The following is a 72,089-nucleotide window of genomic DNA, read 5'->3' on the forward strand; positions in this document are numbered from 1 at the left end:
TATCACCAAGAAATTGATGCTTCCTCTTAATTATGTCAATGATTTCATCATGAAATCCCCACTTGGCGATGCTAAGAACATATTCCAAGGTGAATTCCACCTAACTGTTTAAGATATGTTCTTCAAGAACCTTCTTAAGATCTGTGGCTATCTCAATATTAGACTCCAACTTATATCATGGCTACTTGCCCTTCTTTTTTCCCTCTTGTTTGCTATCTCATTTTTGCTCATGAGAGTAACCTCTTCCATAACATGTTCAGGAGGTGGCTGATTTGTAGCTTTAGGCCAATCCACACTTCTTCTTATCAATCTTTTAGATGTCCTTGCATTATCTTTATCTCTCTTTCGTTTCTCTTCGATAAGCACGTTCATTTTTGGCACCTTTGCTAAATATGCATACTTTGAATTTGCATCTACCAGTGGTTCCCAACCAGTTATGTCATGAACGTCTTGTCCTGTTGCATGAGACATTTCACTATCAGTAACTTTTCTCTTTTTGGCTGCATGCAAAGCATGTGTCCATATTGTAGCCTTTGGACCAACTGCCATGTATTCTATCCAACTGTAGACCAAAAGTAGAAGCATGTATAGTCGCATAAGCATTTCGGATAGCCAAGTCTTCCAACAACAACTTTTGCATACCTCCCTTTCCAAAATTCCAAGGAAGAGGTAATCCCGTTTCTTCTGCATGGATCTTGCCATATTTCCAAAAGATGAGCTATCATGCCAAAGCCTCTTGATAAGCAGCACAATCCTTTCTCTTATGCTGCAAACTATCACACCACAAACATCTTATTCCTGGTTTAGGGGCTATTGTCCGTTCCCTTTCCTCTTGTCCTTTTTCATCCAATTTTGTGATCTTCAATTGAAGATCCCACATGCCTTTAACCAATTCATCTAATACATCTTCCCTAACAGTGGGAACAATAGTTACAACCATAGATTTAGCCACAGAAGTTGTTGGCTTACTAGATACATCAACTATTTTGCCCGTAACAGTGGGCAAGCTACTAGAGACATGCAATCTTTCTGTTCTATGCTTTTTCACAAGTGCACTAACAGATTCCTTGTTATGCCTTCACTCTCTTTTATGACTTGTCTATGTAGTTTGATTCTCGAGCAAATCATCAAGCTTCTCTTGAAGCTTAGGATCTGTTACTTGTAGAAACAATTCAATTTTTTGACTTGCAAGAGCTTGTTGTTCCGCAAGATCTAGCTACTTAAGTCAACTTTCAAATTCTTATAATAATTCTACAGCACAAGATCCTTATTGGGTTGTAAAATCCATTCGTGAAAAGTGTTGTGCTTAATCAAACTTGTGTCTTCAATGCAAAATTCTTCCCTAAGTGTCTTCTTGAAAGCTACCCAGTCAACATCCTGCATGTACAATTTAGGAATTTGCACTTTTAATTCATGTACAATAACCCCTAAAAAATACCGGCTCCATGCAAGTTGAGTCACCCCAAATAATTCCATCTTTTGAGTATAGATATGTACATATGCAGATACATTCCTGCCATTGAATAACTTCATCTCATGCTCAACTGCTTTTGCAAAGTATTTATCACAACACTTTCTGTTTGAGTAGAAGCATGCATCACCTATTGTTGTTGTTGTACCTACATAAGCATGTTCATATTCTTCACTAATTACTGTAAAAAATGAGTGGAAATTGTGCTCGAAGGTTCTCCCATCTTGTCTTTCCTTCTGATGACCTTTCACGTCAGGTTCACCAACATTGGAGGGATTTTAGTTGAAAGGTCATATCCACCGGGGATTAGAGATAGAATGAAGTAGAGAATAGGAGATGTAAGAGAAGAAAAAAAATAGACAAGAGGTAAACATAATAAAGATAAAGAAAAATGAATCAAGCCACTGTGTATTGATAGAACCTAAAATTCCTTGTCTGGCACCACTCAGAAGCAATCTCAATGCATTAGATCTCTTGGAGCTCCCTCGCAGACCAAAAACATGCATCTAAACAACTTTCTCTCTCCTGCTCTGAACCCAAATCTGATGGTTCTGTTGGCTCCAAAAGGGGGATCAAACTCCAAGACACGTGATCAAAATTCTCCCAGGTTACTCCTACTTCTCTGAGTTGTTCAAAGTAGTTCATTGCCTATTCGCTGCGATAACGGCCGTGCGCGATTTCACCAATCTTCCTTTTTCATGAAAAATCCAAAATCGATTAAAAAATTAACTTGCTTTTTGCATGCCACCCTAATCTAGAATTTTTTTCTAGCTTTTTAGGATATTTACAATAACTAATATCAAAATTCGGCTAAACTTTTTCAAAAATTTGGTATTTTTGAACCATCCATGCCACGAACTCTAACACTAATGACTCAGAGAACATTGACTCTCTAGATCAATAAGAAAGTTGGGTGATGATGCACTCTAGAGTTTTTCACACTATGTTCGCATAGTGGCACGACGTCGTGGGCCACCATCCTAGTCCACTCTGACATTTGTCAATCGTAGAATAGCTCGACAACATCCATGCCATCCACATCCAAGGCCGAAAGTATCATCTCTTCACCTAATGCATGCAAGAGATATTTTAGGACATGGCTTGGCCTAGAGATCATTGAGAAACTCTAGTACAATTACAAGTGGGAGTGGATCTACCACTGGGAGAAGCTAAAACGTAAGATCCAAGCTGCCATCAAGGACTGCTACTCCAAACTCCCACCCCTACTCGACAAGCCAGATGATTGAGGCTAAGGCCATTCCTTCCACCCAACCACCAATTGATGTGGCCCCAACCCCCTCGCAACAAGGTGAGAGTGCTTGTGGGGACCAAAAATGGGCCCGACATTGGCTTTAAGGCTCTGGTTGGACCATTTAAACTTACCTAAACAACCCAACCACCTCACGACTAGGAGCGTATAGACATTGTGAACTGATTTATCCAAAGAATGGATTTGTAAAATTTAATCTCTCGATTGTAGCCCAATGTGATGTGCTTCTTCCTCAATCCAAGAAAAAGGAGTATCCAAATATATTGGTGCCTAGCACCTCATAACAAAAATCAAGGAAGCACCCCCTAGCTTATCACTATGACTCCAGTAGGGATCTCCTACACCCCCTAGGGATTAGCCCACGATGCCTTGTTTCAATATGTGCATATATAAAGCACATATGCACATATGCACATAGCCACTTAACAAAAATTTCCCCCTTCCTATTCAAAAAAAAATTGGGCTTTTGGTCCCAATTGCTACAACCATTTCCATTAAGGTCCCTTTACATTTATTTGTAAAACCCCTTTTGTCGTAGCTTTGGCTATCGCGTGCATTCAACGACCAAATTACGAACTGATAATTTTTCCATGTTCTTGTGTCAGAGTTGACACTACCTAGAGCTTGTTTCACCTCAGTCTAGCACCTAAAGAAATTATTAAAAATCCAAGACCATAGCGAGATCCATCTTCAAAATTGAGTTTAAATCTTGCCTTTTAGGGTTGCTTAAAATTGTCAAATCCTCATCCACCGCTTTCATTGAGCTTTAATGTCCACTTCAACTTGATAGAATTTTTCACATTTTTGGCTTTCTTTAGGTCATCAAATCTTGCTCTTAGTGCTTCCATCAGCTCCACCCAACCCACTTTGTCTTTGGCTTGGGTGGCCAAATTCAAACTCATCGCCCTTGGAGTGGCCACCCTCTCAATCGTTATCAATTAGTCGGATAGGAAATTTACACATGAAGCTCGATGTGCCTAGTGTCTACCAGAAAAGGACTGTACGTTGTCACAAAGAAACCCAACATCGTGAGTGATGAGGATGATTCACCCAAGGTCCCAGTCTCTTGCACTTTTTTGACTTCTTGAGTGGCACAAGCTCTGTGGATCTAAAGTGATAGATGCAAACATTGCCAAGCATTGGAGCAACAAAACGTTGAGGCAAAGGAGGGGATGCAAGTCATGCAGTAGCCTATCTTGGACTTGAAATGGAATTCGAAGGCGGAATCCACACATCCCAGAGAAACAATGGATGAGAGTAGCCTAGTATATGAAGAAGATCAGTATCCCTAAGCTTGAGCTAAATCTTGTCCTCCACTAAAGTAACATTAGAGTGCTTGGTTCCATCCTAAGCACTGTCATAGTGCTTGCCTCCATCCCAAGCTCTACATGAAGTAGGAGTTGTGTTGCGATGAGGGGGACAGATCCCAAAAACCTGATGATCCAACAAGCTGGTGGAGATCCTAACCTTGATGATCCACTCTATGAAATACCTTGTGCTCCCACCCATGACATAATGAAGTTTGCGACTAATGCTCAACTTCTCCCTCAAGTGATGAAATCCAAAGCCTTCTCCCTCAAGTAATGACATCACATTTATGCCTTCCTTAGTGTCGAGACCATGCACAAGTAGGAGATGGACAAAGTGTAGGCCCACCTTGCTCGAGTGTACTTCAAGCAAGATCACCTTCAATAGTAGATCTAACTTGATGCCATGTACATGGAGAAGCTCACAACCAAGCTCGTCTTCCACAATACTGGCAATCACCCTTGTGGATCCACATGGACTTTTGGCTCCAAGCAGCACCAGCTTCAGTACAACCCTCTCCCTCCCTTGAGTTGCATTAGAAAGAATACCAAAATTTAAATTGTAAATTTTCTCCACCTAGGAGTTAGTAATTTACTCTAATATATTTAGCATAAATATCAACATTACGAATGTTTTTCCTAATATGTTGGAAATTGCCATATGTATATCATCCATCCATTGTAGTGAAGATTATAGAAGCCCATAGAAGCACACCAACACATATGAGATAGAAAAGTATAAACAAAGAATCTAAGGCATTTAGTCACTAGAAATAACTTCTCATCAAAACCTCTTAGAGCATGTTAAACGCTATCAAAGCCCATACAAGACTAGTTAGAACACTTTTAAAAGCAATTCCAACCCACTATAAGGGAAAGATGAGCTCAAGGAGAAAAATATAAATATTATAAAGCATTCAGAACTCTAATATATCCCCATAACCAAGTACATATATAATGACTTTATATGTATCATTCAACATATATTTCAATCTCCAAAAACACATTGAACACCAAAAATCAACAAATAGTACATACATTTAATAATCATATCAATGAAATCAACAATTATTTTGGCTTTTTGGATCTTTTTTTGTGAGATTCATGGTTATAAATCCTCAAAAGGATATTTTCGCACCCACTTTTATTTAGTAGCTTATTAATGGAGGATTGCTAATAGTCTTTTTGAGTTTTTATGGATTTAGCCATTTACATTGTTAAGGTCTTTCCACATTGTTAATGAATTTAGTAGATCTATTGTGCATGCATATGAATATACACACACATTTACCTACATTTATATATGATACCCACCACACACGCACACACTCCCTCACATATGTACATACATATAGACACACAAACACACATGCATATGCATAGGTGTGTATCTATGCATGTACATATCTATGTATGCATGTATTTTATGGGAGTGAGAGAGAGATTGTGTGTGTGTGTGTCCACATGGCTAGGGGGGAGGGAGGGGGGACATATGTGTGTATATGTGGACATGCATCTGAATGTATTTGAGGGTGTGTGACATTATTTTGAGAGCGTATGCTTGAGATCTATATGATTAAAGGAAAAAATAGTAGCTTATGTTTACATGGAGATGGAAAATTAGGAAAACATTTGGATACATTTATCTAAGACATACACTTTAAAGGACATAATTCTTCTAGATCCAATACAATGTTGTGTAAGAAGGAAATTTTTTTATAGACACATGCATATAAGTCGTCAAGATTAAAGAAAATAATGACAATCTAAGTATTAAAAAAAAAGAAAATAGCATGTTCTATAAAAGGTAAGATTGAAAAGGACTTCTAACTTATCTCAAAGGTTTCAAGGCAATTGTGTAACTAAGATATACACTTTAAAGGACATAATTCTTCTAGATCTAGTACAATGATGTGTAAGAAGGAATAGTTTTCATATACACATGCATATAAGTCCTCAAGAATAAAGAAAATATTGAGAATCCAAGTATAAACAAAAGAAAATAGTCTTTTCCATGTTGTTTGATGAATGCATGTGATCACTTTTTCATAGCACAAGTCAAAATTTTGAGAAAGACCTTGTCATGCAAGCTTTCTAATAGTCACAATAGTTTTACTACTAACATCTTACTCAACGTATGAAGATTCCACAATTTGTAGCCTCGGGTGTTAACTATATGTAGATATTTGAAAATGGTATGGGTTGTATTTTCTCTTGTTTGGGTGCAATAAACCGTTTGTACATACAAAAAGTCACTATTTATAGGGGTTATTTACATTTGAATAGAAAAGTGTGAAATTTATTGAAGAAAAATCACAAATAAGGTCTTCTTAAATAGGCCTTCAATGTAGGTGATCTAGAATGCTTACATAATGTAAAAACCCCCATTAGAAATTAAATAATCTAGTTTAAAGATATTACATAATGAGTGATAATGGTTTACGAGATTCCAAACTCCAAATCATTGAGTAGTAACGGAATAGCTTGTTATGAAAATTACCTTTCATTATGTGAGAATACTTGGTTTAAAAGTAGTAAATCCCCAAACGTGATCAACTCTTCATACAACCTTTTGGTCAACCACTATCTTAGTAAGTACAAATATTTAACTAGCTCCACAAAGATTCTTTATTTCATGGGAAAATTTTGATCTTTAAGTATTTTTAGATCACTCCTAGACTATTTTGTTGCATACTCCCACTTGGATCTAATGCTAGATATGAACTCAAAAAGTCATCCTTAGGGTCCCTCGTATTGAGACCAAATTTGCCAATATTGATATAATGACAAATGGTCCTTGACAGCTCTAACAATATGCAGCAGCTTTATAGACACAACACTTTGATGTACCTACAACTTTGTGTTTTGAAGTTCTTTTCGTGGTTTTCGTATTTCCATCCAAGTGGCAAGAATAAAATCCGATCAATCACAAAATGGTAATGTCAAGTTTAGACTTCACAAATCCTATGCTAGTGATGGGGTAATCCCTTGCAGGCATTTCAATTCTACAAAGTGGGGTTCATAAAAGGACTTGTAGTCTTATTGTTGTGATGAGATCCCACAACCATATGATGTGTGATTTTAACACGTCTTGACACCCTAGATAGTTATAGAAGCCATGATTGAATCATATGTTTTGTATTTCCTAATGGTGATGTGTTACAGCTAAGATGGCAGCCCACACTATCATGTGAAAGTTCTCACTTAGGTAAGCCAAGGGAAACTTGATTTCACGTAGTCTTATTTCTTAGATGTCGGTACTTTGAATAGACCTCTTGGAGTTGTTTCTGCCTTCGGAAGTAGATCAAGGCATATCATTCCCCTTTCACTTATCAAATACCGTAATTGTTAAGTTTACTTATAAATTACAACACTTGGATACTGTGTTCTATGTCGATAGAATGCTTACAGCTGTTGAAAACGAAAGGTTTGGCTGCAGAAACGTGCCGGGCCCGGTAATTAAGTGGTCGATAACGAAGTTGATTAGTGAGCTAATGATGGGAGACAGCTATAAAGAGGGAGCCTGCGACGATATACTCAGAGTCAGTGCTCTCTCTCTCTCTCTCTCTCTCTGCGCACCGGCGAAGATGGCAGCCAATACTACTTTTGGCCGTAGTACTAGTGTACTGCCCTCTCTGAGGCAGTTGCTTGTAGTAGTAGCAGTTGCTGCGAGTATATGCAGTTGGATGGCGTGTCCTGTGGAAGCGAACTGCCGGGTGGAGAACAAGTCGGGGCAGCCGGTGGTGCTGTTGCCGGTGGTGGTGGGGGTGGCGGTGAGCATCGACGTGGAGATTGGGGCTACGGTGGACGTGCCGTCCAGCCAGCAGAGATGCTACCTCAAGAACCCCTCCACCGGCCACCAGGTCGGCCCCGTCAAACTCCCCAGCGGCATCGTCGTCATCGTTGACGGCGCCGTCCAGGGCACCGTCGACATCCACGTCGCTTCCCTCCTCGGCGCCGTCCTCCAGCTCGGTGTCAGCATTGTCATCGCCCTCTAAATTCAATAATAAGCAAGAATTACCTCCGTATATCGATGTATTACTATAATAAGCAAGCAAGAAGCTGATCCGTGCAAAGCTTCCTTCTCGTATCATTTGCCTTCTTTGTAACGATATTATGAGAATCTTTTCCCAACTTGGTACTTACCTGCTAGAATGTGTGCTCTATGTAGTGAGATTCAACCACAAGTCCCACTTCTAAACAACAAGTTGAGGAAACATGAATTTGGCTTCCTTTGAATAAGCAAGAGATCACATGGACAAAAGCTATAGCAATGACATGTTATCTTTCTATTGAAAAATTCTAAACTCCTAAACTTTTGAAAATAATATATTTTTTATTTAGTGGGGGTTACAATTAAAATAGATCTAAATTGAAATCCTTTTTGTTTTGGAATGCAAACCACTTATATTAAGTAGTAAAATTTACAAGCTTACAAATAAGAAGATACTCAAGTTATGATCAAGTTTTGTAGCTTAACGATAACCAACCAATTTCCAACCACGCTCTTTGATAGTACTTATATAAAGTAGTACATTTACAAACTTACAAGAATATACTAAATCTCTAATCAGGCTTTGTGGCTTTAAAGATAACCAATTTCCCTCAAAGCTCATTGGCTTTCACCTTAAGCATAGAAATAACCCAATGACAAAACTTTTCAAATTGGTAAGGAAGATCAAAGTATAGACAAGGTCTCTCCTAAACAACAAACATACAAGAGAAATGACCACAAATGTGATTTACAACAAAAATGACCATAGATGTGATTGCTCAATGTAGATTTGTAGGCCATTGAAAATTACAAGGATATTTTTGTAAAACGACACAACATATGGCTACTATTAAATGTTTACAAAAAATCAAACTTATGCAAAATGAAATGGCATTTTTTACATTCACATAGACATGCTTTTATCTATGACAATGTTTAAGAACCTATGGCTGTACTTTTCTTGCATTTTCATTCTATTAGAATGAGAGAAAACTTAGGATAAACAAACAAAGGAAAGCAAACATATAGAAACACACACATACATACACATAGACATATATTGAGAGAGAGAGAGAGAGTGAGTGAGAGTGAGAGAGTGAGAGAGATGATCAAAGGCTTTGAAGTTGTTAACTTGTGGTGTAGTTAAAGAACAAGAAGCAACCATTTCCTCCCAACTAAAACCTATGGTGCACCACATACTCCTTCTCTAGCTTTATCGTCGATCAACTAGTGTATCAATACTAGATAAACAATAGATATTTAATAAATATTTGATGAAATGGACAACCCGTGGAGTCTGCCTATAAAAAATCATCTATATAACATGCATTCAAAGAATATTAAGAAATACCATTTCTTTACATGCTATCAGACCTTAAAATGACCCCTTTTACTTTATTGAACTTACTGATTTCTTTCAAATTGTAATTTAAAAATCCCTTTTGTAAATATAATCTTGTAAATTTTACAAAATATGATACCCTTTCTTTTGAACTCATGTGGTATCTTACATGTTTTATAAGGTGGACCCTCTCGGACTATGAGTAGTGCCATCAACCCACAAAGTGTAGGAAAGTGGCCTTGACCATTCTTGTATCTTCTTCCTACATGCTTTTGCTAGGTCCTTGACAATCAATGGGTGTCCTCTTTCACTCTTCCCATTTCCTTCAAGATTGTATGTGATATGCGAGCAATCTTAATTTTGCAGAAAGTGAGAGTTTTTGGTAAAGCTCACAAGACAAGGAGTACTAGTAAGATGTGTAGAGCCCAAACCAAACTTTTGAATAATATCTTCAATGAACTTTCTTTGAGGCAATAATAAAACACCATTTTCTTGATAGCATTGAATCTAAATACCAAGTCATGAGTGTATATCTCCAAGATTGACCATGTTAAACACATAATATAAAACCTTCTCTACCCGTTGAAGGAAGTTGAGATTGTTAGAAACAAGTATGGTATCATCCACATATAGAGTAAGAATAACAAAACTATCATTGTAGCACTTGACGTATAAGTTAGGATATGAACAACAAGAGATAAAACCTTGTTTTGTAAGGAAGAGATCAATCTTTTGATACCAAGCTTGTCAAGATTGTTGGAGACCATAGAGTGCTACAAGCAAGATTTTCCTTATGTTTGACTATAAATCCCTATGGTTGCTCCATGTATATCTCTTCCTTTAAATCACCATTAAGAAAAGCAGTTCTCACATCCATTTGGTGAACCTCCAAATCAAACTCAACAGCAAAAACTAACAAGACTTGAATACTGGTAATATGAACAATAGGCGAGAAAGCTTCCTGTTAATCAACTTCTACAATTTGTGAGAAATGTTTGGCAACTAGCCTTGCTTTGAATTTGTCAAATGTTCCATATGCTTTTGTTTTACTCTTACAGATCCACTTTGTTTTAATAGTAGTGCGTCCACGTGGTAGCTCAGTTAGAACCCATGTACATTTAGAGAGAAGAAATTCATACTCAACTTCCATGGCATGAAAATAACTTTCAAACCGAAAGGATCAAGTTTTTTGCGAGTCTCTTTGGGTACATGAATATAAGCAATATATCCAAAAGTTTGAAAGTATGAAATAGAAGGAGTTTCACCTGTCCAAGTAGTAATCGGTATTTTAACAGAAGGAGTAGTTGTAGGAAGATGATTTTGCACAAATATTATTGTTAAGATTGCTTCAGCCCAGAAACATCGAGATAAGCCTGAATGAATGAGCATACATCGCATGACATTAAGAATAGTCCTATTTTTATGTTCATTAATACCATTCTGTTAAGGAGAGTAGGGAACCATATATTCATGATAAATACTCTAATTATTACAATAATCATCAAAATTATTTGAAATGTATTCTCCACTATTATCATTGTGAATTTTCTTGATGCAATAACATGTATGAAGTTCTGTAGTTTTTTTATATTGCCTAAATGATAATAAAGCTCTTGATTAGTGTCACAAGAGAAAAATAGTGGTGTATCTTGAGAAGTCATCAATAAAAGTCATGAAATACCGATATTGAGATTTTGATGGAGAAAAAGGTCCACAAATATCAATGTGAATAAGATCAAGCAAATCTCTAGAATGAGTTGTGGTGGAAATGGAAAAGGGTTTGCAAAAATGCTTTCCAAGTGCATAATATTCACAAATACCCATATGAAGATGAGCTTTCAATTCCATACCTTGAATAAGGTCATGCCGATAAAGATCGACAAGCTTTGAAAAATTAGAGTGAACAAAGTGATGATGCCATATTTTGTTGTTAAGATCGCCATGAGATGTAAAAACATTTGCAACATCTTAATTTAAAGATAACTCAAAAAGGTTACCATTTCGAGGAGCAACAACTATGGTTGGCCATCTTTCTCAATATAACACTTGGTATGGTCAAAACCAACAAAGAGACCAAGATCAACAAGTCTTGCAATTGAAAGAAGGTTCCTTTGTAGATCCGGGACATGTAAAACTCCATGCAGAATTCTTATTGAAGAAAGAGTATCGAGATATAAATCACCTATACCTTTGACTTGGCAGGTTGTGTCATTAGCAAGATAAACGAATTTCTTGATAGGAATAGAATGATCAATAAATTATGTAAGCATTAGGATTGATATGTCATGTTTCCCATAGTACGAGAATCAATAATAAAAAGAGATTCGTCACGAACATGAAGTATCCTTTCCAGAGAGAGAATAACTCACATAATTTGCTTCGTCAGTAGTGTTGTCATGTGTAGCAGCATATGCTCTATTATGATCTGAATCAAATTAACACACCTTGAAACATAGATGGGTTGGATACTCACTCTTTTTGCAATAGTCACAAGGAGAATAATCTCTAGATATAAACACGATTGTTTATTTGTAATACCATGTTCTTCATCATATTGTTTTTCCCAACAAGCATAAGAAGTTTTCTAGGGTTTCCCATGGTGTCATCAACGAAGCAAAAACTATGCTAGCTCTTAGCATAAATGAATTTTATGTTGTTGAGAAAATATTATCACAGCTCGATTGGTTAGCTGTGGTGAGAATTTTGACAATCTTTTAGTAAATTTGTCTCTTTCAGTTGTGGAGTAGTAGCACACTTCCCAAAAAGCAGTGTAATGTAAATGTAGATTTGGATTGTTTGCATGAATTATTTTATATTTAAAATTTTGGGAGAGAGAGAGACAAAGCTACTCACCATGAGCAAAGAGAGAAGTACTTGTTGCAACACATATCATAATCTAACGTAAGGCAAGTTCTATCAATCCATTGCAATAAAAATTCTATCAATCTAGAGTGTTTACATTATGTAAATGGTATACAAACACACATACATATATACATACATAAACATATACACATAGATGAAGAGAGAGAACTCTTTACAAGTAAAGGGAGATATATTTGTTACAACACGTTGTCAAGCGTTTTTGCAAAAATTGAAAACCCCTAGTCAAATTGAAGTTTGGTTTTTTTTTGTTACCTAAGTTGTTTGTGTGTTTCTTTGTTTTGTCATTTTGTAATTGAAGTTCTTGTGTTTGTCTAGCTTAGGATTTGTTTTTGTCATTTTGTTTGATTTGTTGAGTGTGAAACTTGATAGCCTTGGTTGAGTTTGGTATTCTTTTGGACAGGGTGAAGCTGGAGTTTGCTAAGTAGCTGCCAAACATTGTGGAACAAGGTTTGATTTCATGTTGAGACTCTTGTACATTACGGGGATGATGGGTTCACGATCACTTCACGATGCACTTTGTCTAATGGACTGCACTCGAGGATCATCTCTTGTTCTTACCAAATACTTCCATGCCAGGGGTTGGGATTATGCATATTTCCCACCATCCTTGAGCACTTACACGGCATGAGGCCCATTGCAGCTATATGTAGTAAATCTTAGTTACACATGCACTTCAAAGAGCACATGTCATTGGACACGCATATTTCTTGCACGCTCAATATCTGGGATATTCATCACCAAGTTAGGAACCTCTGGAAAAGTGTGTAGGGTGGACGAATGGAGCGGAGTATGACATATTTTCTTGCTGAGAGTTGAGAGGTGAGGTTAAGGATTTAAATAATCAAGGAACTCTATTTGCACTTTGCGTGAGGCACGAGAACATGTAGATAGGGTAGGCACAATATCTTCAAGTGCGTCCATATTTCTTCCTATAAGCATCACTTGAGTGTTTGCATAGCATAAATTTCAATTTGCATATCTTCTTAAATCACGGTATATGGGTACGAAGTTCTATTCCAAAGCATATACTTCTTAGGGCACATTGCACAAACAAAAGCCAAGAACATATAAAACAAATTATCGGCTATTGAAGACTTGAGGAGCATGTCAATGTGGCTTTTTATGGTGATGTGTGTTCTTTGCAAGCAATCACCACAGAAGGGCCCTTTTCTTGATGTCTTCTATGGTAAATACATGGATCATGGACTATTTGGCTTCTGGCATTTCTTATACAATAATTAAGGCAGCTTGCAGTAGCAGCAATGATGGGTAAGGGTGTTCAAACTCGTGTCCTACTATGGGATGCAAAGAAAGCTGTCAGCTTATTTGGCAAAGAAAACTTTGACAAAATGCAGTTTCATTGGAGATACAAGGAATATAGAGAAAGTGGACCCTTGTCTTTTTTGAAGATATAAATGCAAGGTTAAGCCCAAGTGAAGATGAAGAACATCGAGATCAAGAAGACTAGAGAGAGGAAGTGGGCAAAGAAGACCACCATGAAGTCCACCAAGGAAGAAGGCATGATGATCAAAATATGAAGCCAAAGCTAGTGCCAAAAGAAAAAGACAAAGCTAGGATCAACAAACCAAGACAAGGAAATTCAATACACATGCCGTAGGTCATGTTGCTTACCAATCTGACATAGTTAGAAGCTCGAGCTAGACGTTTGCTACAGGTCTAAGAGTCAGGCAAATTAGAAGGTCTATTCGTGCGGAAGCTTGTGGGACTCCTTGAAGCCTTGAGAGGAGGCAGGGTGCAGGGCTTTTTGGGCAGTGAATTTACCTAGAATCCTTCAAGTGGGATATGAAGATGAGGAGGATCCTCCTTCTATAGTACGAAAAAAAGGTATTGAACATCAACTTGAAATTCCTGCTGGATCTCCTGGCATCAAGGATCCTGTTTGGTATGACATACAGGAGGACAAGGTGCAGCATATGGTGGGGTGTATGGGCCCAAGTTAGCGTACAGATTGTATGGAGATAGATATGGCATAAGTCAGATGCCTGGAGAAGCCCCTAAGAAGGCCAGTTTGGGCTAGTTGAGGGGAGAGGAACAAAAGAGCATATGGCTCATGGAGGCTATGTCAATCGCAAGGTGGCGGGGAGGCCCCGCTCTCTTCCTCCTCTTCTGCAAAAGGAGCTATTGCTGGCAACAAAGGCCCCGGGATGTGCCACAGAGACAGCGAGAAGAAGGCCAAGATCGTGTCCATCTCAAAAAGGCTTTATTAGTGGAGGTAAAGAATGCTCAACAAAAGAGATTAGAAGACTTGAAGAAGCAAGCTGAACTCCATGGCTGTGTTGAACTTGAAGGAAGATGGCACTTCGATATCGAAAAGTTAAGTTCTTTGATAGGAGGAAGATTGAACGAGCTATCTAAAGGTGGATGGATGGCGGAACGTGAAGCAGCTGTGGCCAAGATGGAAGCTGAACCGCAGAATATTGAGCCCTTGAAGGGTGAACTACATAGAGCACAGGGTGATGCTCGAAATCTTCATGTATCTCGTCAAGAGTTAAATGCACAGGTGTAGCAACTAACACAAAAGCTAGTGAGGGTTTGCACCGATGCTTAGCAGGCTCCAACCATGAAAGCTGAAATGGAAAGCCTTAGGCAGGAGGTTCAACGTGCAAGAACTGCATTTGAGTTTGAGAAGAGTGCCAACACAGAATTGCTAGAGCAGGGAGGTGCAATGGAGAAAAACCTTGTGTTTAATGCAAGAGAAGTGGAGAAACAACGTGCAGAATTAACGGAACATGATGGCATATGCAGATCAGAGGCAGTTTCGGCTATTGACGCACGCAAAAGATGGCGGCTAATATGAAGAAAGCAACAATTATTTTTTTCTTCAACAATTATTTGAGAAGCAAGCAATAATGGAAAATGGCCAAAGAAGAAGGCAAGATGGGCAGGCCGTTGATTTAGGATGCCTGTAATAAATTGAAAGCAAAATGGCGGCATATCAAGCATGTTAACTTTTAAAAGCTATCCATAAAATCATAAGCTTTTAAGTTTAGTCTTAACCTTTGAAGCAAAACGTATAAAAAAGCCTAACGTGTGTGCGAGTAGAAAAAAACTATATAAACACAGGTGATGGAAGAGCAAGGGGCCTTTTCCCTATGTTTTGATCTTGTATCTTGTGAGACATGTGAGAGGATGGTCGTATACGAGAGAGCAAACTCTTGTTGTGCTAACTTGTGAAGTTGGAAAATTTGGATTTAAAGGTGCCAAGTCTCGGCTCATGGATTTCAAGTTATGAGAATACAATTCACTTGGTTTTGTATTTGAATTGGTGGCGTTTTTGAAATTTGAGTTTAAATGATGCTCTACCCACATTCAGGTTTTAAGTTGCTTTGAGCTACGAGAGGCATTGTTTGTTTTGTGTGTGGTTCTGTGTATGGTTCGTGTAATGTTTATTGAAACATTAAAACTTATTGTGTTGAGTTGTGCATTCGACAAAGTCAATATCCCCAACCGGCACTCCTTTGCGTCTCGTTATCGGGTTGTGAGTGAGACTTTGATGGGACCTCAAATGGGCTGGCACTTGCTATGGCACTAGCCGGACCTCATGCTCATAACAGACAAACACACCCACACGGCCTCGCGGGCCAGGAGCATTTATCTGCTGCTAAAGGACTACCTGTCCTAAAGCCTAACCTATGTGTTTATAGTTTTGTAGTCCAATGTTTCCCTTTCTATCAACTCCATAGAGGGAGAACCCATACATATTGGCCATAAATGCCACGATAGTCACATACATGGGAGGCAACCTCTCGGTTGAATCACCGCGGCCCCACTGTAGCTCTCCTACATCACAGGGATTAGCCCCTTGATGCGCTGCTCAATATTGGAGGCAACCTCTCAGTTGAATCATCGCGGCCCCACTACAACTCTACTACGTTGCAGGGATTAGCCCCTTGATGCGCTGCTCAACATATAGAACAAATGAACAAACTCCACTCTTTCATTTCGAAAGTATTCCAAGAGATACCATGTGTCCTTTCCAAATAATTCCCCAAGAAACGAACGTCTATCCTATGGCTTAGAATGTCTTTCCACACTCAAGCATGGGTCATTGTCATTGAAAACAGGTGCTATGCATCCAGTCCTTTTTATTCTGATACCATGGTTGACATGCACATGCAAAAGTGAATGATCCTAAAGTGCTCAAACATAATTTTAAATCAGAAACATGTGGTGCACAACCAGGCTTTCCAATGCTCATTCACTAACTCATTGCGTCGATGTAAAGATAGTACCGAGACAATACCCGTGCTACTATCCTCTTAATTAAAATACCACAAACTCTATGTCATTATATGCATCAAAAAATCAGCAACAATCAGCATGCAAATCACACCATTCAAATATCCCAACCCCCTACGTTTAGCTATTGCTTCCGTTGCATAGGTGTAGAGATTCATTTTGTCATGTTTTGATGTATGAAAAGCGATAAATCACAAACTTTAACAAAGAGATAGGGCAAACTAAGGCTAAACCTCATGCTTTACCACTACCATACATCCACAAACAATCATCATTTTTTTTCTTATTTTTGTGAGACGTATTTTTATTTTTTCTCTTGTTTTTCCATTTTCTTGCACCTAAAACGAAAAAACTATCATTTTACTGCTAAAAAACCACATTTCCGGTTTTTGGAAATTCAATAGCACATATAAATCATTGCAAAATCAATATTTTCTGATAAACAACAATTAGTCATGATGCAACCAGCACACAAACAAATTTTCATCCAATATGAACATCATTATCATCATAAACTATCAAAAATTTTCATTTTTCTTCATAAAAATGATCATACCGTGTTTTTACGAAACCGGAGATGCCTTAAATGACTGTATAACCAGTAGATAGAGCCTCCATTGCTCTCAATCCAATGTTATACATCAATCTTTAGCATCTCCATCAATCTCCATCACCATTTCCTTCAATCTGCCTCCCGATTCCTCCTTCAAGATGGTGCACATGAACAGCCCATAGAGGAAGAGAGAGGGAGGAGAGAGAAAGACTAGATTTTGATCTCTTCATCCAGATAGCCATATCTCACGCGAGCACAGGTGATAGAATCAGGAAAGAGGAAGAAGTTAATGGCCATTGTCGGTTGCATGGGATACTTTCAGCCTCCAATCATGATTGGGGGGGAGGGGGGGGTGGGGAGGGGGGATGGCGCATTTTTCGGCCACCTGCTGCTCACGCCATATCCACATTTTCTTCACGTTTTTTTCTTCAAAATGAGAGAGGGGGGTTAAAAGTCCCAAAGGGCACCCCCCCTTTGGTCTTCAATTTGTTCACCCTTTCAAATCTTGGCCCATTTTTGGCCTCTTCCGCATCCGGGCTCCGTTTCAGCCTCTAAAAAATCTTGCGCGTCCGTCTCGACATCCCGCACTGATTGGAAGCTCCCAGCATCCCGCACTGCAGTCGAAAATATTATCAAAAATCCACAAGCGTCGCTCAAGCGCCTTTTAAAAGCCATCTTTCACTTGGTGCTTAAAATCGTCCTAGCTGCAACCGCCGCCTTCAATGTTAAATATTTTTTTCCTAAATTTCAGATTTTTTTGGCAAATTTTAGGCACATCCCGGGCTCAAAACTCACATGTTTAGAGGGTGAATTGACGACTCCATCCCACCTACTTCATTAAACTCAACAGGGATACTTGTCAACATTCGTAAGCAGTGATGGCAGAAGACTTTGATCTCCCACACAAAGGTTCCATCTTCTTGCTCAATCACTTTGTATCCTTTGCTCCACCAGATAAGTTTCCCCTGATGGTATCTCTGCTCCAGATATGGGTGCTCCAGATAAGGAATTAACCGCCCCATCAACCAGCTTTAAGCTCTTTTGCAGGTCTCTAATGAGCCCCAACATGGACGTGTAATGCATTTTGCCGTATTAGCATACTTAGAAATAATAAGGTTTAATCTTATTAAGATTAACCTTATTTTTAAATTCTACTCCGTATAGATCACCTAGTAGAGCCAGAGACCTATTTTTCCCTATCTCGACAATCTTGTAGGGGCCATCCCATCTAGGTTTCAGCTTCGCTGGAAATAGCTCTGTGCGCGCATCATAGTACAGCACTAATTGCCCTTTTTTAAAGGTATACTTCTTTGCTTTAAGGTCGTGCAACTGCTTCATCCGATGTTTAGCCACCTCTTGGTGTAATAAGCTCTGCAATTTCAGTTCATCCAAGTGGGCTATGGTCGTGAAACGTTCAAAGAGTGCATCCTCATCTCCCAAGGAGTGGTTAATTGCAAACCGTATGGTTGGCAACTTAATTTCGAGGGGTAATACACACTTTCCCCATAAACTAATTTAAATGGAGTATGGCTAGTAGCTCTCTTGAACGTTGTGTTGTATACCCATACTGGCACATACAACTTCCTGCCCCAGTCTCGTTTCTTCTCAGAGACTATTTTAGACAAGATACCCACAAGCTGCTTATTAGTACTTTCGACTTGTCCGTTTGCTTACGGATTATAGGGTGTTGTTTTGTTATGCTTGATTTGCAAAGCTTCAGTTAGGCTTTTGAGCACTTTATTCAAAAAGTGGATTCCACGGTCCGACACTAGTTCCTTCCGTGGACCGAAACGGCAGATAATCTGCTCTTTAAAAAAAATTGTAGTCTCTTTTGCATTGTCTTGCCTCATCGCCCGTGCTTCTGACCATTTTGTAAAATAATCAATTGCTACTATAATGTATCTCTTCTGAGTAGTAGACGACGTGGTGATAGGACCCACAAAGTCAATGCCCCACTTCTCAAATGGAAGGATAGCCATGATAGGCGTAAGTGGCATTTCCTATTCTCTCTGTTGTCATGTCTTTGATAGGTATCACATCTCTTGATGTACTCAAAGGAATCTTGGAAGATGGACAGCCACCAATACTCAGCTCTTAAAGCTTTCTGTGCCGTCAATCGTCCAGCGAAGTGCCCTCCACATGCAGAGTCATGGCACTCTTCCAAGATGAAAGGAACCTCGTCAAGCATCACACATCAGTGATAGATATCATCAACACCCTGTCGATATAGTGTTCCTGCGATCAAGGAAAACTTCAAAGCATGTTGTCTGATTTTCCTCTTTTCAGAATTTGATAAACGAGCTCTAGTCTCTCCCGTTGATAGATAATGCGTGATAGCAACATACCAAGATGGAATAGAAGCTGTATCAATTTCAAACATTTCTTCGATATCACTTCCTTCAGCTAAAGTCTCTTTCGGCTCTCCGAAATCCACAAGGCATTCCACAATCCCCTGTAACCTTGGTGGCTTACTCTTAATCTTATAATCGAACTCCTGCAAAGTGATTAACCACTTTGCCAAACGATCAAATGGCTGTAGCTTGTTCAAAAGCAATCTAAGCCCTTCCCTCTTTGTGTAGAAAACTGATAGTACAAAAGATGAAGATGAAACTGAGGATGAAGGTTCAAAAAGTGATTCAGATCTAGAAGTTTCATCAATCATAATTGAAAAAAAAGAAGAAGAAAACATCCTTAGGAAATAGAGTGAAGTTAATAACTCATATCGGACCATCAATAGTTTCAAGGGTATCAAGAAACATTGAAAATCTTAATTTAAATATTTCTTCTAAAGAAAAATGACTTTTGTTCTTGTTAAAGGATGAAGAATCATCTTCGGAAGAAGAACTTTCACAAGAAATTTCAAATAAAGTCCAGATTATAAATGTTAAAGGAAATAAAAAATATGGATTTCTTGAAAATGATGAAGAAGTAAAACTAGAGGAACTAGAAAAATTAATGGAACGACCTCAAGTTTCCATAGGAAAAAGAGAGTTTCTTGAAAAAATGTTGAGTTAAGATATGACAGAATGAGAAAGAAAACAATATCATACACCATCAATAAATATCCAAATCTTTTTGCAACTTCATACACAAAAATCAAAGGAATGAAAGGGGAAGGGATAAAAATAGAACTTAAAGAAGATGCCAAAGCAATATGCCAAAAATTAAAGCCCCTGACTTCAAAAAAAATGTCAGTCTTGAAAGAAGAAGTAGATAAATTATTGCAAGCATGATTTATTTATCGTGTAGAACATTCAGAATGGGTAAGCACAATAGTTATAACATCAAAGAAAACTGGAGGTTGGAGAATTTTTGTAAATTATAAACCTCTAAATGCCGTCACAAAAAGAGATCATTATCTGCTTCCTTTTATAGATGAAATTTTAGATTCAGTTGTTGCAGGTTTTGAAAGGTACAGTGTTTGTGATGGAAATTTTAGATTCAGTTGTTGTAGGTTTTGAAAGGTACGACTTTCATAACACCATGGTGTTGTTTTTGCTATAGAGTTTTAGCTTTTGGACTCAGTAATGGACCGACTTGGTATCAAGGGAGGATAAATAGATTGTTAGCTCATTACTTAGGGAAGTTTGTTAGAGATTTCATTGATGATATTTGTGTTCATAGTATGATATTAGAACATTGTGAAAAACTTGATGAATTATTTGAAAGATTGGATAGTTACGGTTGTCAGTTAAATCCAAAAACATACAAGATAGCCCAACCAAAAGTGAAACTTCTTGGTCATGTAGTTTCGAAAAATGGAATAGAGCCCGATCCTGAAAAAGTGGAATCCCTAGTAACCTTAGTATCACCTGCAGATACTAAGGAACTTATGACATTCATTCATAAGGTAAGATATCTATCAAGGTTCATTCCTTTGGCATCTCAGTTACTCTATCTGTTACAGATGGTAGCCAAGAAGGATACTTTAGAGTGGACTAAAGAGGCTGAGGAAGTGTTTCAACATGTCAAGGAAACTGTGGGTCATGCATCATCAATTCAAGCACCTGATTGGGAAAATGAATTTTTTGTAAATCCTTCAGCTGGAGAAGATGCTATTGGAGCAATTCTGATGCAATGAGGAAGGAATTCTAGATATATGAGACCTATCTATTTCGCAAGTCAAGTGAAGTTGCAAATAGAAAAATCACATATAGAAATTGAACTCGTAATGTTAAGTGTAATATTTGCTTGTAGAAAGTTTAGGAGGTATTTAGTACCAAAATCCTTTACTATTCTGATAAGAAAAGTTGTGAAATGGATTGTTGAACTCAAATCTCTCAAGAAAAGTTGTGAAATGGATTGTTGAGCTTGAAGAATTTCAGTATAAGTTCTAGGTTGAGGACTCAACTAGGGCTACAATAGCAAACCTTTTGACCTATAGAGGAAGCTCTTTCTCACTAAAAGGAAAATTTGGATATAAAGAAGAAGTGAAACTAGAAATAGAAAATTCATTTTTGATGTATTTTGATGGATCATATTGTAAGGCACACCAAGCATCATCAGGAGGATTAGTAGTTTATGATCCTCAAGGGAAGTTGATAAAAAAAGAAATAGTTAAACTTGAGGCAACAAGCAACGACAAAGCTGGGTTATGCAACCTTGCAAGTAGCTATTATGCTTTGTCAAAGAATGGGAATTCAAAGGTTGAGAATTAGAGGTGATGCTTTACTATTAGTAAAGCAGATACTCGGAGTTTGGCAAACCAAGAATCCCAAACTAAGAAGGATGTGTAATAGAATTCGAAGAGATTTAAAAGAGTTTGAAGCCTGGAGTTTGAAACATATTCCCAAAGAAGACAATTAGGAAGCTCACAATGCAGCCCAATTAGCAATTTGTCAAGTATTCGTAATGAAAGTAGATCTTCCTCTTTATAGAGGAAGAGAAGCTCTAGATTCGGAAGAAGAATTTCTCTTAACAGGAAAAGTACCTTTGAGTATTCCAAAAAATAAAAAATATAGGTTTTTAGAAGAGCTGGAAGATATAAAATGGTAAATGATGTTCTTTATGCTATAGGAGTGGATTTAATCTTGAGGGAAGAGTGTCGTGGAAAGAAGAAATATATCATATACTTGAAACAAATCATGAGGGGGCAAGTGGGGGACATTACTCTTACAAAATAACTTTATAAAAGATTTTTACTTAAGGATATATGTGGCCAAGTGTTCAAAAGGATGTCAATCACTGGTGTAAATCATGTGCTGAATTTCAAAGAATGAGTAAGAGAATATTAGAACCAGAAACAAGAAAAACAATTCTTGCATATGACATCTTTGAAAAATGGGGAATAGATACAATTGGTCCATTACCACATACTTCAAGAGGAAGGATATACATTTTGACAGCAGACGATTATCTTTCTTGATATGAGCAGAAGCTAAAGCTGTAAAAAAAATCAGAACCACAGATGTGGAAAAATTCATCTATGAAGATATATGCTGTAAATTTGGAACACCACTAGAGATTGTGTAAGATAAAGGACCAGGTTTCTCGGGGGGGTCACTTTTGAATATATGTATATATAAAGTGAGTTCAAAATAAGGGGTTTTTAAAAGACCATTTTTATATATTTTTTACATACAGAAGGGTGTCATATAAATAGATTACTTACATATTGAATAGAAAAGAGTTGTGTTTTATTCAAGAAAAAATCACATATTAGGATATTTATAAATAGGTCATGAACTCACATTATATAGAGAATATATATATAATGAACCCCCCAAGCCAGGTTTTTAGGGAGAATTAATTGATTATCTTTGTGAAAAAATGAAAATAACAAAAATATTTGTCTCACCATACTATCCTCAGCGTAATGGTCTCAACGAGCGATTCAATGGGGAGTTAATAAGAATGCTTCTAAAATGACAAAGGATTGTCCTCAAACATGGGATATTGAGTTGCCAAGTGCTTTGTGGACTTATAGATTAGCAAGGAAACAAAGTACATGTTTTTCTCCTTTTAAACTCGTTTATGGAAGGGAAGCCTTACTACCTATAGAGGTAGAAATACCAGCTTTAAGGATGTCTGAAAAGCTGACTGAAGGTGAGGAAAGAAATTATTCGCAGAAAGGTTGATGCAATTACAAGAAGCACAATTAAACAGACAAGAAGTGTGTGATCAATATGAGAGAAGTCAAGAAAAAAATCTACAAGGGATTAGTTAGAAAAAATAAAAATAAAAAATGGGATTTAGTTTTGAGATACAATAGTAAATTGGATCATACTTTCCAAAAGAAATTCCAAACAAAGTGAGAAGGACCATTTAGGATTTTTGAATTTTTTAAAAATGGGACTTATGCGTTAGAAAATTTGGATGGGAAGGTAGATAAACAAAGGATAAATGGATATAGATTAAAGAAGTATATATCAAGGTTAATGACAATAAAAATAGAGGAGTGGTCAGAACAACAATTTCAACAAAAAAATGAGGAAACTAAATGGATAATAGATGTAGCATCACTCTATGAAAGCAATGCTGCACATAAATGCTTGTAGACTAGGGGGAGGGCTAAATATGTTAAGTATTTTTGCAAAAACTAAAAACCCCTGGTCAAACTGTAATCAGGTTTGTTTTTTGTTACCTAAGTTGTTTGCGTGTTTGTTTGTTTTGTCACTTTGTAATTGGATTTCTTGTGTTTGTCTAGCTTAGGATTTGTTTTTGTCATTTTGTTTGATCTGTTGAGTGTGAAACTTGATAGCCTTGGTCTAGTTTGGTATTCTTTATGGACAAGTTGAAGTTGGCGTTTTCTAAGTAATTGCCAAACATTGTGGAACAAGGTTTGATTTCTTATTGAGACTCTTGCACATCACCGGGATGATGGGTTCAGGAGCACCTCACGATGCACTTCGTTTGATGGACTGCACTCAGGGGTCGTCTCCTATTCTTATGAAATACTTCCATGCCACGGGTTTGGATTATGCACATTTTGCACCATCGTTGACCACTAGCATGGCATGAGGCCCACTGTAGCTATATACAGTAAATCTTAAATGCATGTGCACTTGAGAGAGCACATGTCATTGAACACGCACATTTCTTGCACGCTCGATATTTGAGATATTCATCACCAAGTTAGGAACCTTTGGAAGAGTGTGTAAGGTGGATGGGTAGAGTGGAGTATAACATATTTTCTTGTTGAGAGTTGAGAGGTGAGGTTAAGGATTTAAATAATCAAGGAACTATGTTTGCACTTGCATGACACACGAGCACATGTAGATAGGGTAGGCACAATATCTTCAAGTGCATCCATATTTCTTCATGTGAGCATCGCTTGTGTGCATAGGATGAATTCCAATTTACATATATTCTTAAATCATTGTGTCTAGGCACAAAGTTTTATTCTAAAGAATATACTTCTTAGGGCATATTGCACGAACAAAAGCCAAGAACATATAAAACAAATTATCAGTTAATTGAAGACTTGAGGAGCATGTCAAGGTGGCTTTTTATGGTGATGTGTGTTCTTTGCAAGAAATCACTAGAGAAGAGTCCTTTTATTGATGTCTTCTATGGTAAATACATGGATCATTGAGGATTTGGCTTCTAGTATTTCTTATACAATAACAGGGCAGCTTGTAGTAGCGACAATGATGGGTAAGGGTGTCTTATTTGGCAAGGAAAACTTTGACAAAATGCAGTTTCATTAGACATATAAGGAATATAAAGAAAGTGGACCCTTCTATTTTTTGAAGATATAAATGCAAGGTTAAGCCCAAGTGAAGATGAAGAACATCAAGATCAAGAAGAGTACATAGACTAAGCGGGCAAAGAAGAAGGCTAGTTTGGGCTAGTTGTGTGAGAGGAGGAGAACAAAAGAGTGTATGGCTCGCAGAGGCTATGGCAAGTGCAGGGTGGGGGGGAGGCCCCACTCTCATCCTCCTCTTTCACAAGAGGAGTTGCTGCTGGTTACAGAGGCCTCGAGGTGTGCCATAGAGATAGGGAGAAGAAGGCCAAGATCATGTCCATCTTAGCAAGGCTTTACTAGTGGAGGTAAATGATGCTCAACAGAAGAGAGTGGAAGACTAGAAGAAGCAAGCTAAACTCCATGGCCGTGTTGAACTTGAATGGAGGATTGAAGTTTGATATCGAAAATTTAAGTTATTTGAGAGGAGGAAGATTGAGCGAGCTATTTAAAGGTGGACAGATGGCGGAACGTGAAGCAGTTGTGGCCAAGATGGAAGCGGAAACATGGAATATTGAGCCCTTTAAGGTTGAACTAGAGATAGCACAGGCTGATGCTCAAAATATTCATGTATCTCGTCAAGAGTGAAATGCACAGGTGCATCAACTAACAGAAGAGCTAGTGAGGGTTCGCACTGATGCTCAGCACGTTCCAACCATGAAAGCTGAAACGAAAAGCCTCAGGCAGGAGGTTCAACTTGCATGAACTACATTTGAGTTTGACAAAATGCTAAAATAAAATTGCTAGGGTAGAGAGGTGCAATGGAGAAAAACCTTGTGTTTAAGGCTAGAGAAGTGGAGAAACTATGTGCAGAATTAAGAGAACATGGTGGCATACGCAGATCGCAAGAAGTTTCGGCTATCGACACACATAGAAGATGGTGATTGTTATGAAGAAAGCAACAATTATTTGAGAAGCAAGAAATAATGGCAAACAGCCAAAGAAGAAGGTAAGATGGGCAGCCTGTTAATTTAGGATGCCTGTAATAAGTCAAAAGCAAAAGGGCGGTATATCAATCGTGTTAACTTTTAAAAGCTATCCATAAAAGCATAAGCTTTTATGTTTAGTCTTAACATTTTGAAAGTAAAACGTATAAAGAAACCTAACGTGTGTGTGAGTAGAAAAAAACTATATGGAGAGGATTGGTGGAGACTCAAGGAGGAGGCCACAAACTCTCCAAGACAATGGCAACCATAGTGGGAGGTAGCGAGGTATGATTGGAGACAGGGGTCATGCATAATCTAGGGACTAGTGGCCACAGAACTTATTTGGAGGAATTTGTAAGTTTTCTTTTGGTTGTTCTCACTTTCCTATTTGGAATATCACTTATAATAATAACCTTATTTTTAATAATACTACTTTTTTTTTGTAGTACTCCATCGTAAACCGTGATCCTATAGGTTTGGAAACTCAGTATGTAGAGAGACGCGGCCTCACTACACTCGTCCATAGATTTTATGTGTATGGTGGCCCAGTAAGTCAAGCCTCTTTCTTTTTTGCAGTTATTAGTTTTTTTGTGATGCATTATATATCATGGATTAATGATGCCAGGAGGCATATTCCACAGTAAATTCTGTGAGGTTTTGTGGTGGATTTCGTAAAATTTTATTACCAGGGCTCATACACAAGGTGGATTCTTTATGGGAAAAATCGATAGGGATGCCTATCCTTTTTGAGCGTTTTGTTAATTTAATGTGTAAGTGGGTGATTCCAAAAAATACATATTTAAATTAATAAACGTTTATGAGTTTAGAGTGCGCACTCGTAATAAATTAAGGTTAGGATTGAGTTCTGACCAATTTATTTTTGTAGCTGAAGACTGCTAGGTATTCACTTTTGTCGGTTTAATTGTATTATTTTTCTAACAATTGTGAATGCTTCAGTTGATGTGTAGAGCAAGCAGCGGTGGCATTGGGAAGCATTGGAGGATAACGTGTATTCAAATTATCACCAATTTTTGATGGGCGTGTATCTTAGGCATGGCATCCATATTTTGACGCACTTATTTATCAAAGTGCTTGATATTTATTTATTACTTTTGTATGCACATGGGCGCACGATTTAAACATTTGTATTGGACATTGTATTTGGGTACCGCCTGACTTCTTGGGCACCCAATAGCTTTAATTCTTTAGTGGCACAAAATCAAACACAAAAGCTAAAGCGTGCTAATAGTAAATTGGGCTATTTTTTGAGCTTGAAGATGAATAATACATAAAATACATGCTTTGTGGAGCGCTCACACAAGGCATGGGGGGAGATTGCACCCAATTAGTCTCTTGTTCATGTCATGCAAGCTTTCTTCATTGTTTTTTGTGCAAAAAGTAGAGTTCTTTTGTTCTTGGGGACCTTCTGACGCTCACTACGTGTGCATATGGTGTCCGATCTGTGCACCAATTAATATCTAGTTATTTATATTGTAGAGTCTGTTTGATGCTCCATTGCATCAAGACGGATAGCGAGGAGCTATAGTACTCGCATAGGTTTGAGGAGCACACATCCTTTCCTTTTGTGGCCCTGTGATCCATATAGGCTCTTTCCATGTAGCATTCCTTGGATATATTTCTCATCCTTTGTATGGAATCCTATTTTGCAATATTTATAGATACATTTCCATGTTTTCTTTGGACTTTCTTCTCTATCATTCCATGTAGTTTTATGAGTTGTCATCATTTCCATGTTTGTTTTGGACTTTCTTCTCTATCATTCCATGTAGTTTTATGAGTTGTCATCATTGTTCTTGTACTTATTTGAATATTGAATCAATTGACATTTTTTTTCCAGTATCTCATGATACACGTGTCTCAATGATGATTGTTTATTCAATTTATAATTTCTTTATGGAACATTTTTCAACACATGGTACTCGAAGGTCGCAAAGTAGTATACTGCCCTGTCACCTTTTTTTTCTCTATAATCATTGCTATTAGCGTTGCTAATTTATTGCACGAGTCGCTATTAGCATCGATATATGCATCAGAAGAGACATATATATCAATGCTTTTAGCGACAACGGGGGTAATTTTTTAGATGAATATTTGGATCGCTTTAAACGTTGGTATATGGCATGTATCTTATAGTGGCATTACTCCTTTGTGATCTATGAAAATAATTGCCTCAATATACTGTCCTTTACTATGGTATGATTGGGTATCTCTTAGGTTGAGTCAAATGATATTTCAAGTATAACAAAGCCATTATATTGGGGCATATATGATTTAGGAGGGCCACTTTAGAGGCTTGTCACCCCATGGTGAAGGTCCCTTTCAACCAATCAATTTGTTACTCATTACTACCAATGGATGAAAAGCATACCAAGGTTAGGTTTGATAATTACGTAAATGAGCCAACAATCCTTTCTAGCAAAGGTGGTATTCAAATAGGGGGAGATGCCCAAGAGTTTTAACTTTCATTGATTAAAAAAACTAAGAAGCCACTTTCAATTGTATGCCTTATTCCTAGATTCTTCATTGTATATTTAAATCATCATATTCATTAATGAATCTCTATCAGTTAGAGCATTGGATATACAACAATCTTTAATCTAATATCTTGCTCCTAAGTTCTTGAATTCAAAATAGCATTAGCCTTATTTATCTCCTTTACACATTTTGGAACTATGGTTGGCTTTGATGCAAACACCAAATGGGAAGTCTATACTCCCCTTCATGTGAACAACATTCTTTCTTCTATGCATTGGTTGTACCAACCATAGTTGAAAAAATCTCAAGTTTTCTTCGAATGTGTCCAGGTTCCTCATCAAATTGTACTCCTTTTTGGGATCCATGTGTTTCACCAACTAGTTGTGCATGGGATGACACCTATCCTCATTTTTTTTAAATTCTCAAGAATAAACTATAAAATCCTTCAACTGAGTTCTTGAGAAATTTTGATCTCTTTTTCATGGATCGAATTGATCCTTGTGTGGCTCTATCTTAGTATGAGCCCTTTGTTGGATTGTTCTATACTATACTCTTCTAGGCATAGGGACAATAGGACTTTGAGCTTAACGGCCCTTAGGTTTGGAGGACTTTCTTTCTTTGGCATAACTTATCCTTTCTTTCTCTACCATAGTCCTTTCTTTGCATGGAAAAAAATACCTCCTTCAATGTCTTCCAAGTTTGTTGTAGGCTCTTAGAGCTTGGATTCATTACCAAATATATGGGATAGCACTAGACTAGGACAATATTGTTAAAGGCTATTGAAATCCATATATGATCATTTCCAACACTTGAAAATCAAAACCAATCCAGTATAGAGGAAAATGAGCTCAATAAACAAAAGATAAATAATAGAGCATTCAAAATTCCAAGATATGCACATAACCACATACAATTTACTCTAAATTTGTGATTCAACACATATTTCAATCTCTAAGGCCACATTCAACAGCAAAAATTGACCAATAACACATACATTTCATAATCATAGCAAGCATTCACCAATCATTTTGGCTTCTTGTATATAAAGATGTTTACACACATGTTGCTCTTTAGCAGTCTTACTAACTGAGGATTGTCAATAGTATTTTTTGAGTTTTTGTGGCTTCATCCATTTAAAATGTTAGGTTCTTTCTACATCGATATCAATTTAGTGGATTTATTTTGCATGCAAATGCACATGTATACACATACACGCATACCTATATACATGACACATGCATATTCGTATATATGTATGTATATATTTGTACTTAAGGATCAAATCCTTCCCATGAAATAAAGAATCTTTTGTGGAGTGGTTGAATATTTGTACTTGCTAAGATAGTGGTTGGCCAAAAGATTGCAAGAAGGGTTGACATTTTGGCATTAGCAACTTTTAAGCCATTATCAATTACTACTCAAGGATTTGGATTTTGGTAACTTGTAAAATAAATTTCCATGCATTATTTGTGAGTTTTTCACACTAAATTATTCAATTTAAAATGGGGTTCTCACAATATATATAACCCTGTTTATTTACCTACATTGAAGGCCTATTTAAGAAAACCATAGATGTGATTTTTTCCAATGGATTTAACACATTTTCTATTTGAACCTGAATAACCCCTTATAAATAGTAAATATGTATAAAATGTCTACTATCTCGAAACAAGATAAGATACGTCCAAATCCCTTTTAGAATATCTGTATATAGTTAACACACTAGCTTTCAAATTACGGAATCTTCATAGGTTCGATAAGATGTTAGTTGTACAATTATTTTGACTTTTAGAAAGCTTGCAATCCCAAGGATTATCTGAAGACTTTTACTTGTGCTATCAAAAAGTGATCGCATGCATTCATTGAATGACATTGAGGAAGACTATTATCTTCATTTATACTTAAAATGCCATTATTTTCTTTCTTCTCGAGGACTTATTCGCATATGTTTTCCTTCCTATATGTCAATGTACATGATCTAGAAGAATTATGTCTTGTAGTGACTCCCTCTCAATTACGTAGTTGCCTTTGGACATTTGACATAAAGTGAATGTCCTTTTCAATCTTACCTTTTATAGACCATACTAGAGGCTTGCCAAAGAGTGAGATCCAAAATTATCAAATAGAGTTAGAAAAATGTAGCCAAATGTTTTTCAAAATTTTCAACTTCAAACAGCCATCATTAGGGTCCCTCATAACGTCGAGAGCAAATCTGCCACAATGCAAAAGATGACAAATGGTCCTTAACAACTATAGCAATATGCAAGTGCCTTATAGACAACAACTTTGTCGTTTGAAATTCTATTCATGGTCCTTGTATTTCCACGCAAGTGGCAAAAATAACATCCAATCAATCACAAAATGTCAAAGTCTAGTTCACACTTCCCAAATCCTATGCCAATGGTGGAACGATGCCTTGTAAGCATTTCAATTTCGCAAAGTGGAAACCGTTGAAGGACTCTCATCGTTGATGAGATCCCACAACCATATGATATGCGATTTTCACACGTCTAGACACCCTACTTAATAATAGGAGCCATGAGTGGATCATATGTCTTGTATTTGAGACTTGTGATGTGCAACAAAATCACCACAAAAATAAACACAAGCTGAAGTTTTTAACTTGGTCGGGGGGGAAGAGCGAACCTTTACAGCTAAGATGGCAGCCCACAGTATCATGTTGAAGTTCTCATTTCGGTTAGGTAAGGGAATCTTAAATTTCACATACTCTTATTTGTGGGATGTCGATGCTTTGAATACACCACTTGGCTGGCGCTGTTTCGACACTCGGAAATACGACATTAAAAGGTTGATAGCATTTCCTTTTCGCTTATCAAAATACCCGAACTGCTAGTTCACTTATGAAATACCGCAATTGGGTAGTGTGCTTCTTACCGTTCGTCCTTGATGTTTTGAAAGCCCGAGCAAGAGACTGTAGTACGAGTTACTGCTAATGCGGGGAAGATGAGAGAGAGTAGCAAGTTTGGATGGGCAGCGCAATGAAGCTTAAAACTTTAAAGCATGTTAAGGCATGGTGGATATAGACAATAAATCTATAATCAACTAGATAACAAGAACAGTGTGCAAAGTATTGCTGATATCGAAGGTGTGTGGCAAAGATCATCGTCAAAATGAGTATCTTTGCTTACAACTTTCGAAAAGGAAAGGTTTGGCTGCAGAAACGACCACCGCCTTGATGCCGGGGCCCGATATGGCTATGACTAATTAACTGGTCGATAACGATGTTGATTAGTGAGCTAATGATGGGAGATGACAGCTATAAAGAGGGAGCCTGCAAGCTCCCCCAGCTCGATATATACTCTCTCTCTCTCTCTCTCTCTCTCTCTCTCTGCCTGCGCGCCGTCGAACATGGCAGCCAATATTCTTTGTGGCCGTGGCTGTAGTGTAGTGCTCTCTCTGAGGCAACTGCTTGTAGTGGTCGTAGTTTCCGCGAGTATATGCAGCTGGATGGCGTGTCCTGTGAAAGCGAACTGCCGGTGGAGAACCAGTCCGGGCAGCCGGTGGTGCTGGTGCCGGTGGTGGAGGTCGGGGTGGCTGTCAGCATCGACGTGGAGATCGGGGCTTCGGTAGACGTCCCCTCCCCCCAGCAGAAATGCTACCTCAAGAACCCCTCCTCCGGCCACCAGGTCGGCCCCGTCACCCTCCCCGACGGCATCGTCGTCATCGTTGACGGCGAGGTCGATGGCACCGTCGACATCCACGTCGCTTCCCTCCTCGGTGCCGTTCTCCAGCTCGGTGTCAGCATTGTCATCGCCCTTTAAACTCCATAATTAGCAAGAATTAGAGCTCCATATTTTGCAAATCGTACTACGTATGACTATGATAAGCAAGCAAGCCAGAAACTGCTCCATGCAAAGCTTCCTTTCTCTCTTCTCCCTTGTAATGCTATAATGATAAATCTCTAATTTTCGACGACCCCCAAACTTGTGTTTTGCCTTCTAGGATGTGCCCTCTATGCAAGGTGAATCAATTAGAAGTCCTTAACTGCAAGTTGCATGACACGAATTTGGCTGCCTTTGAATAAGCAAGCAATGACATGCATACAAGCGTTAACGATGGCATGTCTTTCTATGTAACAATTTTGAAACTCCTAAGGTTTTCAAAATAATACTTTTTCTATCTATGATTCATAGGTATACATAGATTAAGTCTCTAACTTGAGCTCTATTGGACATGATGTTGTAATCTTAAAGAAACCTCCCCATCTTTGTTTCATGTAATCTATCATAGCTTGACCTAGCTACTTAAGGGAGCAATAAGTTTTATAGCTTAGAAAAGGACACCATATTAACATGCTTCATGACAAAAGCTTTTATGTAACAATGTTAACTTGCTTTTCTAGTTGATGAATGTCAAGCAACACAATTTGTGATATCAATTAATCTGTTAAAATGTGGAAGTTAAATAGCATGTCAATTATATGGGATGTGTACACATAGGATAAGGGGGTCAATTATGAAACAGGTGCCAGTAACAAAACACATATTGGAAACTATTGAGGTCTAGCTATAGAACGCTTTATGGACACTCACAACACAAAAGTATGTGAAGGATGATTGGATTACTTGCACTGGTCACTTTCATTGTGTGAGAATAAGGGTTGAATGGGACAAAATCAGTCCAATTTATTATTGTTTGTGTCAATCATCCTAGAAATCGAGATATGCTTCGAGAGTCTCCTTTGGCTCCAAATGCAAGGGAATTCAAAGACCTAGATTTTCATTAAGCACTGTTGTAATACGGGGCTACAGTAGTGCTGTTCAGAGGATGTACTCACCTCTTGATGGAATGAAGCATGTATTTATTATTAGTTATTCTCAGTTTACAGCAAATAGTTCATGTCAGTTTAAGACTATGGAAGCTTTGTGCAAAGCCGAACACATATATATGAAACAAGCTATTAAGGAACTGAGAGTATTGGGATTGTTAGCTGAAAATGAAGGCATTTCAGGCATCTTTTATGGGCTGAATATTAATGAAACTATGGCTGAAATTTCAGCAACTATACATGTAGAAAATGAGGCTGAAAACAGAGTGTTACTAGTATGTTCTTTGGATATGTATAATGTTATAGCATTGTTCGCTCAGCAAGAAGGATTACAATGGGCTGAAGCACTTGTGGAGACAAAATATAAGACAATTGACAAAAAGCTGAAACCAATTACTTTTCCACTTCCATCAGAGAGTGAGGGTTTGTATGAAAAAGTGTCAAGGCAGCCAAGCTTACGAGATCCTAAGGATATAGGTCATCAATTTACATCTGAAACATTATAGGAATTAAAAGTTGGTGCAAAAGGGTTTCTTTTACCTGCTGAGAAAGACTATTTTATGCACATGTTGGCTAGGCATGGAAAGGAATTTGCATTTCAGCCAAGTGAAATAGGTTTTTGGATCCAAATGTTGTCTCTCCTATGGTAATTTTACTGTGCCACATGTGCCATGGAGCTTGAGGCCTATTCCAGTGCCTAAAGGTTACTTGCGAAAGCTAATGGATTTGCTAAATGAAAAGATTTGCATGAAGATCTTCAAGCCCTCTTCGACCCTATACTCAAATCATTGGTTTACTGTGCCCAAAAAGAATGGGGCTTTGAGATTTATTCAAGACATGCATCTGGTCAATAAATTGACCATAAGAAATGTGGCTGCAAGTCCTGTGGTTGATGAATTTGTAGAGGCTTTTGTAGGCAGAGCAATCTATTCTTTGGGTAATCTTTACTCGGGGTATGATTAGTTTCAACTTGCAATTGAAAGCAGGGAGATCACAACCATGAAGACTCCCTTGGGGTTAGTATGGATGTGTACTCTCCCACAGGGTGCAACAAACTTAGTGGCACACATGACAAATGCTATGAATAGGGTACTCATGGATTTTATACCACAATTGACAATGCCCTTCTTGGATGATGTTCCAATCAAAGGGTGTGCAATAGATGAGAAGAATGAAGAGATGGACGCTCATGGATGTAGACAATTTGTTGCACACCATATTGTGGATTGTGAGAGGATTTTGACACGTCTAGAAGAGGTGCATTTAACTCTTTCTTAACAAAAGCTTGTCTTTGGAGTTGAAGAGGTTTTGATTTTTGGTCATATGTGTGGGCCCTATGGGCAAAGACCATCACAAAAAAAAAAAGATGGGATTGATAAATTGCAAGATGTATGCACGAATGTATTAGAGGTGTGTAGATTCTTGGGTGCATGTGTGTTCTATTTGATATTGATTCCTTACGTTGCACATGTAGCCGATGCTCTATATCAGCTTCTGAGGAAAGGTCAAAGACTTCATTGGGAAATGAAGCATCAGAAAGCAGTGAAGAAATTGAAGCAACTCTTAATTTAATCTACTCCTACATTGAGAAAGGTTGATTATTCACATGGAAAGCCTATCATTATTACAGTTGATACAAGCCCAATTGGGATTGGATGGGCAATTGGGCAAGATGATGAGGAAGGGAAAATATATGCAATATGCTTTGGTTGACTAAATGACAGAGAAGGTACCCACAGGTTAAAAGAGAATTATGGGGAATTGTGACAGCCCTTAAATGTGATAAGGAGTATTTTATGGATGCTCATGTAGTCATTAAGACTGATTGTTTGCTGATATTGGGTATGATTACTAGTTGTGCTACATTGGACATTGCTATGCTCTGGTGGATTGCATACATTAAATCTTTGAACCCTAAATTTCAGCATATTGCAAGAAGAGATAACCCAGTGGCATGTATGTTATCTCGAGCACGCTATGAGAATGAAGATGTGATGATGGATGAGGAGGAAGAAGATGACTTTCTTGTAGCTGAAAATTATGTTGTAAGAGTGAATTTAGCAATGCAAGGTGTTGCTACAACATTAACAAAAGCTTGGACAACAAAGATAAGACATTTTAGATGTATTGCATCTTGTGTAGAAGTGTTTCTGGAAGACAAATATGTAGGAGAGTGGTTGAGAAATGATCAATATCTCAGTACATTAACAAAGAGATATGAATGGTTAGATAAGGAGTTTAAGAAGATCAAGAGGAAAGCCTATGGGTTTTTCTTAAAAGATGGATACTTATGGAAACATGCTAAAAAGAAACAGGGTATGCCATTGCAAGTTTTGGGTGACAGAGCTTCACAAGTAAATGTTACGCAAGAATTTCATGAAAGCTTATGGGCTAGTCATAGAGGTGTTTTGGGGTACTTTTACAAAGATCAAAGAAAGATATTGGTGGTAGGGTATGTATAAGGATGTTGCTCACTTTGTGGAAACATGTAGGACATGTCAAATGTATTCATCTGTTAGACATCCGGATGGATTGCAACCCACATATCCATTGTCTCTTCATTTTAAGTGGGTGGTGAATTTGGTCACAATGCCTACAGGTCTTTGACAAATGAGGTATCTTGTGCTTGCCCGTGAAGACTTGACTTAGAATCCGGTGACAACTAGGATTTTGGCACATACCGGAGGATGTGCAGGTTCAGAGGGGGTGGATGTCGTGATGCTATGCGGACACAATGTGAAAAATCATGGAGTGTATCATCATCTGACTTCTTTATTGATCTAGAGAGTCAATGTGATCTGAGTTATTAGTACTAGTGTGACTTGCATGGATTATCCAAATATACTAGATTTTTGGATAATTTTAGCCTATTTTTTATCTTATTTATTGTAAAAATCTAAAAAAGTTAAAAAAGCTTCTAGATTAGAATGGCATGCCAAAAGCAAGTTGTTTTTTCAATTAGTTATGGGATTTTCATAAAAAAGACACATTGACAAAATCATGCACATCGCGATCACTGTTGATGACTGGGTGAAAACTGCAGTTTGAATTGGAAGAGGAAGAAGAAGTGATATGGGAGATCCGTGATCAGGTGTCCTAGGGTTTTACCCCCTTTCGGAGCCAATGGAGCCATCAAATTTGGGTTTCGAGTGGCAGAGAATGAGCTGTTATTTTTTATCCACGTTTTTATTCTACGAGGGAGCTCCAGGAGATCTAATGCCTGGAGAGTGCTTCTGAGTAGTGCCAGACAAAGGATTTCAGGTTCTATCAATACATATAGATTTGATTCATTGTGCTTTTTTATTATTGTGTTTACCTTTAGTGTATTCTTTATCTTCTCTTCCATCTCCTATCTCTACTTTCTTCTACCTTTGATCCCTGGTGGATTCGACCTTTCAACAAAAACCCCTCCGACACCGTATATACACCTTATAAACAAATCTTACCTCATAAAATGTATTCCTTCTTTCTAGAACTCCCTCCCTTGCACAATCATGTTACGCTATACTACCTCCATGGCCAATCCCTTGGAATTAAACATTGTTTTTCATGTCTTAGTCATTATCATCAATATTCTAGGTCTTAACAATAGATTTGTATGCTTTATAATTGCATTTTTTTGTATGCTAGGTATGGTACTTAACTCATATATTTTTCAATTTGTAACACGTTTATCCATGCGAAGGAAATTACATTGCACAACCCTATTGTATCTTTTCATTTCAATTCATTTTGGTTATGGTCAATTCTTGTATTACACTATTCTCTCCTTCAAAAATGGTATATTTATTAATCAGATTCTATGTCACCCTTTCGTCATTTTGTATGTGACCCATCTCTATTTCTCCCCCAATTTTATTTTGCTGCTTTTCATCAAATTCGTACATTCTTAATTTTGAAAGTGACCCCACTAACCCCACCTAACTAACCCTAGTTAGTCCCACTAACCCCACCTAAACTAACCCTAGTTAGCCCCACTAACCCCACCTAAACTAACCCTAGTTAGTTCCACTAACCCTAATTCAACTAACCCTAGTTAGTTACCCTTAACCCAAGCTTAACTAACCCTAGTTAATTGACCCCTAACCCTAATTAGCCGAACTCACCCTTAGTTAGTCCACATTAACCCTGGTTAGACTTACTTAACCTAACAAGACTTACCGAGACTTAACTTACCTAACCAGACTAACCTAGTTAACCTGACTAACTAGCCTAACCTAATTTCCTAGACTAACCTAAGTAGCCTAATTTACCAGACTTAACCTAACTAACCAGACTAACCTAACTAACTTAATTTATTTACTCAACTAAATTAACTTAATTGACTTTCTCAGACTAAGCTAACCTAATTCAGTTAATCTACACCGTTAGCCCTTGTTCCTACATTTTCTCTTCCGTTGTTTTCCTGTTGAGTACGAGTGTGCTAGCGGCGGAAGCGCGAGGACGCGCTTCCGACTTGTCCATGCGGTGGAGTATTGCAGTCCGTTGTTCACACGCAGTCATCCTTCCCTATTCACACGCAGTTTGGGTACTGCCTTTTTTTTTCCAACTCTCAAAATATATAAAAATATATAAAAAATAAACATAAAACACATAATTTTTTTAAAAAATCATTTAAAATTACAAAAAATTATTTTAAAAATTCTAAAAATTTACCAATATTATTAAAATTATTTGAAATATTTTTAAATTAGAAATTAAAACAAATAAATTGTAGAAAATTTAAAATCTAAAAATTAATTCAAAATTACATGAAAAATTAGTAAAACTCATTAAAAACTAGTAAAAATACAAAAATAAATTTAAAAAAATTCCACAAATCCCGTTGCCCATTTTTCCTTTAATTTCTCAATAAAGAATGTTTTCATAAAAGGCAAAAATATTATTTGAAGCCAAAAAACCCTAATTTTAATACTTCACTTTATAAAAATTCATTTTAAATCCAAAAAATCAGTTGAAAATCATGGATGAATTAACATACATTGTGGACACTTGCTAGATGGCTGAAAATTAAGTCTTACACTTCATAATATATTCATGTGTCATATATCTTGATTTAATTATTTTAAAAAACAAAACAAGAGAAAGAAAATAAAAATAAAAAAACAACTAAACCAAACCAAACAATATACACAAAGTAAACACACTTAAAATAAAAATGTTAAAAAACCATAAATAAATAAAATACAAAATAAAATGAAAATCAACAAAAACACTAAGGTGCTTTATTTTTTTAGTCAGTGGTCTTTGTTTTTGTTTGACTGGATTCATTGCATTTGGGGGACTACTCCGTGCGCCTTCAATTTATTGCATACATATCTCTACCAGGTATTTATTTTGTGAGATTTATTTATTTTCATTATCCCTTAACCACAATGAATTACTAAAATGAACTTTTTTCACCCACCTTTTCCACGTGCATTCGCGCTAAACACACAGTTTCTAATAATAAAAATCAACCTGCCATTCACTTTGTACGCACTACGTGCGCTTAAGAGGCACCTTAATTTTTAATGAAAATGAACCAACCATCACAAAAAAGTATGTGCTGGAAAAAAAACGCTCCACATCACTATTAATTTTTAATTAATGAATTTGCATTTAGAGACCCAGTTTGAGAATCGTAGTCTGAGTTTTGTTTATGCACCGTTTCACCCTAATAAATTGTAATTAAAATTTTAAGAAAGAACCACCGTTTTCTTATTAAGGTTTATAACCTAATAAAATGTTACCCATTGTTAATAATTTCTTAAAATGAACCCTTCATTAAAAAAAATTTCCCTTCACTGTACTTTTTTTTTCATTTTTAATAAATACGCTTCGTAGGATGGGCGCGTAAAGTCCTTTAAGTTGAAATTGTTGGTCAAGGTTATTGTCAGGTCCTGATTTAGATTTCTATGGTTTGTCTATGTGTTACGATTACGGGTACGGTTTGTAGTTTTATTTATTTTTTGCCTGATACGGGGTTTCGGGTGCCCATTTGTTGTATCGCATGAAGTTTTCGGTCGCATATGTGTAGAGGTCATGCCGAATTTTTTCTAAGATGTGTATTGTTTGGGGTGGTAAATTGGATTAGCTACATCTATGTATGTGTGTCCTTCTTTTGATTGATTTCTTTTTGATAGCCCTTTGGTTGTTTTGCAGGTATTCTTTGTGATTGTCTCTGTTATGGTGTGTGTGTTTTCCATCTGAATGGCGCCTCACGCTCCTCCTCCTACCCAGTATGTGGCTTTTGAATGGTCAATAGGGATTATTATTCCCTATTGGCTTCTGAGCCTATAGCGAAAGGAGGACTTGCGACTTTCGTGGTTGCTTCATTCCCACTGATTCCAGATGATCCATCCTTGTGTGATGAGTTCCTTGCCTCATACAGCAAGAAGTCGAGCCTGGTTCATGGTACTTCCATGATGTTGACACCCCGAGGGTTAGGGAAGGCTTTGTCTCTTCTCTACAAAGGAGAGCCCTTTGTTATAGCTAGACAATTATTCTCCAACGATGAGATTTTCAAGCTATTACAGAAGCAGACCAAAGAAATTTTGGATGTCAAGCAAGTGATCAACACTTTAGGCGTATCTTTTTCCATGATCATTGATCCTCTTTGGAAGTTGGTCTGCCACTTTCTCGAAGATAGGTTTATGCCTACCAAAACACCATCCCATTACTTGTCCAAATAGCTATTCACAGTTTCCAAGATGGTGTTAAAAGGAGTGGCTATTGATTGAAGTACTTACCTGCTTACAAAGATGGACCAACATTTTGTTAAAGTAACCAGAGGAAATGCCACAAATGTCACATATAGTTCCTACCTGTATGCTTTCTTGACATACTCAAGCTTAAAGAAGGGTGTGCTTCCACCTCCTCCATATGATCCAGTACCTCCCCCTCCACCTTCAGAAGAGTCAGAACCTATTGATATAGAGGATCTTGATTCCCCTCCTCCACTGGTCATTGAGTAAAAATACTTGAAGCATGTGTTTATAAAACTCCTTCAGTTATTCCTTCAGTCCCAATTTTTGCTACATCTGGCAGTGACCTCTGTGCTTACCTCACATGTAACAATTTGTTCAGAGCACATAGAGAGGGTTCCTTGGATATATCAGTCCCTTCAATGAACAGTTTAGTATTGGGAGATGCCATTCCATTCCTCTATAAAGACATCCAGAGTTCAATTGAACTTTCAATGACAGCTTGTGCTCCACAGCTGTATGCTTCTTTTTATGATGAACTGATGCAGTCCAAAGACCAGTTGCATAAGGCAACCTCAGAGTTAGCCTATGCTAAAGACACACTTATAGATCTGTTTAAGCGGATGGAATAACAAGCCCAAATGATTGAGACTCAAAGAGAAGAGATATCTTCTTTGAAGATTCAGCTAACAGAAGCTTAGTCAGAGGTCACTAAAGTCTCAGAGGAGAAAGAGAGAATGCCCAAAGAAGCTCAAGAGTTTCAGAATCTTTTAGATGCAAAACTCTTAGCCTTACAGACTGCTCATGACACAGTGGAATCACAAGCTTCCCAAATCAAGCAGTTACAAGACCAACTGACACAGTCACGGTCTATTCCTCCAAGCCCCAATGTTCCTTTGATTCCTTCTATCTCTAAGCAGGACTTGGCAATTCTCCGGAGACACGCCACCTTGTGTCCATTGTTCCAAGATAAGGTGGAAAGATTGTAGTCCAGGATGGATACCAGGAGTATGTTCCTCCGGACCATTCTTTCTTTGTCCACTATCAATTGCAAAAGTTGGCCTTTTATATGAAGCTTTCAATGATGGATTTTCCTCTTCCAGAGGATAGTTGGAGTGGGGCTTGGTCTCCTGAGTTGCTGACAGAAGTGGTCCGTATGGTGTTTGAAGATTCTATAACAACGGATACCATGTTGATGTCTTTTATGTATGTACGAGGTGATCTATTGATTCCTGATGAAGTAGATATGGCCTGGTATGTGGGGAATGTGGTTTTGCAAGCTGTCTTGTATGTCAACTATTTGGAATTGCGGATAGATGACATGCTCCAATGTTACTCCTCAAAAGTGGCTACCTGCCCTGACAATTCATGGCACTCAATGATTGATTCTGTGGTCCTGAATCAACGTCAGAACACAGCTTCTACCTATGTATAGAGCACTAACCAACTGAGGGTGGATCTCTTAGCTTACCTTTCCAAAAACCATCCATTTGATTCAACCTTTTTTTATGCCTACCAAAGAAGATCTGTCTTAGGTCCCTCTGTTCCTACCTTACTGTACTATCAACAAATGGCTCATCGCTATGATACCTATCTTTCCCTTTATCAAACCAATTCAACAGCAATCTTATCCCTTTTTTTCCAACCTCAATCTTTTTCTCAAATTCCTATATTTACCTATTGCTCTTTTATCAAAGATAGAGTATTTTTCCCTTCTCCACCATATCCTTCTCCATCTATCCATATACCTTCTACTTTTCCTGTTTATCAATTAACACATTTTCTAACTGATTCCCTTAAATTCTCAGCCACTCCTTCTTTAACTTATTCCTCCTTTTATGATTTTTCCTACCCATCTCTTCATCCTCTTTTACTTATTCCACTTCCATCTCATGCCACTTCTATTTCTCAACCCTCTCAGTTGGTTAGTGAATACAAAGGGTTTGATGAGTAGATTCCCCGAAGAAGAGGATGGAGCTCGACTGATTCTCTTACAAGACCCCAAATAAACTGGCCAATAATTACGGGAGATTGGACAACTACCAATCAAGCATACCAGAACTACATTCATTTTTCTCACCAATATTCACAATCTCTAGATCCTTCAATGAGATTGACAACTCATTTTGCTTGGTATCTAACATACATGCATAGGTATTTCCATAATGATCAAAAGTCCATTCCAAAGCTTTGTATGAATGTCAATGTAAACATTGATTCCCACCAGTTGGATGTCTTGTATTTTCATGCCCTATGTCTCCCTAACAGATACCTTGTTTTGCTAGAAAGGATATGTTGCCTGCAAGTCTTTTAAAATCCTCCAAAGACATTGGTAGATGAATCATTTTTTGTGGATCGTTTTCGAAACCACCAAGCCTTCAAAAGGGATCATCTTCATTGATGCCTTTGCAATGTATTTTGGATGATTCTTAATGATATATATCCCTCTTTTTGGAGGAGTCATTCAGATGGTTGTGTAAGTGTTTGTGTGTGTTGTAATAATTGTATGTGATGAGTTCGTGCTGATTGAGAATAATTTGTTTGAGAGCTCTTTTCAAAGTATTGATGGTGATGGTGGATGGAAAGCCTATGGTGGAAAGTTGAAGAGAACCTCTTATATCCTTTACAAATTTGTTATGACTTTTAAATAATTAATCAGATGAGTTAATGAATAACGAAAGTTTTCCTTTAGTAGTATTTTTCTATCAGATACAGGTGATAAGTTGGGGTCGTGGTTTAGAGAGAGATTATTGAAGATCCTACGGAAGATAAAATTGAGCTCTTTAATGAACTTATATTCTTATTTTCCTTAGGTTGCGAGGACGCTTCTTTTCTAAGTGTGGGGATATGTTGAGAGTGGAAAAAGACTAAATTTTTGACCTATTTTTGTTGTTTTTGAGGTCTGAATGATTGATTTTTGATGGATTTAAAGTGATGTATGGTTGATAATGGAAGTATTTGAGAGTGTTTTGGATGATATTGATTATTTTTTGGAAGTTCATGATGATTCTCAGTGGATATATGAAGCTCTATGATGTTCTGACAGGTTCTGATTGGTTCTCTATACCTTCTGTATAGCTTCTGTTTTGTTCTGATTGTCTTTTGTATGAAGCATGGATTGATAATTGATGAAGATTGAGATCTTTTGGAAGCCTATTGAATAGTTTTTGATAGTATGAAATGGTTTGAGTATGAGTTATGAGGTTTTGATGACCTTCTGAAACCCTCTGTAGACCTTCTGTAGAGCCTCTGTCTCTACTCTGTCTATGTACTGTAACTGTATTGTAGCTGCTCTAGTACTGTACTGCAACTGTTCTGTAGATCTTCTGTAAGTGTTATGTAGAATGTATGTGTGACTTTAGGAAATTTTTCTAACTTTTGAAAAGGATGAATCTAAGTTCAAAAGAGCTAAAACAAGTGGAAGAAGCAGCTGCTAAAAATTGAAGAGAAGACTCAGTGACAGTGACAGTAGTGAGCTGTGAAAAGACACTGTAGTGGCTCTGGTGACTCTTCGTATCAGACATACCTCTTGGGAGGTGTATCCACGACCTAAGAAGGATTATTGAGAGTTATTATGAAAGTATTGTAGTGAGGATATGATGTACTATTGATAGAGAGAGAGAGAGAGAGAGAGAGAGAGCCAGAGATAGTCAATTCTATCAAAACAGTGTAATTGTATATGAGAGATTGAGAGAGGGAACTATGAAGGAATTGAAGATGAATAATATGCGATAGATTTCCATTCAAAGATGGTGTATTCTTTTGTGTTCTTTGTTCTATTGATGGATTCTATGAAGATGTTGAAGACTATGATTGATTCTATTAAGTCCGTGGGAGATATCTACTATGATGCTGCGTGAAGATTTGCTATTTTCTTTGTTTTGATTATCAAAAGAATGAAATAAAAGCTTGTTGATATTACAAGATAGATTTTCTTGCAAGAGAATTTCCTTTTCCTTGTTGTTCCTCTTGAGGCTCCATGCAATGTGAGGAATCCATATCAAATAGAAAACACATGTACCCAAGAACGTGCGCACTTGTGATACATTCATGTATACATCTTGCATTCTATCGATCCCATCTATATTTGCTGGTGATGGTCTTCGCCCATAGGGCCCACACCTATGCCCAACAATCAAAACCTCTTCAACTCCAAATACTGACTTTTGTATAGAAAGAGTTAAATGCACCTCTTCTAGACGCCTCTAATTCCTTTCATAATCCACAATATGGTCTGCAACAAACTGTCTGTACCCATAAGCATCCATCTCTTCATTCTTTTCATCCACTGCACACCCTTTTATTGGAACATCATCCAAGAAGAGCATTGTCAAATGTGATATAAAATCCTTGAGTACCCTATTCATAGCATTTGTCATGTGTGCCATCGAGTTTGTTGCACCCTGTGGGAGAGTACACATCCGTACTAACCCCAAGGGAGTCTTTGTGGTTGTGATATCCATACGTTATACTATAAGCTGAAATAGATCATACCCCGAGTAAAGATCACCCAAAGAATAGACCGCTCTGATTGCAAAAGCCTTTACAAATTTATTAACCACAGGACCTGCATCCACATTTTATTGGTAACTTTATTGATCGGTTGCATGTCTTGAATAAATATCAAAGCCCCATTCTCTTTTGGCACAATAAAACAACAATTTGAGTATAGGATTGAAGAGGGCTCCAAGATCTTCATGCGAATCTTTTCCATTAGCTTTGGCAAGTAAGTTTTAGGCACACAACCTATTTCAGTTGGTTGAAATGTAAGTGCTTTTTTAAACCTAGACAATGACTGCATAAAACATTCTCTTTCAGTTGACAAAAGAAAACCTTATGCACCAACTTTCAGTTCTGAATGTTTCAGATATAAACCGATGACCTATATCTTTAGAATCCCACAAGCTTGGCTGCCTTGATACTCTTTCATACAGACCCTCACTTTTTGGTGGAAGTAGCAAAGCAACTGGTTTCACCTTTTTGTCAATTGTCTTATACTTTGTTTGGACAAGTGCTTTAGCCCATTGCAATCCTTCCTACTAGAGCAAACAATGCTATAACATCATACATGTCCAAAGAACATACTGACAACACTATTTTCATTCTCATTTTGTGCATGTATAATTGTTGAAATTTCAGCCATAGTGTCATTAATATTCAACCCATAAAAGATGCCTAAAATTCCTTCATTTTCAGTTTAACAGTCCCAATGCTCTCAGTTCCTTAGTAGCCTGTTTCATAGATATGAGTTCAGCCTTGCACTTAGCGTCCATAGGCTTAAACCAATATGAACTATTTGTTGTAAACTGAGAATAACCAATAGTAAATACATGCTTCATTCCATTAAGAGGTGAGTACATCCTCTAAACAATAGTATTGTAGCTCTCCATTATAGCAATACTTAATGAAAATACAGGTCTTTGAATTACCTTACATTTGGAGACAAAGGAGACTCTCGAAGTGTGTCTCGATTCCCAGGATGATTAACACAAATAGTAGGAAATTGGAATAATTTCCTCCCATCCTTGCTTCTGACTCTTGCATAAGTAAAACCATCATTAAGAACCTTTGTTTCCATATGCACTGCTCTAATATAGGGCTGTCCCAAAATCATTGCATATGAGGATTTATCTTGCACAAAGAAGTGTTGCTCTTCTTGTACATCACCAATCGTCATTTTTACATTAGGATATGCAGTATAGAGCTCCCCCCAAGAATTATTTGCAGCTCTCATATGCCAACCATGATCAATGTCCACAAGCCATACAGCATTTTCATACAATCCATGCTCAATGACATTAATCTCAGACCCATGGTCAAGCAAAGCAACACAAGGAGTTTCATGCTACAAGACAATGCATTTTCAGCCCGGGGGTCCACTAGGGTTTATCGTATGGTACCATGTGAGTGTAAGGGAGGGGGGTTATTTAAGGAAAGGAAGGTCCATTTTATAAGGTAAGATCCCATAAATAGGGGGTAGATAAGGGGTATTTTCATATATTTCTTGCATGCAGTTGACGTCTCCTTATTACTACTAGTGAATCCCCCGTGATTTTTAGGTAGTTTTTTTCTCTTTTCCACATATTGTCCACTAAAATTAGTAGTATGCTGCATAGATAATTCAATACTTACATCGTGTTCAAATTCAGCCCGAATACCCAACAAACCAGTTTTTTCTTCAAATTGTAGCAATGCACTACTGGTAATACCAAGAAATTGAAGCTTCCTCTTAATGATGTCAATAATCTCATCATAAAATTCCCACTTAACACAATATTAGTGAGTTTGGGAATCTCCCGATTCCCATTTTTTGAATACTAAAAAGGTGGCACCCAAATAACATGCCCATAAGTTTCTCAAAACTATATGATGTGACCTATCATTGGAAAGCGCTTAAAAAATGGAATCTGGAGCCCCAAGAGGAACACCAAGGAAAAGGGAATTCTCTTGCAAGAAAATCTATCTTGTAACATCAACAAGCTTGTTTATCATGTTTCATATGATCACAATGAAGAAAAGAACACCAGGCACAACAAATCTTCATGCAACATCATTTAGATCTCCCACGGATTTGATAGAATCAACCATATTCTTCAACATCTTCACAAAATCCATCAATAGAACAAAGAAAGCAAAGGAATATACCATCTTTGAATGGAAATACATCACATAGTATTCATCTTCAATATCTTCATAGTCTTCTCTCTCAATCCCTCATATACAATCACTCTGTTTTAGTAAAATTGACTATCTCTGACTCTCTCTCTCTCTCTCCATCAATCATACATCATATCCTCACTACAATCTCTCAAAATTCACTCTCAATAATCCCTCATAGGTCGTGGATACCCCTCCCAAGAGGTATGTCTGATATGAAAAGTCACCAGAGCCACTATAGTGTCCTTTCATAGCTCACTACTGTCACTTCACTCTAGTCTTTACTTGAGTCTTTGGCAACTACTTCTTCCACTTCTTTCAGCTCTTTTGCACTTGTATTCACCTCTTTCCAAGGCTAGAAAACTTTCCCAAGCTACACTCTCATCCATCAGAACACATACAGAAGCATACAGAACAGTCTACAGAATAGTACCAGAACAGCTACAGTACAGAACAGAACAGAACAGAACAGAGACATAAGCTCTACAGAAGACCTACAGACGGTTACAGAAGGTCATCAAAACCACATAACTCATTCTCAAACCATTCCAAACTCTCACAAACCATTCAATAAACTTTCTCAAGATCTCAATATTCATCAATCAATACTCTATCCCTCCTTACAGAAGACAATCAGAACAAAACAGACCAAAACAGACCAAAATAGAACAAAACAGAAGGTATACAGAACCAATCAAAACCTATCAGAACATCACAGAACCACCAACAAACATCATGAATTTCCAAAACACCATCATTATCATCCAAAACACTCTCAAACCACTTCCAAATCAATCAATCATCTCATAAAATCAACCATTTCAGCTCTCAAAAACAACAAAAATCAGCGAAAAAACAAGTCATTTCAACACTCAACATATCCCCACACTTAATAATGAAGCGTCCTCGCGACCCAGGAAAAAGGGAATACAAGTTTAGGGAAAAGCTCAACTTTGATCGTCAATATCTCCTCAAAAAGAATCCATCCACCACGACCCCAACTTATAACCTGGTTCTGATATAAAAATACAAAGAAAGGAAAACCCTTTATTCATTAACACCTCTTAGCAAACAAGAAAATCACAACAAATTTGTAAAGGATATAAGAATTTTCTTCTTCTTCATCAACATCAGCTTCAATTCTCCATCCACGAACCCAACACCACAATTCTCCAAAACGTAGCTCGTACACAAAATCCAATAGGAAACCACCACGTTCGTTTGACATAAATGAAGTCACAACACAAACAGTAATACACAACACAACCATCTGAATGACTCCTTCAAAAAGAGAGTTTTTCATTAGAAAGCTTCCACCATACATTGGAAAGGTATCAATGAAGATGATCCCTCTTAAAAGATTGATGTTGTCGAAAACGATCCATAGATAAGGATTCATCTACAAAGTTTTTGGGAGGATTTTGAAAAAATTGGAGACAACACATCCTTTCCAACAGGACCAGGTATTTGCTAGGCAAACAAAGGGCATGAAAATACAATATGTCCAGCTGTTGGGAATCAATGCTTACATTGACATTCATGCACAACTTTGGAATAGGCTTAGAATCATTATGAGAGTGCCTATGCATATACGTCAGGTACCAAGCAAAGTGAGCAGTTAATCTCACTGAGGGATCTGCAGACTGTGAATACTGCTGGGCAAAATGAACATAGTTCTGATAAGCTTGACTGGAAGCTGTCCATTCTCCTGGAATTACTGGCCAATTGATCTGTGGTCCTGTAAGGCAATCATCCGAACTCCATTCCCTTCTTCGGGAAATCTGATTATCAAACCCGTCACAGTCACTAACCAACTGAGGTGGTTGAGATATAGAAGTATTAGGAGAGGGTAATGGAATAAGGAAAAGTGGATGAAGGGAGGGATAGGAAAAATCATAAAAAGAAGAAAAGGTTAAAGAAGGAGTGGCAGAAATTTGTAAGGAATCACTAAGGAAGGGTGTTAACTGATAAATAGGAAATGTGGAGGGTACATTAATGGAGGGAGAAGGACAGGGTGGAGAAGGGGAAAATACCCTATCCTCAATAAAAGAGCAGTAAGTGAAAATAGGAAGTTGAGGGAAAGATGAAGGTTGGAAAAGAAGGGGTAAAATAATGGTGGAATTAGATTGACAAAGGGAAAGATATATAGCATAGCGGTGAGCCATTTGTTGGTAATAGAGGAGGGTAGAAACAGAAGGTCCTAAGAGAGATCATCTATGATAGGCGTCAAAGAAGGGAGCATCAAATGGATTATGTTTTGAAAGATAGGCTAAGAGATCCATCCTCAGTTGATTAGTACTCTGGGCAAAGGTAGGAGCTGTGTTTTGTCTTTGATTTAGGACCACCGAATCAATCATGGGATGCCACGAATTATCATGACAATCAGCCACTTTGGAGGAATAACTTTGAAACATGTCAGCTATGCGCAACTCCAAATGGTTGACATACAAAACAGCCTGTAAGACCACATCCCCCACATACCATGCCATATCCACCTCATCTGGAATTAACAAGTCTCCTCGTAGATACATGTATGACATCAACATGGTGTCTGGCGTGACAGAATCTTGAAAGACCATTTTGACTACCTCTGTCAACAACTCAGCAAACCAAGCCCCACTCCAGCCATCCTCTGGAAAAGGTAAATCCATCGTGGAAAGCTTCATGTAGAAGACCAACTTCTGTAAGTGGTAGTGGACAAAGAAAGAATGGTCTGGTAAGACATATTCCTGAAACTGTTCAAAGGTAGACCATAACAAGTCCATTCTGGACTGCAATCTTTCCACTTTATCTTGGAATAGAGAGCACAAAGTAGCATATCTCTGAAGAGCAGTCAAGTCCTGCTGTGAAAGAGAAGGAATCAATGGAACATTCGGTCTTGGAGGAACAGAGCGGGACTTTGCAAGCTGATCTTGCAATTGCTTGATTTGGGAGGCTTGGGATGCCACTGTGTCATTAGCAGTCTGTAAAGCTGAAAGTTTGTCATCTAAGATAGCTTGGAATTCCTGTGCTTCTCTGGACATCCTCTCCTTCTCCTCTGAAAGGCTAGTAACCTGGGATTGAGCCTCGAGTAATTGGGACTTCAAAGAAGAAATCTCATCGCTTTGGGTGGCAACCAGTTGGGTTTGCTGTTCCATTTGCTTAAATAAATCTGCTAGGGTATCCTTAGCAGAAGCTAACTCAGATATTGCCTTATGCAACTGGTCCTTAGACTGCATGAGCTCTTCATAAAAGGACGCGTACAACTGTTGAACACAGGCTGTCACTGACAATTCAATGGAACTTTGAATATCTTTGCAAAGGAAAGAAATGGCATCTCCTGAAACTAGATTGTTTAGGAAGGGAACTGAGATGTCCAATGATCCTTCTCGATGTGCTCTGAACAGGTTATTACAAGTGAGATACCCAGGGAGTTCACTGCCAGAAGTAGCAGGAATGGGCACTGAAGGAAGTACGGAAGGAGCTTTATCCGCTACCCTCTTCAAGCGTTTGCGTTGTATGACCAGGGGAGGCGGAGAATCATCATCCTCTATGTCAATGGGTTCTGACTCATTTGAAGGTGGAGGAGGAGGTACTGGATCTGATGGAGGAGGCGGAGGCAGAGGCTTCTGTAAACCTAAATAGGTCAAGAAGGCAGACAAATATGATCCATATGTGACATTGGTAACATTACCCCTGGTGACTTTAACAAAATGCTGATCCATTTTAGTGAGGAGGTAAGTGCTCCAATCAATAGCAACTCCTTTCAACACCATCCTGGAAGCTGTAAAAAGCTCTTTGAACAAATAATGGGATGGCGTTTTGGCAGGCATAAACCTGTCCTGAAGAAACTGATAGATCGTCTTCCATACGGGATCAGTGATCATAGAAAAGGAAACTCCTGAAGAGTTTCTAACCTTCTTAACATCCAGCATTTCCCTTGTCTGCTTTTGCAACAGCTTGAGAATCTCTTCATTAGAGAAGAGCTGACGAGTGGTCACAAAAGGTTCACCTTTGAAGGGTAGAGACAGAGCCTTCCCTAAGCCTCGAGGTGTCAAAGTCATAGAAATTCCTTGGACTAGTCCTGTCTTCCTGCTGTAAGAGGCCAGAAACTGATCACATAACGACGGATCCTCTGGAAGCAGGGGAAAAGGAGTAGCTACAAAAGCAGCGAGTCCCGCCTTCGTGAGAGGCTCAAAAGTAAGTAGGGAAGAGTAATCCCTACTAACTAATGGGACGTACTGGATAGGGGGAGGAGCATGAGAAGGCGCCATTCAGATGGTTACACACACACCACAAACACAGACAATCAAGAAGAATGCCTGCAAAGCAACAGATAAAAAACCAAGGATAAGAGAATAACCAAACAAAAAAACGTGACACGACCAACTAACCCCAAGCAAACCACATCCTAGAAAAAATTCGACATGACCTTGAGACAAATGCGACCGAAAGCTTCATGCGATGCATCAGACAAACACCCAGAATCCCGTAACAGGCAATAAAAGAAAAAAAACTGCATACCGTACCCGTAACCGTTATAAAGACAGCAAACCAAAACAAGACCACATCCGACACATATCAATACTACATCGGTGATAAACCAGGATTGGACCAAGAAAATAACTCTAAGGACTGCGCATACCCATCCACGAAACGGCTCATTAAAAAGGGGAATTAAGTGCAGTGAGGGGGAATTAATTTAATGAAGGGTTGATTTTAATAAATTATTAAGAATGGGTGAATTTTTATTAGGTGATAAACCTTAGCAAGAAAACGACGGTTCCTTATTATAAATTTAATTACCAATTATTAGGTTAAAACGGTGCTTTTATTCGAATCCCGAACTTCGATACCCGATTGGGTCTCTAAATGCAAGTTCATTGATTACAAATTAAGGTGATGTGGAGCGCTTTTTTGCCAGCGCGTGCTCATATGACGGCTGGTTCATTTTAATTAAAAATTAAAGTGCCTCTGTAGCGCACGTAGCGCGTGCTAAGTGAACGGCTAGTTTATTTTAATTAAAAAGTATGTGTGTGTTGAGCGCGAATGCGCGTGGAAACTGTGGGTGAATAAAGAGGTCATTTTAACAATTAATGTGTGATTAAGGGGGAAATGAAAATAAATAAAACACATAAAATAAATACTTGGAAGGGGTGTGTATGTAATGCAGAAATGCGCACGGAAGAGTCTCCCAAAAGAAGTGAATCCAGTAAAGGAAAAGTAAAGACCACTGATGAAACAACAACGACAACACCTTAGCGGATGTGTGGATTTCGTTTGTGTTGGTTTTTTATTTTTATTTTTCTAATTATTTTTTAATTTATTTTTTTTGTGTTAAGTTGTGATTATTTATGGTTGAATAAATGGAAAATGATGAAGGGAGGTGAGTGGAATTGTTTTGAATTTTTTAGAATTTTTTTTAGAATTGCTTACTATTTTTAAATGAATTTTCTACATTTATTGGCAATTTGGGGGATTAATTAGGAAATATTTAATTTTCAGAAATTTTAGGGTAGGTAATTTCCAGCAGACAAACTCCCAAAAATTGGCAAAAAGCAAAGGGAATTTTTAGAAATTTTTATGAAGTATTTTGATGGAAAAATTAATGTAGAAATTAATTAAATCACATAAATCATGTTAATCAGATAAGTCAATTAGAAGTAAGTCAGTTAAGTCTGATTAGTCTGGGTAAGTCATGTTAGTCACAAGAAGTCAAGTCAAGTTAGGTTAGTCAGGTTGGATAAGTCAGATAAGTCAAGTTAGTAGAAACTAACCTAAAGGGGGTTAAGTAACCTAAGGTGGGTTAGGGTTAGGGTTAGGGTTAGGGTTAGGGGTCCTAGTTAGGATTAGGGTTAGGGTTAGTGGGATGGTAACTAGGGTTAGTAACAACTAACTAGGGTTAGTAACAACTAACTAGGGTTAGTTTTTAACTTGAGTGAAGTTAGTTGTTAACCTAACTGAACTTAGGTTAGTATTAACTACACCAAGGTTAGTAACTAACCTGGGTGTGGGGGAGGTGGAGGTAGGTGGTGGAGTAGGAGGAGGTGGAGGTGGTGGCGGCGCCGGCACGGGCGGGGAGCGGCGACGCAGGCGGCAATCCTGCGCGGCGGCGGCGCAGTCCAGAGGCGACGACATCGGGCTGCAACCAGGCTGCGTCGACAGGAGGCGGTCCAGGCGGCGTCAGCGGCAGTGCAGGGCAAGAGGGGACGACGTTGCGGGAGGGCACGGCAGCGACGGACGACAGGCGGCCAGGGCAGGGGACGGGGGAGGGAGGGGAAGAGGAGGGAGGAGGAGAAGATGGAGGGGAGGAGGAAGAGGGAAGAAATGGAGGAGGGTGGGAGGAGATGGAGGCAGGGAGAAGAGGAAGAGGGAAGAAATGGAGGAGGAGGGTGGGAGGAGATGGAGGCAGGGAGAAGAGGAAGAGGGAAGAAATGGAGGAGGAGGGTGGGAGGAGATGGAGGCAGGGAGAAGAGGAAGAGGGAGGAAGAGAAAGCGGAAGAAGAAGGGGAAGGAGGAGTAGGAGAAGGGGAGGAGGAAGAGGGAGGAGGAAGGTGGGAGGAGGAAAGGAGAAGAGGGGAGGAGGAAGGGAGAGGAAATGGAGAGGAGGAGGTGGGAGATGGAGAGAGAAGGAAGGGAGAGGGAGGGAGAAGGGAACGCATAGGGGGAGATGGGGAGGGAGGTGGTTGGGGGGAAGGGGTGGGCAGGGTCCAAAGGGGGGTGGGCAGGGTGGGTAGGGTCAAGAGGGGTAGGGTGGGTGAGCAGGGTGGGTGGGGTCAAGAGGGGTAGGGTGGGTGGGCAGGGGCCCAAGGGGGGTGGGTAGGGTCAAAAGGGGTAGGGTGGGTGGCCAGGGGCCCAAGGGGGGTGGGTAGGGTCAAAAGGGGGCGTATCCCCGTCCCGCGCACATGCGCGGGGCGGGGTAAAAAAATTTGCCGTGACAGGATTGAAATGGCACCGGGATGACGGTACGGGTCATGCGGACACGACCGGGGTGCGTGGAAATGCATAAAATCGAAAAAAGGCGCGTTCACATGAAAAAAAAAACCCAAAAAACAAACCCGAAAATGGGATCGAAAATTAATATTGGACGAACCGTTCTCCGGAATGACATGCAGTAAGAAGGAAAAATGTCCGCAGGAAGGAGTGACACAGGGTTATCACGTTAAACCGCAGTTTCGGTGGAAATAAGAGGGGTTCACATGTGAAAAACACCAAAAATACTCCCGAAAACTCATTTAAAAATAAATAATAAAAAATCCAAAAGGCGAAAGAGGGTGAAGGAAAAAGGAAAAGGGTGGGGGAAGGCACAGGGGATAGGACTGTCAAATCAAATTGGAATTTTGATGCAAATAGGGTAGGTTCACATGGAAAAATGTCAAAAAGACGCATGAAAAAGTCGTAAAAAACCGGAAAATTAATAATGGACAAACCGTGTATCGGAATGATGCGGAATAAAAAGGAAAAATGTCAGGGGAAAAGTGGTGGTCAGGGCTATGACAGCAGATCAGGGTTCCGAAGCAAGAAAAGCGCGTTCACATGGAAAAACGACAAAAATACGCAAAATGCTTCGAAAATTAATAACTCAAAAACCGTGCATCGGAACAGGGGTAGGTAAAAATGAAAAATGGTCAGCACAAAGGGAGGAACAGGGCTATGAGGTTGGATTTAGACTTTGGTGAACGTAGGGTACATTCACAGGACATGACCTCAAAATCAGGGAATGAAGGAAAACTGCAAAGGAATAGCCCCAAGGGTGGGTGGAACATAACCGGGTGGGTGAAAAGGGATCCCATTAGGGTAAAAGCAAGTCATGGCATACATGCATGAACAGGGTAAGGCATATGCAGAAATGTATGCACTGTAGACGCGCAGGGACGCGTCCCCACACTTAAGACCTTAACGGATAGGGTTAACCGAGCAACAGGGACCTAGGACCACGCCACGGATCATCCACTAACGTCCCCACACTTAAAACATGACTGTCACGAAGAAACCAAAGTGTAGGGTTAGAAAAACTTGGCCCGTTTCGTCAAGAATCAAGGTTGAGTGTCGATGGCACTTCCAGTGTGGTTGTCGGCGCTGGAGGGACCAAGGCATCTTCTCGGCACACGTTCGTCATGGCAGGGACCACGCGGCAGCACCCAGGGAGGTAGCTGGTTGAAGGAATCGCAGGAAATCCGTCGATGATGAGGAATGTGGCACTCAACTCACAGTCACACAAATGAAATGAAAGAACAGTCACTCGCCCCATGACTAATATCACTCGAGGAATAATGATGGAAACCCATATCTCATACCCGGTTGAGGAATCAACAAGGGGAAAATGGTGCAGAAAGAGTATGCCAGGGTGCACAGTTGATGGTGCATTAGTGCGTCCAACCCGTCTGGCATAGGTGCAAGAAGGAAGGCAAGGGAGCCTTACAGTGCAGTGTACAGAATAGGGTGGCATGTCTTGTGATGACAACAAAGACCCATCCCGTGGGTGCACAAGGAAACGGGAACATACCTGACTCCAAGTGTCATAACGTCCCTCAATCTCACCTCTCGGTAATTGATTGAAGAAACTCTAGTCACACTCATCCCACCCTCTGTCTCACTCTTTGTTGATAGACACAGGAGGGCAGCCTTTTCCTGAAACCCATTGATGTCATCCTCACAATCACTTGTGCAAATGTTGTATGCCTTGTGCGCATTTGATGGTGCAACTGTGCATCCCGCCTTGTGCCGGCATACATGCAAAAAGGAAGGCCAAGGAGCCTTATGGTGCAGTGCACAGAAACAAATTGTGCTTTGTGCATTGAGAGGCCCATCTTGTGCGTGCAACGCTTCATTCACACTTCTCACCTCTCATTTGATTTGAAGGGAAAAGACTGGTCTCTCGCCCCACCCTCTGTCTCACTCGTTGTTGATAGATACAGAGGGCAACCATACTCACTTCCCCATCCGGTTAGGATGAAAGCTCACATCACTCGATTGTTTGTCAATGAAGATCGCGTCATCAGTTGTTGAAGAGGCGTACCTAGGGAGGTAGCCATCAGATCAAACGTTGTGTTAGATAGAACATGTCGTCTGCGAGAGTACAGTTAGGCACTTTGCAGAGAGACCCAGGACACAGCGTACCAAGGGAGGCAGCTTCGGAATTGGATCCTAGAAATATCAATTAACGAATCCACTTTCTGGACTGCTGGGTGTTACCACCTTTTCCACAGCCAGCTTCTCACCCAAGGGTGTTTACCACCTTTTCTTGGAACGAGGCCTGCTATGACAGGCAATTGCTTCCTTTTCTCTCATAACAGATTTGTTTTTTTTTTCTTTTTTTTTTCATTCTTTTCTTTTCTTTTCTTTTTTTTTCCCCTATTCCCGAGGGTGTTTCCACCTTTTCTCGAAGAATAGGTCGGCATGACAGGGACCTAAGTCCTTTTCTCCCATGACCGATATGTTTTGTTTTTTTTTCTCTTTCTTTTTTTTTTTCAAATTGAACAAGGGAATGGTGGAAAGACCATGTGTCAGAACCAACCTCGCCACTGATGCTGGTGGAAAATAGAGGATAAGAGATTAAGGCTGGAAGGGGGATTTGAGGGGACAGAGGGTTGCGTCCACTTCATTAGGAGTGACTGAAGAACGGCTATCAGAAGTAGCATCATAAGAAGTACAGTGCCGCGCCAACGAGGGAAAGGATCAAGTGTCCGTAATTGTCAAGATCCCCAAGGAGGGAAGTACTTCTTCAGGCGATATCCATTGATCAGAAAGGGATCATCAGACGCATCAACGGTCTGCACTTGGACAAAACCATTAGGGTTGACGGCAAGTACCTTATATGGGCCCATCCACCATTGTTGAAGCTTGCCAAAGCGTGAATCATAGGCTAGGACCAAATCACCTTCTTTGAACTCCTTGTGCTTGATGAAGCTGTCATGGTAAGCCTTACGTTGAGCTTGCGTGGCTTCCATGCACTGTAGAGTCATCCTGCGAATTTCGTCCAAACATTCCAATTGCAGGAGACGGCGTTGCAGTGAATCATCGTCCCCCAAACGCTCTTTGATAGCCACTCTTAAAGAGGGTAATTCCAGTTCAACAGGAAAAACAGCTTCTGTACCATACACCAGCTGGAAGGGTGTCTGTCCTGTTGCTACTTTATGGGAGGTTCTGTACGCCCAGAGGGCCTCTGTAAGTCGATCATCCCAATCACGACGATGTGGGGCAATCGTTCTTGTCAGAATCGAGCAGAGGATGCGATTGGTGACTTCGACTTGGCCGTTGGCTCTGGGGTAATAGGGAGTGGACTTGCGATGGCGGATCTTATACAACTCTGTCAACTCTTCCATGACTTTGTTGAGGAAATGAGTGCCTCTGTCACTTACCAGCTCTAAGGGACTGCCAAAACGGGTGATGATATTCTCGTACATGAACAGGGCCACGTTGTTACCATCGTCCCGCTTTAGGGCTTTAGCTTCACACCACTTTGTAACATAATCCGTACATACGAGGATGTATCGGTTCTATTTCCTTCTGGTGGGAGGATCGATCGGACCTACGAAGTCAATGCCCCACTTCTCAAACGGCTTCAAAGAAAGGATAGGTTGTAGTGGCATGGCACTTGTCTTCGTGGGTTTCCCCATTCTTTGACAAGCATCACATCTTTTACAGTAATCATAGACATCCTTGTGAATGGTAGGCCACCAATATCCTGCGAGCAGAGCCTTTTTGGCTGTAGCTTCTCCTGCAAAGTGACCTCCACATGGCTCGTCATGGCAAGCCTTCAGAACAATCCCAATCTCTTCTCCTGCAACACATCTTCTGAGCACTTCATCTTTGCCTTTCTTGTACAGTGCACCGCCTAGCAGGGTGTAGGGGGCTGATTCCAGCATGAGCTTCTTCCTTTCCTGACTAGAGATACCAAGAGGATACTGTTGGGTTGCCAGCAGATTGGCAATGTCTGCATACCAGGGAGTTACAGTTTCTACCAAGAATAGGGAAGCATCAGGGAGGTCCGGATCATCTCTGCTCCTCGTCTGCAGTTTGTGGGATATGCGACAGATGATCAGCCAGAACATGGGAACGACCAGGCTTAGTAATCACCTCAAAGTCGAACTCTTGGAATAAAAGGAGCCATCTCATCATTCGTCCTTTCACATCTGCTTTGTTCATCAAGAAGGATAAGGCCTCATGATCCACATAAAATTTAAAGTGGGTGGATAGGAGGTAATGGCGAAACTTCTCCAGGGCAAACACCATTGCCAAGCACTCCAGCTCTGTCATTGTATAGTTCCGTTCCCTATCAGTGACTTTTCGACTTGCATAATAGATCGGTTTATCCAACTTCGAGGAGCCCTTTTGGCAGAGGATAGCACCTAAACCTTCAATTGATGCATCCGTGTGTACATGGAACTCTTTCATCCAATCAGGAGGTTGTAGAATGGGTGCCTCTATCAGACACTGCTTCAGAGTGTGGAAGGCTTTGTCACATTCTTCCGTCCAAGTAAACTTTGCATCTTTCCTCAGGAGCTTGTGCAAGGAGGTTGCCTTTGTTGCAAAATGAGCTATGAACCTTCTGTAGTAACCCACATGGCCTAGGAATCCCCTCAACTGTTTGAGGTTGGTGGGTGCTATCAGAGCTGCGATCTTTTCGATCTTTGCAGGGTCTGTTGATATCCCTTGTGCAGAGACAATGTGGCCCAACAGAACTCCAGAAGAGACCCCAAAGATGCATTTGTCGGGGTTGAGGGAAATCCCATACTCCCGGCATCGGTCAAAACATTGTTCCAGGTGTTCCCAGTGTTCACGGATCAAACTATAGACACAGAAGTCATCCAAATATACCTCAATAAAGTCGTACAGATGATTTTGAAATGCAGCCATCATGACTCGCTGGAAAGTAGCAGGGGCATTGCAGAGTCCAAACGGCATCACCCGGTAAGCGTAGGTCCCCCATTCTGTGGTGAAGGTTGTTTTGGATTGGTCTTCTTCTGCGATTTGGACTTGGTTGTATTCGCTGAATCCATCCAGAAGAGAATAAAGTTCATGTCCTGCCACTGTGTCCAACAGTTGGTCTGTGAAAGGGATAGGAAAGTGATCCTTCTTTGTCTTGGAATTAAGCTTTCGGAAATCCACACATATTCGTAATTTGCCATTCTTCTTGGGTACAACCACGATGGGTGAAACCCATTCACTATTTGCGACTGGATAGATGAACTCGGCTTCCAGAAGCTTCAGCAGCTCCGCTTTCACCAATGTGGAATAATTCGGGTTCATTCGCCTCTGTCGTTGCCGTACTGGCTTAGCATCAGGCTCCAAGTCAATATGATGTTGACATATTGTGGGATCAATCCCCTTTAGGTCTTTGTAGGACCATGCAAACACGTCCAAATTTTCTTTCAACAAGTTGTACAAGGTTGACAACTCCTCTTCTGGGAGGCTGCTACCCACCTTCAAGTGGCATTCAGTGCCTTCTGCATCCACAAAGGTTAACTGCCTTTCACCTTCTACTTCACGGATGAAGGTCCCGTGGACTGCTTCTGGGTACAGATCCGACTCCTTCAAGGGAGTGGTGTCCTCTTCTGATGTCCCACTAGAACCCACTTCTTCTTTTGGTGGAAACTTAGGTTGCTCCTTAAGATGTTGGAATGGGATTAGAGCCGTTTCGGGTTTGGTTTCAAAACTAATTACCTCTTGGCTTGAAGACTCATCTTCTGATGATACATCCAGGAACGTCACATAACAGGGACCCTCTGATGCCTGTTGGGTTTGTGGGACTGGTGCTTGTTGGCACGGTGCATCATCATCATCTTTCTTTGGCAAAGATGGGTTAGGACGGCATGAGCCATTGCTAAAAGACGACTTGTTCTTCTTAATCCATTTCTTATAAAGGTTTTGCATATGAGAAGATCCATTTACTAGACCAAATGGTACCATCACCATTCTGTCCCATAGCATGAGCTTGTCTGTTTCTGATGCTTCTGGAACTTCTTCTTCAAATGTATCCTCTTCAGGTGGGATAGACTCTTCCGTCTCACTTTCATAATCTTCTTCGTCCATATCATATCCATCCTCTTCTGTTTCTGTCTCTGCTTTTGCTTCTGCTTCTGTCTCTGTTTCTGTCTCTGCTTCTGTTTCTGCTTCTGTTTCTATCTCTGTCTCTGTCTCTGTAGGAGCTCTGTAACAGAAGAACAGATTCTCTGTTTCCTCTCCTGCCTCTGTCTTTGGCTCTGCTATGGCCATGTAACAGCGAGAGCAGTACATCCATGCTTCTATCTCACTGTCAGAAGTGATTTCAGAAGTCATTCCTGGTTCAGGCAGGAAGTATTCACCCATTGATAATGGCTTTGCATCTTTTGGAAGTCGGCTTATAATATCCACTGTTAAGGAATGTGCCACTGTTTTCTTGGGAAGGATCTGTTTAACAGCATCTTCGTCTGCTGATGTTCCATCCGTAGCCTCATTAAGGGAGTCAGAAGATAATTCCAAGGAGGTGGATCCATGTCCTTTTTGAGAACCATACAGTTTCAGCACCACTTTGTTGGGTCCTCTACCCAAGGTCAAAGTTCCTTTGAACCAATCCGTCCTTGCTCGGGCTTCAAAAAGCCATGGTCTTCCCAGTAACAGAGGATAGGATGTACCATAAGAGTTTGGCTTCACCACCAGATAGGTTAGCCAATAATCTTTTCCAGCCACTGTAGTCTTCACATATGGGAGAATGCCCAAAGGCTTGATCCTACTCTGATCCGCCAGTCTGATGAGCCATTGGGTGGGTTGCACACCTTGTAGGCCTAAATCTTTCATTGTCACATCAGTCATAATGTTTACTGATGAGCCTCCATCAATCATTGCACTTGCAATGAAGTAGCCTTCTATCCACACGCCAGTCTCTGGAGTACCTAGATCTAGGAAAGCGTTAGCCACATCCACTTCTTTTACAGGCTCTGGAGCCTTATTGGACTTTGTTTCTGTTGAGGGAGCAATCCTTAAACCACGTCTTCTTGTTAGTATACTTTTGAACCTTTTCCGGCAACTGGGAGACAACATCAATAATTGTCGGAATGTGAGGTTTGGTCTAAAGGTATCTAGATCTCTAACTAGATCGTATTCCTTAATAGGATCCACTGGCTTCTCTAACCGGTTAGGGAATGGGGCAACACCCATTTTCATTTTCCCTCTTTCTTCCAACAGAGAAATTACAGGAACTTCTTCTGCCACTTGTGGCACTTCCTCCTCTTCTGTCTTCTGGACCTCTGGTCCTGTCTCTACAACTGTCTCTGTAACTCTCTGTGGCACTGTAGGGCTCTATACGACACTGTTAGGCTCTGTTCTATTCTGTTCTTCTGGTGGAAGATTGAATTTCACTTTTCTGGCTGGAAGGTTATTTTCTTTCTGGACAGGTGGTTCCTTCTGCTTTGCACGCGTGATGGCAGCAACTTCCAATTCCACCAAATTGGAGGTAGGCTCTTGGGCCTTGGCCGGACTATCAGTAGCACTGTTTTTCACTAGGGCTAGGCTTGGATAGTCCTTTGCAGTGTGGCCTTCTCCTTTGCATCGACTGCATAAGGGCTTGTAATCCACTGACCTTCGAGGATTTGGACAATTTGGTGAGATGTGTCCCTTTTCTCCGCATCTGTAACATTCCACTTCTGATCTCTGACCACCGCCAGACTGTCTTCCTCTGTAACTTTGGGAAGGAAATCTTCTGGGTCCGAAATTAGGACCAAACTCTCTAGGCTTGGGTCCAATATCTTGTGTTGTCATTTTGGATTCCAGCAAGTTAAATCTTGCGTCTTCTTCCTTTCTTCTCCTATCATGCATCTCCTTCAAAGAGAAAATGTCCTCTGTATGGTTCTTCCGCAAACAGTAGGAATAGAAGGCTCTAGGGATGGTTGGTTTTCGTGTACATTCAGTGGCTAAATGGCCTACTTGATGACACTTACCACACCAAGTGTTTGACCGCATCACATCTCTTCCTGCTCCTGCAACATTGGATATGCTAGCGGTATTCACTTTCAACGTCTGTAGTTGCTCTGTAATCACATCCATCAACTCCTTTTTGATGTTTGCAACTGAGTTGGATAAATAATCCTTCAAGCTTTCTCCTCCGGACGTACTGGCAGGAGGGTTTTGAGGAGTCTCTGTAATCACTGCATAAACGGGCTGGGCTGGTACAGAGGGGTCTCTGTTCTGGTTCTGATTCAGAGCTCCTGTTTGAATTGTTGGCTGTTGGCTCCAGTTGGTAGGATTCCACTGTTGCTGCTGATTTGACATTGAGGAAATTGGTTGGGACCATTGTTGTTGTGGGTGAACCACCATTTGAGGCATGGATTGTGGCCACTGTGGATTTGGTGCACTGTACTGTGGTACTGGGGGCATCTGTTGGTAAGGGTAGGGAATAGTCCCTGGAACTGCATTTGGTGGATACATCATTCCTGGCATCAGAGGAGGTAGGACTCCTCTTCCTGTATTCATTGCTAATCGAGCTTCCACTTCATCGTACAGTCTTGCTCCTTCTGTTGCAGCTTGCAGTGTGGCTGGTCTTTGCAGCTCCACAAACTTACGGAATTCTGGTTGTAATCCTCTGAGAAACACCCCCTTCTAGATGCCATCATCTAGATTATGGTTAGTCCATCTCTTCAGGATGGATTCCATTCGTGAGACATAAGCTTCTATTCTTTCTCCAGAGGATTGACTTAGGTTCATAAATTCCTCTCTCATCCGCTCTTCAAAACCTTCACGCCTGAATTTAGCGAGGAATGCCAACTTCAGGTCGTCCCATGTGCGAAAAGTTCCTGCTGCTTGTCTCTCATACCACTGAAACGCCGCGCCCTTGAAAGTGGCGGGGAATATCGCTAACCAATGGTCAGGGGTTCTGGCATTGTTAGCCACACATGCTACCATAAACTCTGCTACATGAAGATCGGGGTCTTCATTGTACTCTCCCTTAAAAATTGGCAATGGGACTATATTCGCTGGCCTGTCATCAATATTTCCAGGACGGATCTGGCTTGGAAGTGGATCTCTAGCAGGAGGAAGGGCTTGATGTGCCATTGGGACTTCTGTAAAGAGTTCCGCAAGGGCGTCAAAGGCGGCTTCTGTTGCTAGCTCGTTCTCAGCCTTGATTTTTGCTTTCTCTCTTCTCACGTACCTCTAGACTCGTTCTAACGCTTGCCTCTTTATTGCGTCATTCATCAGGGGGTTGGCTCCACTAGGTTGTTAGTGCTCCACAGAGGGTTAACAGAAGGCTTCAGTCTCTGGAGGATTCTCTTGCCAACATTTCTTCTACTTCTTTCTTTTCAACGTCCCTGAATTTTGCTTTCATGCCACTGCACAGGGGAAGGTATTCAGTTCGGAAGGTGTCAAAATGCATACGTCTGAGTATTGTGGTGGTGCCATCATCATAGTAATGCCAGCTTCTAATGGTTTCAATAGTGTATGTTGTGAAAAACACTCTGTCTACCAACTTCCAGTGGGTTGCTAATTGAACAAACAGAAGATTATCAGTACACCAAGCATCCCATGTATCTTGCTGTTGAGCGTCCACGAACAAATTCCAACTTTTTTCCTTCTTGTCTTTGTGAACCTCTACAGACCAAGACTCCTGAAGCTTCTTCACAATCTCCCACTTGATGTTGTCTGGAAACTTTTCAATGAATGCCAAATCTTCCATGGATGGTCATTCTCTCTGTTTCTACTCTTCAGTTTGTTCCTAAACAGTTTGCCACCAAGATGCAAGTTTCTGCTGCTTCAATAGGAAGAGGAAACTGTCCACCACATAGAGCATGCATCATGATGGTGATGTGTTTCCGCCATTGTGGGATGAACTTCTTGTGGAAAGTGGCTTTGATTATGAGAAATTCCAACTCTTCAGTGGAAGAAGGAACTTTACAAACATCCATTGAATTATTCTCTTCTTGGCAATGCCATTTCCTTCATTTTCAGCCTCTTCTGGTGCTTGTTGATGGCAAGTTTCCCCGGCTGCGCACCAAAAACATGGAGCCCCAAGAGGAACACCAAGGAAAAGGGAATTCTCTTGCAAGAAAATCTATCTCGTAACATCAACAAGCTTGTTTATCATGTTTCATATGATCACAATGAAGAAAAGAACACCAGGCACAACAAATCTTCATGCAGCATCATTTAGATCTCCCACGGATTTGATAGAATCAACCATATTCTTCAACATCTTCACAAAATCCATCAATAGAACAAAGAAAGCAAAGGAATACACCATCTTTGAATGGAAATACATCACATAGTATTCATCTTCAATATCTTCATAGTCTTCTCTCTCAATCCCTCATATACAATCACTCTGTTTCAGTAAAATTGACTATCTCTGACTCTCTCTCTCTCTCTCCATCAATCATACATCATATCCTCACTACAATCTCTCAAAATTCACTCTCAATAATCCCTCTTAGGTCATGGATACCCCTCCCAAGAGGTATGTCTGATATGAAAAGTCGCCAGAGCCACTACAGTGTCCTTTCATAGCTCACTACTGTCACTTCACTCTAGTCTTTACTTGAGTCTTTGGCAGCTACTTCTTCCACTTCTTTCAGCTCTTTTGCACTTGTATTCACCTCTTTCCAAGGCTAGAAAACTTTCCCAAGCTACACTCTCATTCATCAAAACACATACAGAAGCATACAGAACAGTCTACAGAATAGTACCAGAACAGCTACAGTACAGAACAGAACAGAACAGAACAGAGACAGAAGCTCTATAGAAGACCTACAGACGGTTACAGAAGGTCATCAAAACCACATAACTCATTCTCAAACCATTCGAAACTCTCACAAACCATTCAATAAACTTTCTCAAGATCTCAATCTTCATCAATCAATACTCCATCCCTCCTTACAGAAGACAATCAGAACAAAACAGAGCAAAACAGAACAAAACAGAAGGTATACAGAACCAATCAGAACCTATCAGAACATCACAGAACCACCAACAAACATCATGAACTTCCAAAACACCATCATTATCATCCAAAACACTCTCAAACCACTTTCAAATCAATCAATCATCTCATAAAATCAACCATTCAGCTCTCAAAAACAACAAAAATCAGCCAAAAAAACAAGTCATTTCAACACTCAACAGAATCTATTGAGCTGTAGAGTGCTTGATTTGGAATTATAGTGTTCAAGTTATGAAAAATCCAAATATTTGACCACCTGTCCCAAACTTATGGAAAATTCCCATATTTACCAATATGGTGTTACTTGGCAATACCAAGCACCTATTCCAAGGTGAATTCCATCCGATTGTTTAAGATCTGTTCTTCAAGTACCTTTTTAAGATCTGTGGCTATCTCAATATCAGACTGCAACTTATATCGTGGTTGCTTGCCCTTCTTTTTTCACTCTTGTTTGCTATCTTGTTTTTGCTCTTGAGACGAACCTCTTCCCATAACATGCTCAAGAGGTGGCTGATTTGTAGCTTTAGACTGATCCACACTTCTTCTTGTCACTCTTTTTTATGTCAGTGCATTATCTTCATCTCTCTTTTGTTTCTCTTCCACAAGTAGATATGTTTTTTGCACATTCTCTAAATATGTATACACTGAATATGCATCTACCGGTGATTCCAAACCAATTATGCCACAAATGTCTTGCCTTGCATGAGACATTTCACTATCAGTAACTTTTGTCTTTTTGACTGCATACAAAGCATGTGTCCATATTGCAGCCTTTGGACAACTATCACTTGGCCATGCATTCTATCCAACTCTAGACCAAAAGTAGAAGCATGCACATTTGCATAAGCATTTCAGACAGCCAAGTCTTCCAATAACTTTTTCATACCTCTCTTTCCCAAATTCAAAGCAAGAGGCAATCCCATTTCTGTGCATGGATCTTGCCATCTTTCTAAAAGATGAGCTATCGTACCAAAGTCTTCTAATAAGCAGCACAATCCTTTCTCTCATGCTACAAACTATCATATCACAAACATCTTATTCCTAGTTTAGGGGTTGTTGCCTGTTCCATTTCCTCTTGTTCTTTTTCATCCAATTTTGTGACCTTCAATTGAAGATCCCGCATGCCTTTAACCCATTCATCTAATACATCTTCCCTAATATTGGGAACAACAGGTGCAGCTATAGGTTTAGCCACAAAAGTGGGTGGCTCATTGGATACAGCAACTGTTTTACCCGTAACAATGGCCAAGCTAGAGACATGCAATCTTTCTCTTCTTCTATGATTTTTCGCAAGTTCAGTAATAGCTTCCTTAACAGGCCTCCACTCTGTTTTAAGACCTATATCTGCAGTTTGATCCTCTAGCAAATCATCAAGATTCTCTCGAAGCTCAAGATTCATTGCTTGTAGAAACAATTCAATTTTGTGACTTGCAAGACTGTTCCACAAGATCTAACTACTCAAATTGACTTTCAAATTCTCTTAATAATTCTATAGCCATAAGACTCTTATTGGGTTGTAAAACCCACTCTTGAAAAGTCTTGCGCATAATTAAACTTGTTTCTTCAATATCAAATTCTTCCCTAAGTGTCTTTTTGAAAGCTACCCAGTCAACATCCTGCATATGCAATTCAGTAACTCACACTTTTAATTCATGTACAGTAACTCGTACAAAATACCGGCTCCATGCAAGTTGAGCCACCCCAAATAATTCCATCTTTTGAGCATAGGTATGCACATATGCAGATAGATTCTTGCCATTGAGCAACTTCATCTCACGCTCAACTGCTTGCAAAGTGTTCATCACAACAGTTTTAGTTTGAGCAGAAGCCTGCATCACCTATTGTTGTTGTACCTACATAAGCATGTTCATGTTCTGCACTAACTACTATAAAACGTCACTGGAAATTTTGCTTGAAGGCTCTCCCATCATGTATTTCCTTCTGAGATCACGTTAGGTTCACCAATGTCGAAGGGGTTTTAGTCGAAAGGTCATATGCATCAGGGATTAGAGATAGAAGGAAGTAGAGAATAGGAGATGGAAGAGAAGAAAAAGAATAGGCAAGAGGTAAACACAAACATGACAAATCACAATGAATCAAATCACTATGTATTGATAGAACTTGAAATTCCTTGTCTAGCACTACTCAGAAGTAATCTCCAAGCATTTGATCTCTTGGAGCTCCCTCGTAGACCAAAAACATGCATCTAAATAGGAGCTTCCTCTTTGCTACTCGGAACCCAAATCTGATGGTTCTGTTGGTTTCGAAAGGAGAGTAAAACTTCAAGACACTTGCTTAAAATTATCCTAGGCCACTCCTTCTTCTTCTCCCAGTTTTCAAATTGATGTTCATTGCAATCACAACTGCACATGATTTTAACAATCTTCATTTTTCGTGAAAAATCCAAAGCATGCTGAAAAAGTGACTTGCTTTTTGTATGCAATCCTAGTCTAGAAGTTTTTTTAGTTTTTGAGGATATTTATAATAAATAATATAAAAAATAGGCTAAAATTATCCAAAAATCTACTATTTTTGAACCATCAATGCCACGAACTTTAGCAATGATGACTCAGATGACATTGACTCTCTAGATCAGTAAGAAATTAGTCGGATGATGATGCACTCTAGAATGTTTTACACTATGTCTGCGTAGTGGTATAACATCCACCCCCTCTAAATCTACACATCCTCTTGTATGTGCCAAAATCCGAGTTGTCACCAGATTTTGAGTCCTTCTCATCCTCTACAACCATATCCTTTGCTTCTTCATCTTCCATATCTTCCTTGCTAGCCCCTGTATCATGGCCACTATTTTCTTCCAAATTTGGCAATGCATAGGCAGTAGATTCTCACCTCTTGAGTAACTTTATTCTTTTCCTTGCTACCGGAAGTTTTATGGCTATCCCATTCAGCTCATTTAATGCAAAAGTAGCAATATCAAACACATGTCTTACCACATAGGTCCAAACCATCTTTTGGAAACTTTACACATGGCACTATATTGGTTGTCTAAACTGCTATCATAAACCAATACCCAATCCCCATCTTGTATGGTTCTTGGCCTCAATCTATGTCTTTTGTCAAATAGTTTCTTATTCTATATCCTTGTTGTCCTTAACATTGCAACTGTTGCCTCTATGTCTTCTAACTTTCTTTCCAACTGTCTAATGTGTAAGGCCAACAACTCCTCTTGATTCAACTCCTCTTCGAAAGGTAGCACACTCCATGTGACTATCATATCTACTATCGGCATGATAGGATTTTGACCATACATCAATTGAGCACGCATATATCCTCTAATAGCACTATGAGTTGTTCTGTCAGTCCACAAAGCATAAGGGAGTAATAGTGGCCACTCTTTTACCTTCTTTCCACATGCTTTTGCCAATACCTTCACAATAGGTGAATGACCTCTTTCACTTTTTCAATTTCCTTAGGGGTTATAAGCTAAAGTTAAAGCAAGCTTTATCCCCAACCGTACAAAGAAATCATGAGCTTCATCTACATCCACCTGATCCCTATCTATTGTAAATTTTCCCACATCGCCACACCGACAAAATATCTCTTATGAGAGAAAAGTACAAGAGTCTTCATGGGAAAGTACAAGATATCTCATTTTCCAAAGACCCGTAGGCATCATGACTAAATCCACCACCCACTTAAAATGAAGAGACAAGGGATATGTGGGCTACAATCCATCTTGATGTCTCACAGATGAATACATTTGACATGCCGTACATGTTTCCATAAAGTACCCAACATCCTTATACATATCCCGCCACCAATATCTTTCTTTGATCTTTGCAAAAGTACCTCTATGGCCAGCCCATAAGCTTTCATGGAATTCTTGCATAACATTTACTTGTGAAGCTCCCTCACCCAAAACTCACAATGGCATACCCTATTTCTTTTTAAGATGTTTCCATAAGTATCCATCTTTTAAGAAAAACCCATAGGCTTTCCTATTTATCTTCTTAAACTCCTCGTCTGACCATTCATCTCTCTTTATTAATGTACTGAGATATTGACCAATTCTTTGCCACTCTTTTGCATATTTGTCTTCCAAAAACACTTCTCTATACAATATACATAACATCTAAAGTGTCTTCTCTTTGCTGTCCAAGCTTTTGTTAATGTTGTAGAAACTCCTTGCATTGCTAAATTCACTCTTACAACATCATTTTCAACTACAAGAAATTCATCTTCTTGCTTCTCATCCATCATCCCATCTTCATTCTGATAGCATGCGTGAGATAACATGTCCACCATAAGGTTATCTATTTGTGCAATATGCTGAAATTCAAGGTTCAAATATTTGATGTATGCAATCCATCGGAGCATAGCAATGTCCGGGGTACAACAACTAGTAATCGTACCCAATCTAAAGTTTCCTCTGCCTCTAGAAAGGGCTTATTTATAGAATATACAGTGATATGCTCACACACCAAATCTCACAGTAATCTGAGATTTTTGCTCGACCTTGCTTTCGGTGCCTCCATAGGCACTATCCAAGAGAGAGAGTGGAAGAATGGGAGAGCTTCTTACCCGTTGCTTGCTTGCTCGAACCTTTCTTCTTCTCCTTCACTTCAGCCTTCAAAATCAGCCTCTCTTAGTGGTGCGGCTCTGATACCATGTCAAGAATCTCGTGGTGGGGGGACTTGCTTGAGCTGCTGTGCCAAACACACACTGTATACACAAGAGGAAGCTCACTCAAGAACACAAGAAGAGAGATGGAGGCAAAAACGTTTTCTTGCTGGTTTCTTCTTAAGAAAGCAATCACTCTCAATGACTACACGAGCACCCATAAAATACTCCTTATCATATTGAAGGGTTGTCACAATTCCCGATAATTCTCTTTTTACATGTGGATACCTTCTCTGTCATTCAATCAATACTTTAGCACCAAATTGAATTGCATATCTTTGCCCTTCCTCATCATCTTGCCCAATTGCTCATCCATCCTGATTGGGCTTGTATCAACAGTAATATTGATAGGCCTTCCATGTGCATAATGAGCCTTTCTCAATGTAGGAGAAGATTTTAAGACTTGCTTCAATTTCTTCATTGCTTTTCTGATGCTTCCTTTTCTAGTGAAATCTCTAACCTTTCCTCAGGAGTCAATATAGAGCATCAGCTACATGTGCAATGTGAAGAATTTGTATCAACTAGAACACACATGCACCCAAGAATCTATGCACCTCTAATACATTTGTGCATGCATCTTGCATTCTATCAATCCCATCTAGTTTTGCTAGTGATGGTGTTTGCCCATAGGGCCCACACATATGCCCAACAATCAAAACCTCTTCAACTCCAAAGACTGACTTTTGTCTGGAAAGAGTTTAATGCACCTCTTCTATACACATCCAAATCCTTTCACTATCCACAATATGGTTTGCAACAAACTGTCTACACCCATAAGCATCCATCTCTTCATTCTTTTCATTCACTGCACACCCTTTTATTGGAACATCATCCAAGAAGGGCCTTCTCAATTGTGGTATAAAATCCTTGAGTACCCTATTCATAGCATTTATCATGTGTGGCACTGAGTTTGTTGCACCGTGAAGGAGAGTACACATCGGTACTAACCCCAAGGGAGTCTTCATGGTTGTGATATCCATACTCTCAACTACAAGCTGAAACAGATCATACCTCGAGGAAAGATTACCCAAAGAATAGACTACTCTGCTTGCAAAAGCCTCTGTAAATTCATCAACCACAGGACCTCCACCCACATTTCTTATGGTGGTCAATTTATTGATTGGTTGCATGTCTTGAATAAGTCTCAAAGCCCCATTCTTTTTGGGTATATAAACCAATAATTTGAGTACAGGACTGAAGAGGGCTCCAAGATTTTCATGAAAATCTTTTCATTTAGCAAATCCATTAGCTTTGACAAGTAAGCTTTTGGCACTAGAATAAGCTTTGAGTTCCATTGAACATGTGGCACAGTAAATATTACCATCGAAGAGACAACATTTGGATTCAGACACCTATTTCAATTGGCTGAAATGCAAATGATTTTCCATGCCTAGCCAACATCTACATAAAACAAAAGAAACCCTTCTACACCAACTCTCAATTCCTGTAATGTTTGAGATGTAAGCTGACAACCTATATATTTAGGATCTCGCAAGCTTGGCTACCTTGACACTCTTTCATACAGACCCTCACTTTCAGGTGGAAGCGACAAAGCAACTAGTTTCACCTTTTTGTCAACTATCTTATACTTTGTCTCCACAAGTGCTTCTGCCCATTGTAATCCTTCCTACTGAGAAAACAATGCTATACCATCATACATGTCCAAAGAACATACTCTATTTTCAGTCTCATTTTATGCATGTATAGTTGTTGAAATGTCAGCCGTAGTGTCATTAATATTCAGCCCATAAAAGATGCTTGAAATGCCTTAATTTTCAGCTAATAGTTCCAGGGCTCTCAGTTCCTTAGTAGCTCATTTCATAGATATGCATTCAGCCTTACACATAGCTTCTATATGATTAAACCAACATGAGCTGTTTGCTAATAACTGAGAATAACTAATAGTAAATACATGCTTCATTCCATCAAGAGGCCAGCACATCCTCTGAACAACACTATTATAGCCCTACATTATAGCAATGCTTAATGAAAATCCAAGTCTTTGAATTCCCTTGCATTTGAAGGTAAAGAAGACTCTCGAAGTGTACCTCGATTCCTAGGATGATTAACACAAACAATAAGAAATTGGACTATGTTCCTCCCATCCTTGCTTTTGAATCTTGCATAAGCAGAACCATCATCAAGCACCTTTGTTTGCATATGCACTCCTGTAATATAGGATTGTCCCAAAATAGCTGCATATGAGGAATTATCTTGCACAAAGAAGTGTTTCTCTTCTTGTACATCACCAATCGTCACTTTTACATTAGGACATGCAACATAAAGCTCCTAGAAGAATTATTTACATTCCCCATATGCCAACCATGATCAGTGTCCACAGGCCATACACCATTTTAATACAATTGACACTCAATCACATTAATCTCTAACCCATTGTTAAGCGAAGCAACACAAGGAGTTTCACGCTCCCCTATTTTCACCATCATCATAGTGGTAGCCCTGGCCTAGTAATTTCTTGTGTAATGACTTCAAGGAATAAACCCTAGAGTCTCTTCTCCATATTGTTGCATCTTCCTTACTCCACCATGCATATTGCTACAAGAAAATGCATTTTTAGCCACTTTTTTCTCTTTTCCATATGTTTTTCACTGATTAATAGCATCGTGCATAAATAATCCAGTACTTAGATTATGCTCATATTTAGCCCGAATACCCAGCAAACTAGTTTTCCCTTCAAATTGCAATAATGCACTAATGGTATCACCAAGAAATTGATGCTTCCTCTTAATTATGTCAATGATTTCATCATGAAATCCCCACTTGGCGATGCTAAGAACATATTCCAAGGTGAATTCCACCTAACTGTTTAAGATATGTTCTTCAAGAACCTTCTTAAGATCTGTGGCTATCTCAATATTAGACTCCAACTTATATCATGGCTACTTGCCCTTCTTTTTGCCCTCTTGTTTGCTATCTCATTTTTGCTCATGAGAGTAACCTCTTCCATAACATGTTCAGGAGGTGGCTGATTTGTAGCTTTAGGCCAATCCACACTTCTTCTTATCAATCTTTTAGATGTCCTTGCATTATCTTTATCTCTCTTTCGTTTCTCTTCGATAAGCACGTTCATTTTTGGCACCTTTGCTAAATATGCATACTTTGAATTTGCATCTACCAGTGGTTCCCAACCAGTTATGTCATGAACGTCTTGTCCTGTTGCATGAGACATTTCACTATCAGTAACTTTTCTCTTTTTGGCTGCATGCAAAGCATGTG

General features: G+C 39.3%; 2 protein-coding genes across 2 annotated transcripts; both read left to right on the plus strand.

The window, feature by feature from the left end:
- The first annotated feature begins 7,586 nt into the window (after positions 1-7,586).
- LOC148011457 (uncharacterized) lies at positions 7,587-8,348 on the plus strand. Its single transcript, XM_087670919.1, has one exon. It carries the CDS (start codon positions 7,636-7,638, stop codon positions 8,044-8,046), a length of 411 nt encoding a protein of 136 aa, XP_087527045.1. The 5' UTR covers positions 7,587-7,635; the 3' UTR covers positions 8,047-8,348.
- Positions 8,349-31,097: 22,749 nt separating this feature from the next.
- LOC148011458 (uncharacterized) lies at positions 31,098-32,262 on the plus strand. The gene has a single exon (XM_087670614.1). It carries the CDS (start codon positions 31,648-31,650, stop codon positions 31,969-31,971), a length of 324 nt encoding a protein of 107 aa, XP_087526740.1. The 5' UTR covers positions 31,098-31,647; the 3' UTR covers positions 31,972-32,262.
- The last annotated feature ends 39,827 nt before the right edge of the window (positions 32,263-72,089 follow it).

The sequence above is a fragment of the Lygodium microphyllum genome, chromosome 28 (genome assembly GCF_053477565.2).
Source record: "Lygodium microphyllum isolate KBCC chromosome 28, Lygodium_microphyllum_v1.1.10, whole genome shotgun sequence".
NCBI classification, from domain to species: Eukaryota; Viridiplantae; Streptophyta; class Polypodiopsida; order Schizaeales; family Lygodiaceae; genus Lygodium; species Lygodium microphyllum.

Coding starts and splice junctions, on each gene's coding strand:
- LOC148011458 (XM_087670614.1), top strand. CDS start 31,648: ATGCAGCTGGATGGCGTGTCCTGTGAAAGCGAACTGCCGGTGGAGAAC.
- LOC148011457 (XM_087670919.1), top strand. CDS start 7,636: ATGGCAGCCAATACTACTTTTGGCCGTAGTACTAGTGTACTGCCCTCT.